Genomic DNA, 72,089 nt, shown 5'->3' with positions numbered 1-72,089 from the left:
TTCAAGTTTACAGACAATTTACTGCCAACTTGAAGGTAACTGCTTGCTCTCCAATACTTTCCTTTTAATTACCTTCAAAATACGGCAATAGCTTGAAGTTAACTTGTGGTTAAGGTGGCTATTAGGGTAGATAGCTACGAGCGCGTGAAGTTTGAGCAAACCTTGATTATCTATCCACGCCAATTGTCATTTTGGCACAAATTGTTACCAACTTGAAAACGTAACTGGTCCAACATCTATTGCCGAGATTTGACGTCATGTTGCCAGTTAAAGTTAAAAAGCAACTTCTACGAATAACTTTCCGTCAATTTTCACAGTATGTTGCATTAAAAAATCATGCAACAAAAGTTGACGAATATTGGCTCAGGAAACTGTGAATTAGTTCCTCTAATAGCCACTTTAGCTTAAAATTGACAGTAATTAGACAATTAAAATTACAACAATTTGCTGCCCGAATTCGCTGACAATTTAACAGCAAAAGTTAGAAAGAAAAATTTGCGATTGATTTTTCCTCAATTTAAAGGTAACTTTTTTTATTAGAAAAATAACCCTCCTCAAAATTTCCTTGAATTTTTCGTCAAAAGTCCATTAACTTCGAGCTTTTCCGTTTTTCACGACAACTTGTATACAACTTCTTAAGTGATTTTGCATTCTAATTTGGGTAGCAAATTTACGTCAAATCGTATAGCAAGTTGTATACAAATTGACGTCAAAACCGGAAAAGCTCGAAGCTGATAGACATTTGACGAAAAATTCAAGAAAACTTTTGTTATCTTGATAGCCACACTCTAAATATAATTGCATAGCAAGTTCTGCAGTGAAACATTTACGGCTAACTTAATGACAAGTTTCTGGGAAGCCTCGGCTGGATAATACTTGCGTACAAGTTGATGCAAATGAATTGCCGTCATCTGAATGTAATTTGACAGAAAAACTAGCCGTCAATTTGAAATGAACCTTTCAACCAACTTAACGTCATTCTTTGACAGTAACACTTGTAGTCAAATTAAATTCAAGTTTACAGACAATTTACTGTCAACATAAAAGTAACTGCTTGCTCTCCAAAACTTTCCTCCAAGTTAGCCTAAGAATACGGCAGTAGCTTGTAGTTAATTTCCGGTTAAGGTGGCTATCAGGGTAAGTACACTTTTGCTAAGCAAACTGTGCTATCAGGGTAGAATCTATAGGTATAGTTAAATAGACTTTACTATAGGAAATCTTACTCAGTTTAGAACTTAGTTAGCCAGAACGCACCGAATATAGTGTGGTATATGTATAGTTTGGCAGTCAAAAAATTTTGCAAGCTGGTTTTTTCGTTCTTTCGCGTATTAGTCTTCGGTGCAAGCGGTCGTGTGTGACTGGAAAAAAAAATTAACCAATTACTTTAATTAATCAATCGAAACATGGCGTGTGCATCATTAATTGATACATTCACCCGTAAAGCGGAAATCAATGAGTGGATGAGTCAAGATGACAGCATGTCAGTATTTATTAAAGATTTCTTTATTATTTTAATGAAACTCATGCTCAACATGGTAGAAATAAAAAAAATCTGTCTATCGGTTGACCCTGCGGGCCAGCCCTTAAACTTCCCGCTGTTTTCGAGCTCCTTGAGCTCGAAAACTATGTCGTGAATACATTTTCGAGCTTTTCGAGCTCGAAAATACTTTTTTATGCCATTCTTTTCGAAAAAAATAGTTTTTTACCATTTTTTCTCCAACGGTATCTCTCAAACGAATAAACCAATTGAGACGGTTAAGATAGCAATCGACGCGTTTTATCAAGTTCTAAAGCCGATCGAATTTTAAATTCGATTTATTGAGTCGTTTTTGAGATATTTCAAAAAAAATAAAAAATAAATTTTTTTTTAATTTTTTCGACAATGGTTTCTCTTGAACGAATGAACTGATTTCGATGGTTGAGATAGCATTCGACGCAGCTTATATAGCTCTAGAGCCCAGTCCATTTTGGAATCAATCTATCGAGCACAATAAAAGTTATCCGAAAAAACCACTTTTAAAAAAATTTCATTTTTGGAATATCTCTGAACCAGACCTACCGATCAAGTTCAATTTCTTACAGCTTCAAGATATTGACAATCCGCGTCGAATGACACCTTAAAGTTCAAAATCGGTTCATCCGTTCAAAAGCTACAGGTATTTACATACGTTCATACGTACGTACATACATACATACATACACTCGGACATCATCTTGAAATTAGTCAGAATAGCTTCCTAGGACCTCAAAACGTCAAAATCTGATGAAAATTCGATTTTCGTAAATCGGACAGAAACTAATAACTTCCCGAATTTTTTAATATTTACAATTTTCTTAACGGGAAGTTAAAAAATGAAAAAAACATTAATCAATCAAATCTTTTTTGTTTGCAGTGAACTGAGAGGATACGTCGACCAGATCGAGGGTATTAAGTCTGTAAATTCACGTGGATCTAAAAAAAAAGATCTACTCAGGGTCATCATTAACAACGGCAGCAAATGTCGAGTCCGTTTACTGTTCTGGGGAGCGGATACCGCAGAATACTCTTCAAGCATTCAAGATCGTACAGTAGGTTATAATTTCAATATCAAAATAATTAAAAACTATTTACATTGTAATTTTGATATTCCGTATGTTTGTCTTCTCTTCAGATCATCACTATTATACAGGGAAAAGTTTTTAGATAAAAGTTTTAGTGAGAACTTTGCCTTTTGTTAAACAACCGTAACAATATAAATAATAACAAGCAATAACTGATCATATGGTTCAATCTTATTTGGCTTATGGCAATAACGTAGATAGCCAATTTAGCTCTTACTTTACTGAAATTTATGACGAAAATTTACTCCGAAATGGACTACAGGACATTGGTGTTCTACTAATTAACATTGGCATTGCCTCGTCATCAAATTGTAGTCAGGATTGTTCGGTAATAGTTATCAAATTTCGATTCCCTATGATTACAATAGATGCAGTTTGAACTATATGTTCATCACAGTTAAGTTGCTGCTATCAAGTGATGTCAATTCGATTATCAGGTTGTGGTTCATTTTATAATTATATCGTAGCGGGAAGATGAAAAATCTACGGTTAGCAGTAATTAGTCATCAAATTAAAAAAATCTTTTACTGAACAATATCGTTATCTGGATATTCAAGGTGATGTATAAGATCCGTGACAGTCACTTTGATGACAAATTGTCATTAAACCGATACCTACTTGAAACTGCGAACGAAATCGCACGGTCGACTTCCAGCAATAGTGGAAAGTAAGATCTTTAGTAAACTTTCCATTAATCATAGTTGAGGTTTCAGTATGTCTACGAAAGTCAGCATTAACTAAATAAACATCAATTCTCTGCCGTTACATCAACATTTAATTCTCACCTTTCTTTTCTCACATCTAGCAGTCACGATAGCTATTAGAGATAGTTTATGTGTCTTTATAACTTTATTTATTTTAATTATGAAGTTCTTAATTAATTCAAACACGCCCGTGTTTCCCAAAATGCAAATATTTTACATTTAACGAGTTAAGTGTTTACAACAGAAATTCGTTTTTATTTTGTCGTAAAATGTATGTTTTAAGTAAATTAAATTAAAATTTTGTTCAGCTAATTTCTCTTTAGTAAGATGGTAAATGTGCGTCATTTACTGTTGTTTAGATTTCCGACTATCCCACATAGCCAGCGTTGGTTAACAGAAGTTTTCTTCAGTGACCTCTATTGCTTAGTTTTCTAACAACAATTCGAGTATAACATACTATACAAATTGAAAGAAGTTTCTGCTGGCAATTTGTCGTCCAATCCCAGCAATAAATTTCTGGCAAATTAAATTTTAAGTTATCGGTAATTTGCAGGAAAAGTGTGGCTTTAAGGGGGATATCGGTTTCAGTTACTTACTAACTTCGACACGTGTCTTAGATATTTAGCTGTGTTTCACACTAAATTCTTATGAATTTACCTTAATATCAAATATTTCAAGACCATGAGAAACTTTAGTAATCGCATGGCCTCTGATAGACCTGTTTTTAACATACTCTCGCATAAGATTTGTGTTGTTATAGATTAAATTATCAAGTGTTGTTATTAATAATATCACCAGTTGTGGAATATAACAAAATATTTGACGTATTAGCTTATATTGAAACAAGTACTTATCATATCAACATAGTAGCCAATACATTCAGACGGACAAACATTATTACTGTGCTCTTTGATGTACTTTATCGTTTCACTATTAATGTCATTGTTGTCCAAATAAGTGGAATTGAAGAATCCTAAATATAAAGATTTAAATCACGATCCGTAATTTTATTTACTGGTATTATTATGTTTATAAATGTTTATTTATTTATCGGGTTGTAAAATACGTAACCCTTAAACTGTCAACAATTTATACATTATTTGATACTACCATTCTGCGAGACTGATGTATAACTAAACCCTTTAATCGGTGTACTTTATACACTTCTAATACTATTTTTATATTAAAAATAATACTCTTTGATTTAAAAAACGTGATTCAGTTATTATTGTAATTTTTGAAATTTTTAACAATAATTGATAAAACATATGTATTGATCAGTTCAAATATTGTGAGCTTTCCGAGTTTATCATACGCAAATAAATTGATAATTCATTTTTCATAAAAATACGCTAGGATAAATATCGCTGATTCACTCAGAATTTAGTAGATTAAAACTTAGTGATTAGTTAAAGTCGGTTCAGGTAAAATGAAGAATTTATGATTTTAAAATTTCGATTTATATTACATTAACTTTCATTAATCTTTAAACGGTATAAACAAACAAAACTGATGGTATGATAGGAATTAAAAGATTAAAAGCTGCTAAAAAAATGAAGTCGATCTCGTGAAATTAAATCAAGTTTGGTTCCCTTGGCCTATCCGAATCGCGGTAAACTACGGTAATTACCATAATTTACGGTATTCAAAAGAATTACGGTATTTTAATGTAAATTACGGTGTTTTACAACAAGGTACGGTATTCTACGGGGAAATATGGTATATTGCGGTAAACGTACGGTAATTTGGAGTAAATGTACAGTACTTTTACCGTTAAGTGAACTATTGCACTATCAAAACTGTAAAAATAAATCCCGCAAATTACGTAAAATTTTTATATTTGACCTAAACGCCGTAAAATACCATATACTACTGTAAAATGTCGTAAGATGTAACAAGTTTGCCGCGAAAATACCGTATTTTACGGTAAATGATCGCCATATTCGTTAAATTACGGTAACTTACCGTAATTCGAATCCGACAGGGTTGTCAGTCTGTGGAACCGTCATTATTCTTTAATGGTTAATTTCCGCAAATGTTATGCTTACTTTTAAATTAAATATTAATGAAATTTTGTCTTAATGTATTACTCGGGGGCTTGAACTATGCTTTTCTGACATTCAAAAAGTTTCATTTGTTTTGGAATTTAATACTTCATTACGGAAAATTGTTAACAAATTGTTTTGATAATTCATTAAAGTGGTACAACAAGAAGTTTGACAGCAACGATGTTTCAACATCAAAAAAGCAAAGTCACGTTCATATAAAAGTCATATATAATTTTTTAAAATCACAAATAACTCTACAACATACACTGTCAAAAATTACAATCTAATTTTATACAATTAAAAACGATCAATCAAAAATTAATATTAAAGTTCTCATCAAAATTAAACCGTGTTAGAACTAGCATTGTATTTTCTTTATTTCTATTTTTCTTTTCTCGTGTTTTTTTTTTTTCTAAATCTGATTGGCGGTCCTTACAATTGCTTTTTTTCTGTTTCAGGTGTATCTGGGAACATTCAAATCCCAGGTGGTGAGCACGGTGCTTTAGAGATCAAAGAAAAAGATTAAATATAATAGAAAACAGACAAAGATAGTGAATTTGAAAATCAGACAAACATCGAATATTTTAAACTAGAAAAAGATCGTAGATTTCGAAATTAGACTAAAACATAAAGTTTACGCAAAAAAAGCATAAATACTTATACCAGAATAAGAATCAAAGAAATCAAAAATAATGAAAAACCAAAATAAAATTCAGAACATCATCGATAAAAATTGAAACATAAACAACAACTAAAATTGACAAAAAAAAATCTTCAGAATTCTATAAAAAATTACGATACGAAAAATGTTAATGATGAAAATCTAAACTACAAGAAATAAAACTAAAACAATACAAAACTTACAGAACATAAAATATACACTATTTTATAAAAGACCTGACAAATCACTGGTACTTATAAACATTAGTTGTTTATGTAAGTTTTTCATATAATTTGTTTGATTCTTTCCTCACAATTTACGATTACAAATTCATTAAATACTTAAAAATCAAGATAAATAATACTTCTAGCTACTGTAACAATCGGTACACCTAAATTACCACTCCACCATACTGTGACGAGGCAATATCAGAGCCTCGGTCTTTTAAGAAATCCGGTAACGAATAGTTATTAACTAACCAACGTCGCGACAACCAAGAGGCATCAACGTGCGTAGGACTTCTGGTCGTACGAGCTCTCTGCGCAGCTCCCCATCACCAGGTGGTGGGCGAAGCCTGCTGTAATTCCCTGGAGGCGCAATGCTCCACCTCAGAAGATCCTAAGTCGACCCACTGGAACAGACTTTGGTCTAGTACCTTGCAGGGGCATACGCGCTGGCTCGTTATTCAAACGAGGCCAGTTTAGCTTATGTGGCGCTATCTCTGAGGGGGAAGACTTAATACTTGATATTCGATCTTTACTCGAGCGACTGAGTGTGGTTTCGCTCCACTGTTACAGCCACTAAAGTGTGGATAGGCCCTAGCAATTCCCTAGGCAACTTGAGGTTGGTCAACCACAACTGAAAAGAACTAGAGGACCTTTTTGGAGGGAAGTCACTCTTGGTTGACGTGCCACGCCGTACAGTCGCTTTCCTTATTTTATACTGTTTCTTGATTTATATTGTTTTCTTGTTAAACCGTGGTAATTTACCAGTACATAAATTACGTGATTTATAACATTGTCGAACGCTCAGTGCGAGTAACTTATTAATTAATAAAATCAGTTCATTGTTTTATATATAAATCTGGTGTCGTGAATTAAGATTTTCCTATCCATTAAATAAATAAGTTAGTTATAAGTGCAATGTTGCGGTTCCTGTGAGTCGACGGCGACGAGTTTGCAGAACGGACTCGTTTCAGTCCTCAACGCAAAGTAAGTCAATCTTATTTTTACTGCTCAATAAATAGTACCTTCTATGTCCTGGGTAAGCCAATTCGACAGCCCAGGGTGAATTACTATTGAGAGTGTCAGCGATCTGACACGATAAAAGATGCTACCTAGAAAATAGCGTGTGTCGCGATTGGTCATAATTAAACGGATACCTGTTCTCGTGGTCTTCCACCTCGAGTAGGAGGTATACCGTTTTAATACTTGGATAAAAAATTTTTCCTTTTGAAATTATTCAATTCAACTCAACTTGGATAATTTAAAGCACACCCAAAATAATAATATATTATCATGTATGAACAAATACATGTATGCGTGAGAGCACATAAGCTTTGTTTCATACATATGTGTTCATCTAGCTCATTTTGGGTTCGCTATAAATTCCCATCGTAAGAGTATGTGAAAACAAATGGTCAAGTTAAAAGAGTAAGAAAGATAACTAAGAGTAACAAAATAAGAAACTATGTGTTTCGGTTCCATGTAATATTATCACAACGACAAAATATCTGATTGGAATAACCAACGACATAATAACCTCAGAAATAATAACTTATAACGAAATAACCTAAAAAACAATAACTTACGACAAAATAACCAAAAAAATAATAACTGAAGACATCTTCACCAAAGAATAATTCCTTAAAAAATGATATCTCATTAACATCATGACTAAAAAAATCTTAATTTACAACTACTTTATATAATATAATGTGTACGTATTGATATAAGGTAAGCATATACTCATTAATGTTTAAATTTGACTTTATTTACTGCCACACTGAGCCTGATCGTTGCCCCACCTGATGGTTCAATACATCAATCATTACTTTTCACTAAATGGTTAGCTTTTTCAATTAATACAACAATCGTGTCAATCGACCAGAATTTATTTATCGAATATTTAATTCTTTTCAAAATGCCTCTTAAATTCATTATCAGCCAAAAAGGAAAAAAATTATTAGTACACAATGGTTTTATATACTCAAAACATTATGTCAATAAATCTAGTATTACGTGGAGGTGTATCAATTATTACAATAAATTACATTGCAAATGTTCAATTAAAACAACAACCGATGATATAACTGGTAATATATATTTATTTACAATTATTTATTTTTCATACACAAATTTAGAATATTTATACAATCTTTACCTATTATAACAATTTTATACGGGTATATACTATTATTTATTTTGAGGTTATAATTTCATATTATCACTTAGGTACAATCGTTAATTCAAAAAACATACAAAAACATACACATGCCCCTGACAAAACATTCATAACTGCGAGAGAATTAATTAATACTGTTAAATTGAAGGCTAAAGAATCCAATGAAAGCACTGTATCAATTGTAAATTCTTCAATTGCGACTACTTCGAAAACTGTAGCTGTGAAATTACAGAGTGTTTCTGATCTTACTCGTACTGTCCAAAGAACAAGATCAAAATGTAATCCACAACTTCCAACACCAGCATCACTTCATGAACTTATAATGCCAGATACATTTCAAATAACACTTAAAAATAAACAATTTTTACTGATGGATTACATCGAATCTCCAAACAGCCGATTTTTAATTTTTGCAACAAGACAAAATTTGAAACGTCTTTCCTCATGTGACAAATGGTTTGCTGACGGTACGTTTAGCACAGTTCCATCTATATTCAAGCAGTTATACACTATTCACGGATTAAAAAATAATAAATTGATGCCTTTTGTATATGTTTTAACACAAAACGAACCCAAAAAATCATATACATTAATATTAAAATGTTTATTACATTTTGAATCACGTTTAAATCCATTATCATTAATGGTTGATTATGAAAAAAGTTTTATTGATGCTTTTGATGAAATATTTCCAAATACTGAAATACATGGGTGTCATTTTCATTTCGCCCAATGTATTTGGCGTAAGGTTCAAAAATATGGTTTCCAACAAGGTTATTCTGATGATGAACATTTCGCCCTAAATATTAAAAAATTTATTGCACTATCTTTCGTGCTATAGGATAAAGTTATCATGGCTTATGAGTTATTAATATCTTCAAATAGCATCGTTAATATCAAGCAAGAACTAAAAGAATTTATCCAATATTTTGAAAATATTGCACGATTAGAACGTATTGTTGAAAACTATAATGAAACAGTTGATGTTCTAGAATATCTTGAGGTGGTTGCAACTGTCATTTCGATTTAATAATATGGATTTGATATTACTTATTATTATCATTAATATTTATTGATAATCGCAACATTTGTCGCATTGTAAAATTATAATGATCAATGCATTTGTTGTTTTGATGTATCGATATTGATTTAAGTGTTGGTGCCATCACTTTAGAAACATGATTATAATAATCTTTACCTCTACTTATTACTTAAGATACTCATTAGTATTGTCATAGTTTTCTTGATTATTATTAATATAATAGATTTATTATCTGAATAAAATGATTTATTTAATTCTCTAATACATATTGTGTTTCGATATTTGTGATGTTGGCATAGACTATATATTTTACACTAGCATAAGTTTTTTAATCGTTTTGATGTTATTACGCTGGTTGTTATTATTTTGGTTATTTTGTCATTAGATAATATTTCCTAAGGTATTTTTGCTAGAGTTATTTTCCCAGGATATTATTGACAAAGATATTTTGTCGTTGTGGTAATATTACGTGCTACCTGTAATAGCCGGTCCCTTGCAATGAGTTCACCGACTCAATGTTTTCCAGATGTTTGCCGCGAGTCCCTTAGATCACCGTAAATGTCACATAAATTCATCAGAATATTTCCTTAATCTAGTTCGACTCTAATTTTTATGACTATGACCAACAAGTCCCACGGTACCCAATGGATCTTTTCGGTACCTTTTTCTATCACCCAAATTTTTTCTCTAGATTTTAATTTTTAAAATAATTATATTTTTCTAGAGTACGTAATATATTGATCATAAAAGTCATCATATATTTGATATGGAGACCAATTCTCACGGTACCCCGTGAAACCTCTCTTTCCCTTTTTCACCATAAGAAAATTTTTCCCTCTTGATTTTTGTTTTTTAAAATTACTTTCTTTGAGGACATCTAAACTATTGGTAATAAATGTCATCATATATTTGTCGAAGAGACATTATTTTAAGGTGTCCCACGGTCCACCACGGAGTTATTTTTTTATCTGCATCCGGTCACTATCAAATTTCGTGACCCTTTGAACCTCATATTTCCCTCACAGTTGTCCAAAAATCAAAACGTCTCTATTTTATTTTTCTTCCGTTTCTTTAACCCACTTTTGTCTTAGAGATGTGACATCATTCAGCCTCTCTTTTCTATCAAACCCTTGCTGTATAAACCCATGAAAAATAATCAAAGTCAGTCATTACCACCGCAACTAAAACCCTTGTCGGATTTATCCGCGAGTAAGATTCCAAAAGTTCGTTCTCGTGACGCTCCACAGCCTAGGCAACCAGGGGTACTAGATCGATAAGCGAAATTTAATTTTAAAATTAAAAATCAAAAGTCTTTATTTCTGTAATCAAAACCTTTGTCGGATCCATCCGCGAGTAAGACTCACGGAGTCAACTTCGAAATTCGCTCTCGTGACACTCTACGCCTAGGCAATCAGAGGTCCTAGACTGATAATCGAGTTTCAATTCTTTTATTTTAAATTTTAATTCCGCGACTTGAAATTTTATTTTTAAAACCTTTGCTCGTGAGGTCCTACGCCTAGGCATCTGGACTACTAGGTTTGATACCTAAAGTAAAATCATTTGAGTTCGCATTAAAATTAACTAAACTCCTTCACGTGACGTCCACTGCCTTGGCAACCAGAGTCCTTGTTCGGGAATAGTTAATGCTTTTAATAAAACCCTTAAAAGAAAATATATATATTTATTAGGGTGGCGCAAAAAAAAACCGACTATTTTTTTTCCGATCTCGCATGAAAATTTGTTGGTTTACGATTTGTAGTTTCAAAAAGCTTCTCCAAAAATCAGCTCGATAAAAAATTTTTAAGAGGTCGCTCACGAATTTTGAAAATTTCAAAAATAATCGAAATTCGGATTTTTATTTCTAAATTTTTTTTCTTTCTCGTGGCAGCAATAGTGTATATTTGTGAAATCATGACTACGCTGAGAATTTCAGCCCAAAATTTAAATATTTGAACGGCGCTCAAGAATTTTGAATATTAACTGATAATATGTAACTAATAGCCCCAAGCGGCACACCAGTAACATATAGGCATCGAAAAAGTTAACTTTCAAAAGTTGAATGTTAACCATCATCACTTCCAAAAAGTCGACTAATTTTCTACCGCAATGTATTTCTAATGTCCTTACAAGAAGTCATCCCATAAAGTAACAAATTGATAACATATATAAGTTAGAAAAATTTTAACTACAAAATGATTATAAAATGTAATATTTAAGATAACCAAAAGATAACTTTTTGAAAACCAAATTTTTACTTTTTGTTGTCAAAATGAGTAAATTTTGGTTAATTTCATAATTGACTTAATAATGACTATTATTTCAATATTAATTTAAAAATTTGTTGCACATTGCAATAACATAATGTGAACTGAAAGATAACATTGAGTTATCTAAAAATTATTTTATCGATGACTATAAGTTAACGTTACTATTTAGGCGTACATAGGTATATATAGTTATAATTAAATACATTTACAAAATTTACGACAATAGAAATAAACAATATGTACCGTGAATATTTACGTGCAGACAAAATTTAACAGCACAATCTGTTTACATCAGTGTCAAAAATTTTATACATGTATCCAATTAGTAATAATTAATAATAATTTATAAAAGAAAACTAATATTTTATAAAATATATGAAACTTTTTATTAAAATAATATATGACTGTTATTGTAACACAATAGTTATTACAATTATACTAATAATATTTTAGAATCTTTACTTAAGCTTACAAGTATATCAATATACGTTTTTCGAAAAATGTATGCAAAGTTAAATTTTTAACATCACAGTTATGATTTCACTTAAATTAAAAAAATTAGTTCTTTATAATGATATACTTTAATCATTATTTTAAATTAAAGGTAACGGCCGTTCAGCTGAATTTTTTAACTTTTAATCTTAATATTAGTTATCACAGTAGGAAATAACAGTCACATTTTTTATATTAAGAAAAAAAAATACTTGACATAATACTTTTTGAAATACGCAAAACTTATAATCAAAGTCATTAGTGCAATATTTAAGATAATGTTAACAGTACTTTTGAACACATTACTTACAACTATTACTATTTTAATCAACTTTTTTTTTATAAATAGCAGTAAAGAAAACTTCAGTACCATAGTAATTGTCTTGATCAAATAAAAAAATACCTTGCATTTATAATATCGAACTATTATTTTAGCTTTTAATTTACGACATTTATGGTTCTTCAAATTAATATCTATGACGGTGTAGATTTTTTTGTCAACTTATTTTAATATTAATAATATGTGATAGGATTATTTTCGCTTTGAAAATAATAACCGCATCAGATCACAGTAAATGTTTCTATATTAAAACAAAAAGGAAACTTAGCATTATATTTTTTAAAACACGCAACATTTTTAATCAAAGTAATTAATGCAAAATAATTGTAAAAGACCTAGTACCCGATCACTCCATGTACTTGAATATCTATATTTAGTAAAACTTAGTAGATATAGATATACAAATACATGAGTTATCGGGTACTTGGGTCTCTTACCTTATTTAAGATAATTGTAACAGTACTTTTGAAACTCTTACTTATAACTACTTGTATGTTAATAAAATTTTTTCTTATAAATTGTAGTAATTAAAACTTTAGCACCGTAGTTATTTTCTTGTTAAATTAAAGAATACCTTATATTTATGATTTAGAACTATGACTTGACCTTCAAATTAAAAATATTTATATTTCTTTTAAGTAATATATATGACAGCCTAGCTTTTTCCAACTTATTTTAATATCAATGATATGTGATAGTATTATTTACGCACAGCATAAGATCACAGTTAGATTGTTCAATATTAAAACAAAATGGAAACTTGGCACAACATTTTTTAAAACACGCAAAACTTTTAATCAAAGCAATGAATGCTATATTTATGATAATACTTATTGTACTGTTAAATCTCCTATTTCAACTTACTACTTGCCCCGAGTCAATGCTTGGTTTTTTCTTTCTCAAATGAATTGAGCCTTTTAGATGTGTAACTGTTGATTGTTAGAAGTTTATCGATGTTTAATTTTTTTTTTACTCTTAGAGCAAATATACTTGAATAATTCTTAGCTATAAATGTTTATATACCAAAGTTACATTGTATACAATGTTACTTAAGTATGTACCTAAAGATCGAAACATTTTTCGTAGGATGAAAATACTAAAACCAAAATGAAAAGTAAATAATATACCGGATCTAAATTTCAAAAATGTTTCGAATCGGTGTTAGGACGTCAGCTGAAAATTGTAGGTCACTCCTGATCTTCGGAATTACTCCTGATACAGTTTAATTACATACTTTTTTTCATTTGCGTTGCGTGAAAACCGTTCTGATCTTTAGCTACATATTGAAGTTATATATTGTTGGTATTTTTTATCCGGCGACAAATTTACCATACGATTTATGCTTGATTTTTTTTTCTTCTGCCTTCAAACGATCACTACCTCGCTGAAACCAGTCTTTAATTCTATCTTCCACTTTATCTTTAGTTTCTGCATGACTAGATCCATACTTTGATACCAAAAAATCTATTAAAATATTAATTAAATTAGATGATAGCAGTTATATTTTGCACTAACGATTCTAAATAAAGATATTCACTAACCAATGAAAATTTTTACAAAAGCCGTATCTTTAATCTTCATTCCTCCGTGAATACCAGTCCACGACGATTTAGCCGCGATCTTATTAGTCAACAAATAATTCAGGATGGCTTTTGTATCTTTTTGCGGATTTTTACCTCCGATTTTGCTTATTTCTTGTCTCTGAAATCATTTACATAATAATTATTGAATTTTAATCTGATTCAGTGAAGCTTTTATCCCCAAAACAGAACAAATTAAATAGATTTAAAAAACAATATATTTATACTTGCCTGTCTTGTTATTTTTTTAATTAAAAGATCTATTTATACATTATTTCATGAGGATAAAGCTTATCCATGCTCAGATACACACTTCTGACGCACTCTAGATAAAATGGCTGACATGGCAAGAGCCTCAACGCTAACGCGGTTGTTAAAACAAAAGATTCTATTTGTCGACCCAAAGGTCACTAGATGTTACCATAAATGGGAATGCTAACTAAAAGTTAGTTATAAGTTAGCCTTAATCTCTTGCTCAAGCGTCACAATAAAAATTGTTGACTTAATGATAAACTTAAAACAACAATTTGTTATCATAAATTTAAGTCAACCAATTGTTAACTTAAATTCAACAAAAACTAAACAATTTTTTTTTGTGCACTTACGAGTAGTATACCATACTCAAGCGACACGAAAATATGTTGACTTCTTGTTATATTACAGTTGACAATTAGTAATCATGTCATCAATTGTTACCTTACATTCAACAAAAAGTCAACAACTTTTATTGCACCATCTGGAATACAAATGTACTATTCAATAACAATAATAAAATCAATATGTTACTGTCGAGAAAGGTAACATTAATTCAACAAGAGATGGACAATTATTTATTAATCCTACTTTTGAAATCTACACTGCTTATGCGATCATTATGTTAACTTAAAGTAAATTATTAGTTAACATTTTTGACCTTCCATATTTCAATATATGTTAGCTTTTAGGTACTCCATTAAAAGTAATTATTTGGTAACTTTTAAATCTGACTTTTTGTTAACGTATAAAGGACCAGCGATAATGCTCGAAATGATATCCAAGAAATGTCGACTATTTGTTATTGTAAAATTATCATCTTTTAGAATACAATTTTTTATAACTTATTGCTAACTGTTTTAACCATTCCGGATTGTTAACGATTTCTCGATAACTTTACGGTAACATATTCAAGTTCTGAAATTCTTCATTTTGTTGAATTTATGTAAACTTCTACAATTAACTTGAAGTTAACGAAAATTGTTATCTTAATTAATACTAAAAAGCGACATGTGCCGCTTGGGAGTTTGAATTAGTTTTTACATTTTTTTAAAACCCAACTATTGTCATTTCACTTAAATATAACTTGTGCATAACCAAAAATATACAGGACAATCTTAAACAATAAAATTTGGTAAGTTTTGAATGAGCGAAAAAACCAACGAATTGAATTAAAAAATAAAAAGTATGTAAAAAAACTTGAAATTTTTATTTCTCGGGTTATTTTTTCATTCAATATCATGCAAATTGATGGTGAAAAAATCGAGAAGCTTTATTATTAATATTTAAGGGTCGCTCAAAAATGTCCAAAAGACAGCACTCGGAAACATTCAAAATTCTTGAGCAAGGTTTAAATATTTAAATTTTGGGCTGATATTTTCAGCGTAGTCATGATTTCACAAATATAGACTATTGCTGCCACGAGAAAGAAAAAATTTAGAAATAAAAATCCGAATTTCCATCATTTTTGATATTTTCAAAATTCGTGAGCGACCGATTGAAAATTTTTAATCGAGCTGATTTTTGGAGAGGCTTCTCAAAACATCGTAAACCAAAAAATTTTCATGCGGGATCGGAAAAAAAATAGTCGGTTTTTTTGCGCCACCCTAATATTTATATATGTAGCGATAGCTACACAAGATTATGAGTCCTACTCGGGTGACTTCGGCGAGACTCGTGTGTAGACGCCGGCGCGAGCCTTATATACACATATATACTTACACTCTCGAGCAACTGAACCGTGTCACGCACGTTTTCGCTCTGTACAATTATTCCTCATATTTTGTTATCAATAAATATCACGTTAATATTTAATTCTTTTGAGTCTATTAATTTAAGTAGTGATTTTCCCCAACCATGAATCCTACATATATATCATCAAAAATTTACTTGACAGCAAAGCCGGCCTTTCGGTTCAGCGTGCAGTGCGTTTGTGTGAAAAGATTCAACCTGTGAATCTCAATTAAATACTCTCATAAAACATTGTAAAACTCCTGTGTACACAAATTCAAACTGGTGAATTTAGAGTGAGTGTGTGTGCAGGTACATCAACCCATTGGGGTAAGATCACTATCATATTTTTGCAAAATTTAACCTGTCAATATACTACATATGTTTTTTTATATACTGTTACGATGGTGAAACGTACGCCTCCGTGTATCATCGATAAGGGACTGTCACATGTCAGTCATGTCACTGTCACATGATTCAATATGGCAGTACCGGTTATAAAAGGACGCGCCAACGTGTGCCGTCGGCTTTTGCGTACCCAGCTTTAGACATGATCGCTTATAGTCGTTGATGAACGGAAGTATCTTGAGTAATAGAACAAGATACTTATTAATTTATTCTCAGACCATATTTGTTTCGTAACCTGTGCTAGTGTCAGTAATAGTTTGATAAGTAACTATTTCATATATACTATTACCATTGTTTATAGTATATAATAATTCATATTTGTTATTATATACACCCGGGTTATTTGAATAAATTAATAGAAGTTCCTGCATATGAAGGTGCAGTAACCAGTAACAGATAGTGTGAGTGAAGTGGCGTTAGTATAAGTTTTCGTTAAATAAAATCTTATCTAACAAAGGATACCAGTATTGAGTGAATTCATCTGCGCTATCCTGCCCACTTATTCAATAAGTTATTATAAGCTTTCTACTGCTCCAACCACCGATCCAAGGAGGCGATTCTCGAGGGTCAAGCCACGTCCAAGAACACCAAGGACATCAACTACCGAACTACTTAGGCTAAGTATTAGTCATAGCTTAAATTGTAAGGCCAGTTTGGGTATAATTAACAGACGAGTCTCTCTAGATTGAGCTAGCGGGGTGAATTGACTCACAAAATCTGTACCCCAACACCATCAGTACAGAGATAACGATCCCCAGCGTTACAATACATTCTTCTTTTCATTTACTGTTCTTTTTCTCCAGCATTCAAGTGTTAGTGAATTAAGTCATAGTAAACCTAAAGTAAGACGGAGAAAGAACACGATCTTCTCGAGGGCCCATATTCACCGACCCAATATCTCTCTCGCTCAGAAATTCCGGACCTACCCTAACGCCACGCAGGGCCACTGAACGGGACGATCTATCGTACATCCGCTCGGTACGAATAGACAAATAAGTTGCAAATCGACATGAAATTGTATTATTCTTATATCAGTGTAACGAGGTTGATGACACCTCATTATTATACCATGATAATAGACTGTCACCGAGATAAACTTATCATATGTTACCGCTATTACCTGCTAACATATATAATTATTATTATTATTTGATATTCCCTTTCCATTTGCTATTTTAATGGAAGGGATGCGCATCTCGTCGGCGCATAAGCACCGACGTGAATCTATAAAAAGGCCTGCGCGCCGAATATAATCAGTCTTTATTACTCACTTACTTTCACTTTTCATTATGTTTTTATAATAAATATAGTTTCACGTTTTTAACCCTTTTTTTAATTTTACCTGCTTATCTGGTAATTTCTAAGCATTTCCTTAGATAAGTATAGCCTACAGCATTCCTGTAGAAGACGGAACCCCGTAGGGATATACCTTGACTTATCCCGTGTATACCTGACTACACATCCTAGCCTATAGCATTCCTATAGAAGACGGAAACCCCGTAGAGATGCGACTTGCAGCATTCTCGTGTAAACCTGATCACACCTCTTAGCTTATAGCATTCCTATAGAAGATGAAAATCCCGTAGAGGTACACCTTTACGTATCCTCGTGTAAGCCTGATTACACCTCTTAGCCTGTAGCATTCCTACAGAAGACGGAAGCCCCGTAGAGGTACGACTTGTAGCATCCTCGTGTGAGCCTGATCACACACCATAGCCTGCAGCATTCCTGCAGAAGATGGAAACCCCGTGGAGGCGCGACTTCCAGCGTCCTCGTGCGAACCTGATCGCACACCCTAACCGATAGCATTCCTATAGAAAACGGCAACCCCGTAATCCAGCTGCTTGTGGTTTTTAATCAACAATTGTGATGCTAAGATCACAATTGTTCTCGCTTTTAATCTATTCTTAATCTGCACCTGTGAATCTCCAGCTCTTAGGTAAGTATAGTAACACTATTATTATGGCTTTTGCAATCCTTTGTGCTTAATATTAATCTTATTCCATCTTTATTATTTATTATGCAAGTACCTGTATTCTATATTTATATCAGTTATATATAACCTGGCCCCACGAATCCCGATCCTTTATATGCACTCGGCATACATAAAAATCTCAAGATCAAACGGTCGTCTGGTCCCTACGAACCGGGTGATCCAGGATCAATTACCAAATAATTAGCCTACTGGCTAAAAAGGACAAGGGCCCATTTAATTTAAATGGGTAACGGACGGTTGATTCACCCCTATCAGAGGGAGTGGACCTCAACTTCGTTTCAGTTGCGCTCAACGTGGGGCCCACATGGCCTTACTATCATTAAAAAAAAAATACTTAGAAAATTTAATTAATTTTAAATAGCCTCTTTAAAGTAACATTATTACTCCCACGTTCGGCTTTGCTTCAACTTCGTTTCAGTGGCGCCTAAAGTAGGACCCACATGGCCTTATTATTATTATTAAATTAAAAATTTAATTAATCGTATTTGCATAACTTCTTTAAAAAGTAAAATCATTATTCTCATACTTAGCTTCACTTCAACTTTTGTCTCAGTGACGCCCATATGGCTCTATTAATATTTAAAATTAATTCGTTAATTGGATTTTGAAAGTTTGAAAATTTAAAAATCTAAAATAACTACGCCTAAACTCCTAGAATCACAATAGCCCGGACTCACTCTTTCACATAGCGCCGGCATACTTTAAATTCTTACTTGCTATAAATAAAATATAAAATAATATTATAAAATCCATAAAATCTTTAAAATCACCTGGCCAACCAATATTAATAATAATTTATTTCAGCAACTATGACCTATATAAATTCAACTTTTATGCAAGCTTAACTTGCACCTTAAACATTGTTAATTACTTAAAATCATTATCATACTCTGTTTAGAAAAAAGTAATTTATTTCGCTAATTTTAGCTTTAGAAGTAATTTCATCTATCTAATTATATAATTAAAATCATCTAACAATAAAATTAAAATCATTATAATTTCTGGTTATCTCCTTCTGAGCAATAATTAAATTATAATAAAATTATAAATGTTCCTTCTGAACAATTGCTAAAATTCTACAGAAAAAATATTACGTCACTCAAAATAAATTTTAAATAAGACGCATCCAAAAAAATATAGTTCTCAGAACTCTTAGCGTCGCATTCCAATAGTTCACGTAATCCGACTCGCGGTATCACGCATGAAAAATTATTTTCACCCAAAACTTGAAAAACTCAATGACTCAGAGTTACCAGATTTCACCTGTTTTACCACTCTCGTAATAATCCTATAAATAATTTTGAGTAGCAATAAAATATTATTTAATTAAATAATTTAAACCTGTCTGTTTACGGCTTCACCGCTTCAGACCATAATCCAAGAAATTACTGCATCGTTAAAACATTGTATAAATAAATATTGTTTATATGGCGTCACTATAAAACCATATTCAAGTATTTAATAAAAATGTTATTGTTGTCAATAATTTTGTGGCTTCACCACATAAATAAAATACCTTTAAATTAATTATTCTTTATTTGAATAAATAATAAAATATTAAAATCGATTCGACGGAAAAATACCAATGAACCTGTGCACGTGATCACCTCATGCGCACAGTTACCAGGAATCTGATAATTTAAGCCCTTCTGGCATCCAAAATAAAATAATGTTGATTTTAAATTTGTTTAAATAATTATATAAGCTCTTCTGGCTATCAGACCTGGAAAAATGGAGCTCTAGTTCCAGTACAGTCATTAGAACTGTACAGGTCATTAAATGATCTACAAATTATATATTGACTAATTAAGTCAAATCGTCAGTTATCATGCATCAGACACATTAGATAACTAATCGACTGACCATGCTACCAGCATGTAAACCAAATCTCTGAAAAACCGCAAATTTACGTACATATTTTGCAAATATAAAAATTTAATAAAGTTTCAAACAAATAAAATAAATAAACGCTAAAAAGCATTAAAACATAACTTTAAATACTCAAAGTCTTCTGACTGTAACAAAAAAAAAGAGGTTGAGAACCATTTCATATAACTTGGTATATTAAATCATTATAAAATTATAGTTTACAGACTATAGAATGACCCCCCGCTTTTCACCTGACGTGACGTCACGAGCACAGATCAAGCGCATCGTAACTACCTTTTCTCATACTCATGTCGTACTTAAAATTGCTGTCTATCATAACTTTATTTGTCTTCTACGATTATAATAAACTCTACGGAGTAACAACATATTAACGCACATACAACGTTCATAAACTTTTGTGACTTGGTTTACCTGTTATAACCGTAAGTACGAATAAAATATTCATCTTAATTCGCGAACTGGGATAACACCCGTATTGACCTGTGGTGTATAATTTTACATTTCCTCTTATATTTATTCAACTATCCACCCAGTGGCTATTTGAACAAATATAATAATAACCGACTAAAATTAATCCCTTTGGAAAAAGGAGAGTCGAGAAACAAATCTGGAGCAATATTTAATTACTCCAGATAATATTAAATTCTTGTTTATGAGCTCAATAAAAACTGAAATCTGATAATAACCAGATACTAAAAAAAAAGAAAAATAGAATAAATTAAAAATTGTAAATTAAAAAAAAAAAAAACCTGAAAAGAAAATAGTGGACATATTAAGTGCTGTTTTTCGATATATTACAGATCACCGGAAATCAGCCATTGATTGAAAGAAAATTGCACCGGCAACGGAAGTCAATTGCCAGAGCTACATTGTAACAGAGATTCTTTCTGCGGCCCGGCTCGGCGTACGTGAATACTTTCCTGACCTATAAATGCAGCAAAACAACAGCAGCTTTATCACTTTAAAGTATAGTGACTCCAGCGAAAGCGAAAGTAAAGTATAAACTGCGAGCGCGCATGCTCCACAGACAGCGCGCCAATCATTTCATCCCGCTTCCTCTGTATCCATCTGTCCACACCGGAAAGTGAAAGTAATCACTCAGTCCCCTAATGTTTACACTCGAAACGTAATAAATCGATACTGTAGCTATAAATACCATTTCATACGATATAGCCTACCTAACGTATAACTGCTGATGCATTACCACGCTAATCGTTTTGTATTTATTTACAAAGGCAAATAATTGAACAAAAAAATATGTATACAAGTATTGTTTAAATAAATTACCGCAATTATTATTTTGATATAATTAAATATCGTAATCAATCTGATTATAATTAACATTACCAGGTAACAATTATAATATTTACTTCGTGGGTCTAACTTGCAATTTATTTAATTTATATTTAATTTCATTTATTTAATTTAATAGATTAACTAACCTGGATTCTTCATTTATTACCTGAATATCATTCAAAAAACCTTTTAATAAAACAGTCCCTCCATAACCTGTAAGTATTAAAACCATTCATCCAATACACGAATGGTAGCTAAACCTTATCTATCATTTTACTAGTTGATGAAAAGAAAATAAAACCCACAATAAATAATACATAAATTTTACATTCTATTCAGCCATCATCGGGATAGCAACGCGCGAAATAAAGTTCGTAAAACGGAAAAAGATGGGCGTAATTAGAACATATGATATAAAAGGGTCTAGCCGTACTTCCATAGCAAAAGTGCCCCCAATAGGAACCTATATCGTAACCTATGCTCTATTGTAGAGGATGCTAATAGTAGTTGATCCAGTAGATGTTAGCTCTATATCTTAGTTATTTGAGGACCTATTTAAAAAAAAGTGTCCAGAAACTACATTTTTTCAAAATGATATATCTTTGTTGGTTTTAAAGCTAGAAAGATAAAACCAATTTCAGTGTTTATGGTAAACTTTACAGTTTATTCCATACCAGTTTCCTATAATCTAAGCCTGATTAAAAGTATTAAAAAAATACAAATTAATATTTTGACAGTTGATTTCTATTAGATCTAATTGAGTTACCACTTTAAATAAAAAAGGTCGTTCGGCAGCCGAAATGGAAGGTAGATTTTCCAATTAATCTATATAAAAAGTTTCATATATACCTATCTTGTGATTTATGGTATTGTATAGTCACGATATGATATTAGGCTCGTTTTCTAAGAGTGAGGGTAAAAAAAGACAACGACTATTTTCGATAGAGAACTTCAGATAGTTGATTTGACAAAACATTATATAGGTAATGTACCAAATTAACCTTCACGTAAACAAAGTATAGAAAATTTAATTAGTATGAGATCATAATTGTAATCGCTATTACGATAGCAAGACCAGTTATAATTATAGGACGTACAGGTACGTTGAAAACATCATTAGTGACACAAGAAATCCTTTTAAAATATAAAATAGTTGTGAAATATACAGGTTATTTTCTTCACAATAAAATACAACTGACGAAATTGGATTATAATGAGAAATGCTGAAATTATGTGGAATAAAAACCATATTTCCAACATTTGTTGATTCCATTAGAATTTTCAAGGCCAACAAATTATTGGAAGAAAAAGTTAAAACATGAAGCTTAGGGTCATTAGTTAAAGATTATGAGACAAGCTTTCAGATACTTTTTACTGAAATTGCCTATGAATATTAGTTTTGAAGTTATATAAACTTTAGCAGTGATTAAAAACTGATTTTTACGAAAAATCATGACAATTGCAAACAGTCATAATTTCAAAACTATTTGAACGATTCAGCCCATCGTTGAACTTGATCAAGGTAATCGCCTATAGAATAAGTGTAAGAAATTTCATTGAGATCCGTTAAGATTTGTCGGCGCTATCGTAATGACAAGACCAGTGATAATCATAGGGATTAGAGGTACATTCGATACATCATAAATAATAAAAGAAATACTTTTAAAATATAAAATAGCAGTGAAATTTACAGGTTATTTTGTGCATAGTAAAATACAACTGACGAAACCGGATTATAATGGGACAAGCATAAATTATGTGGAATGAGAACCATATTTTCAACATTTTTTGACTCCATTAAAATTTTCAAGGCTATCAAATTATTGGAAGAAATGGTCAAAATATAAAGTTTAAGGTCATAAATTAAAGCTTATTAGTCAAGCTTTAAAATACTTTTTACAGAAATTATGTATGAGTTTTAGTTTTAAAGTTATATGGACTTTAAAAGTGATTGAAATCTAATTTTTTCGGAAAATCCTTAAAATTTCAAACAGCTATAACTTCTAAACTAATCGACCGATTCAGCCCATCTTCGAACTTGACCGTGGTAATTACACATAAAATAAGTGTAGAAAATTTCATTAAGATCGGATAAGAACTGTAGACACAACCGTGTCCTCAAAAGTCCGTTATATTACATATATATATATTTATATGTTTAACTCAGTCTCTGATGACTCCAAAATGGCCGATATATATTACGTATATACAGCTACTACTGACTGTCCTGAGGTATATAACACTAAGTTTTCTAGTCGATTTATTGATATTCCAGTGTTATTTTTTAATTTTCATGATATAGTGTAACTTTGACGACATCTGATAAATATAGATTCTACCATCTCAAAAATTTAAATGTTATACATCAACTTCGGGTACATGTGCGATATATATATGACTTTGGTGACATATTTTTATGTTATACTCTGTGTTCACTCACGAGCTTGATTAATTTCAAGTCCTTCGTGCATTTTCGCTATTCTGAGAGTTGCCGAATTCGCTATTGACTTCAAGGTCAGAATAGTGCCGGGTCACTCGCTATGTAGGCCCGACACTTGTTATTTATTGCTCATGACCGTGTAAAAACTGCATGAGAACCCGCTATTAGCCGGCCAATAAGATGATTCGTATTATATTGCTGCCGATAAGAAAAATCAGCTACTAACTGTTTCCTGTTTGCGCGCTTTTAAGCCAATAGGAAAATTCGCTGGGACAGCCATGCTGTCATCATCTCCTCCAAGCGGGAACGAAGGAAGAAGCCATCGTCTCATCATTCTATTCTACAACGTGCTCTAGTACAGTTTACCTCGTGGTCCTAAAACTGCTTCTCTAATCACAAGTGTTCCTTGGTGTTAAATAAAACTAAATCGCTCAGCTAATTACTCTCAATATTTAATCAGTAAATTAAGGCTGCTATTTATTGAGAGTAAATAAATTGTCATTCACGCGTAATTAATATCTGAATTAAAATTTTGTGAGAAAAAGTGCGTGGTCAGTTTGTGCAGTGATAATCGCTAAGTGTCGTAGACATTGCTGAGCACTGCTAGAGTGCTGCCCGGGCTGATCAATTTACACACCGGTGTAAAGAGACATTTAGTATTTTTTTTTTATCGAAAACTTAGCGTCGGTTTCACTTGTCGCGTCCATTTTGTGTGTGCAACGTTGAAACAAGATGGCCGCTGAAGCTCAAGTCGCTCTACAAATGAACCGCGTCGATACGATGCGTAATATGTCCAACCGGTTGACCGACGCCATTCTCGCTACCCAAGGTGCACCCGCTATTGACGCTGAACTCGCTTTCTTGAATGATTTGTGGACTCGCTCCAACACAACGCATGAGAGAATTTTCGATGAGATACCAGAGATCGTAGAGAATGAATACCAGACAGGTAACGCTTTTGGTACCGCTAGTCAAGTGTACGCTGAGAGACTCATCGCTGCGAAACCCGCTCCAGTGCCTGTTCCAGAAGCCCAGGGCGTTAATCACGACCAAACGGCGTATTTTGAAGGAGCACACAAATCAAATTTGCCTCAAATAAAATTGCCGTCCTTCCAGGGCACATATGATGAATAGGACTCGTTCAAGGATCTGTTTACATCGCTAGTGATACAGGAAGATTCGCTAACCGGCTCACAAAAAATGCACTACTTGAAAACCCAGGTTAAAGGTGAAGCCGCTTTGTTAATCGCTAATATACAAGTCACTGATGATGCTTTTCAATCTGCTTGGGAATTGTTGAATACTCGCTACACCAACCCACGCAGATTACTCAAAATGCACGTCGTAGATTTGCTGTACAGACAACCGCTAACTAGTCGCTCCGCTGCTGAACTGGACGCTCTGTTACTCGCTAACAAGAAGTCACTGGGCGCTATCGCCGCTTTGGGAGTTCCAATCAGCGACTCAGTTCCATTCTTGATTCGCTTAACGGTACACTGTCTACCTGAAGATCTACGAGTGGAGTGGATGGCCTCGCGGGGACTCTTTAATGAATTCCCTACCTACTAGCAGCTGCACGATTTGCTGAAAGCCAAAGTACGTGCTTGGGAAAATTCTGGTGTTGGTGCAAGATCACCCTCAGCTCAATCGAAACCAGTGACTGAAAGACCGCCATCACCAAAGACGTACTCTCGATCAGCCGCTACAAACAAGACAGGAAGTGCATCCAGTAAATCCGCTCCCCCCTCCAAAGCATCGACCTCGAGAGGGGACGCTAGTTGCACCTCTTTCACTCTAAAAGAAAAGACGAGTGAGACGGGCTTGTGCCCAATCTGCAAGCTCAAGCATTTTGTGTTGTTCTGCCCAAGCTACCAACAGGCGTCGCCACAGAACTGGAAAATGATCGTACAGCACTACCGGCTCTGCTACAACTGCTTGAGACGCTTCGCTGATTGTAAACTCAAGATAGGTGCCACCACTGTCACAAGCCACATCATACGTCCACTCACATTGATGAGGAGGCTGCCGCTAAATCGGTACAGGAACCTACTGTATCGACACAAGGTAACAAATAGTTCCGATTTTGGTATCTTTTGTTTTGAATTCTCTAACCTAGTTTGCTTTCAGCTCATTCGCTCAATGTATTACTCGCTACCGCGATTGTTAAGTTGAATTCGCTAACAGGAAGTACATGCACTGCCCGTGTACTGATTGATCAAGGATCGGAGTTATCCTTTGTGACGCATTCGCTAATTAAGAAGCTGGATATACCGCTAAATAAGGCAGCTGTACCATTACGAGGGATTGGTAATGTGTCAGCTGGACATTAACTTGGGTCATGCCAGATGTTGCTGCATTCACTACATAACAACGCTTCTATTACTATCCAAGCTCATGTGCTTGCTTTATTGACGGTGAACTTACCGGCATTCACGCTAACTCACAAGAAATGGCCGCACATAAAAGGGCTGCAACTCGCTGATCCAGACTTCTTAACATCACGACCTATTGACATCATTCTGGGTGCAGCACTAGCTGCACACATAATCAACGCTAAAATAAGGAAGGGTAATGACAATGACCCAATCGCTCAGTCAACGACGCTTGGCTGGATCATCTATGGGTCTGTAGACACCGCTACTTCAAAATTGACAGCTTATGGTCATCATGTCACTGTTGATGATCAATTACAAGACTTGCTGAGCAAGTTTTGGTATCAAGAAGAACCACAGACAGAATTCGCTATACAATACAATGAAGACGAAGAAGAGTGTGAACAACACTTTGTCAATACACACTACAGACAGTCTGATGGTCGATACGTAATTCACTTGCCGCTAAAATCTTCTCTAAGTTAACTGGGTGACTCGCTATGAGCTGCACAATACGCTATACTACGTCTTCGCAAACGGTTGAATAATGATCCAATCTACAAGAAGTTATACTACGACTTCTTGAAAGAATATGAAGACTTGGGACACATGAGAAGAGTAAAATTAAAGGATTTACCACCGAACAGCTACATGTTGCCTCATCATGGGGTTCTTAAAGAACAGAGCACTACCACCAAGCTCAGGGTGGTATTCAATGGGTCATGGAAAACAACATCTGGCGTATCAATCAACGAGATACTTCATGTGGGCCCCAAGATCCAAGTTGACATCAGTGATGTACTGATTCGCATTCACTGTCATCGCTATCTATTCGCTACTGACGTAACTAAAATGTTTCGTCAGATTGCAGTTGACAAGGAAAATCATCATCTACAGTGCATACTCTGGTTTGACAAAGATGACATCCCAACAGTTTTTGCACTCGCTACGGTTACTTATGGAACAACATCAGCTCCATATCTCGCTGGGAGAGCACTTTTACAACTCGCTGAAGATGAAGGAAATAAATTCCCGAAAGCTGTTGAACCGCTAACAAAGACACGCTACGTTGATGACATCTATGGAGGCGCAGATGAACTCGCTGAGGCAATTCAAGTTGCTCTCGAAACTAAAAACATGTGTGCCGCAGGATGCTTTCCGCTTGCAGAATGGGCAAGTAATTCAACGGAATTACTTTCCCAAGTCGCTCCAGTTGAAACCCAAGAAGATACACCACGAGAACTTGGGGATACCACAGTAAAAGTGCTCGGATTAACCTGGAATTCTACACAGGATACATTCCAGTTTGGCTATTCGCTACCAGAAGCATCTCCAACTACTAAACGCACAATTTTATCTGAAATTGCTCGCTTGTTTGACCCAATTGGGTTTTTGGCACCGATCATTGTGAGAGCCAAAATGTTCATGCAGAAGTTATGGCTGCAGAACTTCGACTGAGATGCTACGCTATCACCGTTGCTCCTTCAAGAATGGAATTTATTTCGAGATGAACTACATCAGATCTCGAAGATTCAGATACCTCGCTGGAATCATGTAAAAACTGGTGTATCGATTGAATTACATGGATTCTCTGACGCTTCACAACTCGCTATGGCTGCTGTTGTCTACTTAAAAGTTACTGACACTACTGGACGCTCCAACATTTCGCTAGTGTGTGCCAAAACACAAGTTGCACCACTGAAACCAATATCTATACCAAGAATGGAACTCAATGCCGCTGTATCACTCGCTCAACTGGTACTCTACGTCAAGTATGTCTTGAAACTTGAAAATGTACCAATTTTTTTGTGGACAGACTCCACTGGATCCTTAACGTGGATACGAAACAACCCAGCTAGATGGAAAGTCTACATTCGCAACAGAGTTACCAAGATTCAAGAATCGCTACCAAGTGTCAATTGGGATTTTGTCCCAGAAAAACTTAACCCAGCTGACTGCGCTTCAAGAGGTTTAACAGCAGCTAAACTAGAACAGCATTCGCTATGGTGGACGGGACCTAAGTGGCTCAGTCAATCAAAAGAAAACTGGCCATCTTTTGACATCCCTTCGCAGACGGAATCACATCTTGAAGAACGTTCAGGTCTGGTTTTTACCATCCACAAGGCAGATTCACACCCGCTATACACGCTACTGGATAAATTCTCTAAGTTGTCACCGTTACTTCATACGCTTGGAATCTGTCTACGTGCCATCGCTAAATTTAAAAAAGTGCCACAGTCCATACTGGCCACACCACTTGCTACAGTTGACCTGGAACTCGCAAAGACTTTGCTGATAAAGTATACACAAAGTCAGTACTATTCGCAAGAGCTGAAACTACTGAAAGATGGTGATTGTCTACAACGAAATCATTGTCTCGCTAAATTGATTCCCTACGTCGACTACAATGGAGTACTCAGAGTCGGCGGTCGCTTAAAGAATTCGCTACTGGATGATGATCAGAAAAATCCAGTTATTTTACCAAGATCATGACGCTTAAGTACGCTACTAATAGAACATTCGCATCAGAAAACGTTCCACGGGGGAACTCAATTGACTCTCGCTGATCTACGGAGATCTGTCTGGATAGAAGGTGGGCTTGTTCCAGTCAGGTCTCACATTCTTCGCTGCGTTGTGTGCACGAGACACAGAGGTGTTCGTGCACAATAATTAATGAGACTATTGCCATCCGCTCGTGTAAGACCATCTAAAGCATTCTTACTCACTGGAATAGACAACGCTGGGCCAGTAACACTGAAGACATTTCAAGGTCAAGGTGCGAAAACTTATAAAGGTTGGATCGCTGTATTTGTATGTCTCGCTACGTCCGCTATACACATTAAAATTGTCACCGATTACTCTACTGACGCTTTCGTCGCAGCATTTCGAAGATTTACTAGTCGGAGAGGCGCCTGCAGTACCCTATACTCGGACTGTGGTACAAATTTGTAGGAGCAGACGCCACGCTAAGAAAAGAATTCGCAGCAGGATCGAGACAGCTAAAGGAACTTCAGTATTTACTTGCTACTGATGGCACAGACTGGAAGTTCAACCCGCCAAGCGCTCCTCATTTTGGTGGCAAATGGGAAGCAGCCATCAAGTCAATCAAGTTCCATCTTATTCGAACTATTGGTGAATCGCTGTTGACTTATGATCTACTCGCTACAGTGTTAACACAGATTGAAGCTGTGCTAAATTCAAGACCGATCGCTCCGCTATCTGAAGATCCTGCAGATTTAACCGCTCTGACTCCCAGACACTTTCTCATTGGTGAACCGCTAATCGCCGTACCTGGACCTTCGTCACTGGAGAACAATACCGCTACGTTGTCTCGCTGGCAACAACTACAACAAATGTTCCAGAAATTTTGAAGCAGATGGTCGTCTGAGTACTTACAACGTCATCAGTCTATATCTAAGTGGCACCATCCGTCCAACGACATCAAAGTGGGCTCATTAGTCTTGCTGATAAGAGGTTCCCACCATCAAAATGGCCACTTGCAAGAGTACTCACACTACACCCAGGGAGAGATGGCCTGACTCGAGTAGTCACCCTGAAGACCGCTACTACTGAACTTGTTCGACCAATCGATAAATTGTGTGTTCTACCAGTTCACTCTCCCGATGACAATCCTGTCGACACCGTCGCTAGCGCTGGGGAGAATGTTCAGTCACGAGCTTGATTAATTTCAAGTCCTTCGTGCATTTTCGCTATTCCGGGAGTTGCCGAACTCACTACTGACTTCAAGGTCAGAATAGTGCCGGGTCACTCGCTATGTAGGCCCGACACTTGTAATTTATTGCTCATGACCGTGTAAAAACTGCATGAGAACCCGCTATTAGCCGGCCAATAAGATAATTCGTATTATATTGGCCGGCCAATCAGAAAATTCGCCTCATAACGGCGTGCTCGGCTGCCAATAAGAAAAATCAGCTACTAACTGTTTCCTGTTGGCGCGCTTTTAAGCCAATGGGTAAATTCGCTGGGACAGCTATGCTGTCATTATCTCCTCCAAGCGGGAACGAAGGAAGACGCCATCGTTTCATCATTCTATTCGACAACGTGCTCTAGTACAGTCTACCTCGGGGTTCTAAAACCACTTCTCTAATTACAAGTATTTCTTGGTGTTAAATAAAACTAAATCGCTCAGCTAATTACTTTCGATATTTAGTCAGTAAATTAAGGCTGCTATTTATTGAGAATAAATAAATTGTTATTCACGCGTAATTAATATCTGAATTAATTCCGTGAATCTAACCGCTCTTAAACACGTGTCGATATTTTTATACGTGATTCGTTTTATTTTAGTAACATTCGCTCTCGCGTATATCTTGTGTTTGAATTCGCTATCAATAATTATTTCTAATAATAATTATCTGTAAAAAGTGTAAATAAATCTATAATTTATTCTTTATTAATTCTGATGTAATTTTTAATTTTTTAAACCTCAGACCTAAACCAGATCCTCTAGTTTTATTCGCTCACTTTACACTCTGACTTTCGTGACTCTGTATCTTAGTATTACTTGCGACAATATCTGACTTCGGTGACATATCTTTATATCATACTCCGACTTTGGCGACTTTGTATCTCAATATGACTTGTGTTATATATCAGAATTCGGGGACAAATTTTTATATCAAACTCTGATTTCAGCTAAATTGAATCATATTGTAATCTGACTTTAGTAACTTTGTATACAAATCTTACTTGGCATATATATTTGAGTTCGGAGACATATTTTTACATCATACTCTGACTTTGGTGACTTTGTATTTTAGTATTACTCGCGATATATGTCCGACTTGAGAGACATATTTTCATATTATACTCGGACTCTAATGACTTTGAATCTGAGTATTACTTGCGACATATATCCGACTTTGGAGAAATTTTTTTATATTATACTCTGACTTTTATGACTGTGTCTGAGTATAACTTGTGATATATATCCGACTTTGGCTACATATTTTCATATCATAATCTGACTTTGGTGACTTCGTATCTCAGTATAACTTGCGATATATATCCAACTTTAGCGACATATTTTCATATCATACTCTGACTTTGGTGACTTTGTATTTTAGTATTACTCGCGATATATGTCCGACTTGAGAGACATATTTTCATATTATACTCGGACTCTAATGACTTTGAATCTGAGTATTACTTGCGACATATATCCGACTTTGGAGAAATTTTTTTATATTATACTCTGACTTTTATGACTGTGTCTGAGTATTACTTGCGATGTATATCTGACTTTGGAGACATATTTTTACATCATACTCTGACTTTGGTGACTTCGTATCTCAGTATTACTTGAGATATATATCCGACTTTGAAGACATATTTTTATGTTATATTCTGACTTTGGTGACTCTGTATCTTGGTAATACTTGCGATATATATCTGACATCGGTGACATATTATTATATCATATTCCGACTTTAGCGACTTTGTATCTTAGTAATACTTGCGATATATATCTGACTTTGGTGACATAATTTTATATCATACTCTGACTTAGGTGACTTCGTATCTCAGTACCCGGGTCGAAAAATTTGATCTGAGTTTAGTCTAACTGGACTGTATTTGGACTACTTGGTCTGTCATTGAACTTCTATAAAAATTTTAATCTGTTTTTGATCTACCCGGTCCGATAAATTTAATCTGATTTCAGTCTAATTAGACTATTTGATCTGTTTTGGATCTTTTACAAAAATTTTAAGCTGTTTTCAACCTGGTGTTTTGAAAAACAATTGCGTTACGGGCAGACCAAACTAGATTAATTCTTGAACTTTAAAAAATTTTAGCTCTGAAAATTTACAAGGACAAAACTAGATTAAATCATGGACTTATGAAATTTTATTTTGTGGGCAATATTTATAAAAAAAAAAATCTGGGCGTTGGTTGACCCCGTGGGCCAGCCTCACAACTTCCCACTGTTTTCGAGCTCAAGGAGCTTGAAAAAATTACTGTTTATATATTTTCGAGCTCTTCGAGCTCGAAAATGCAATTGCCTGAGATTATTTTTTATGAGCTTTCCAAGTTTTACTAAGTTACGTATTTTGCTAAAGTTTGACAAGTTAAAAATCGAAAATTATTTAAAAATCGAAAAATCGAAAATTATTTATTCTCGATTATGTTCAATAAAATAAATGTATCGAGGCAGAAATCAATGTCAATTATCGAAATCAAGATTTGAGTGAGTTTTGACTTAGGTCAGAGCAATAATATATGAAATATCCGAGAAACATATTAAAAACTGGGTTTTCTCAATTTTTTGCTGAATATATGATTTAAACTGTTACGATGTGGGATCGTGCGCCACCGTTTGAGCTCGGGTAGTGATTGTCACGTGCTCCAATATGGCGTTGCCGCCTATATAAGCACGTGCAACCAGTACCCCATGCTTTTTTTACTACTCGCAGTTGACAGTGCAGTAGCTTTTGTACTACCAGCAGTCTATATCGCAACGTAGCTATTTGTCGTACTTGCTTTGTTGCCACCGTATCAGAGTCAGTGTTAATTGATATTATAGTTGATTACAGTGAGTTAATCAGGTCAATTAACCAGTATAATTATTACAGTTAGTTAATAGTTATAGTAACCAGTTAGTGTTACACGCGTATCGGTGAATTATCTGATTATTTGGAGTAATATTAGGTAGGAAGCCCTGTGTAGTTAGTCACAGTAACTTTGATATCACACACAGTTAGTTGAGTGATTATCGGAATTGTACCAGTGTGCTTGTGTTGTGGCAATTAGATAATTGTTAGTTAAATAAATAATTATCTAAACTATAAACTGAACCAGTGTTTGAGTGAATTCACCTGAACCAGTCCACGCTCCTATAATTAAGTATAAGAGTAGCAGCACCCAGTCAACCACGGATCCAAGGAGGAGATTTTCAAGGGTCGATCAACCGCCAGTTCACCATCATCAGGAACTTCAACACCAAACATTGAGATTAGGCTAAGTACCTAGATTTAGCTTTAGTCTTGTAAGGCCAGTTCGGGTAAAAATTAAAGAAAGACGAGTCTCAAATTGAGTTAAGCTGGGTCAGACTCACGAAAACTATATCCAACACCAAAAATATAATTTGTACGTTTACCCCGACGTTACAAAGTGTCTATGATGAGGATTATTTCTTCGCTCAGCTAGTCTGGAACAAATTCAACATCAACACACTAAGAGAGTACTCGGATTTATATCTTAAAACTGATGTACTTCTTCTAGCAGATGTGTTTGAAAATTTTAGACGTAGCTGCTTTGTAACTTACAATCTAGATCCATTACACTACTATACTGCTCCAGGTCTGTCTAATGATGTTATGCTAAAATACACTGGTGTGGAACTTCAGCTTTTAACTGGTCCTGAAATGGTACTTTTTATCGAGAAAGGTATCAGAGGTGGAGTCTCACAGTGTACAAACCGATATGCTGCTGCAAACAATCGGTACATGGGTGAGGACTTTGACCCAAGTAAAGCTGAATCATATTTAATGTACTATGATGTAAATAATTTATACGGTGCAGCAATGAGTATGTCACTGCCAACAGGTTCATTTGAGTGGATAAAAAATGTAGATGATGATGTAAATAAATTTTTAAATGATAATGATGATAGTGTAGGCTTTATATTAGAAGTAGATTTAAGTTATCCAGAGGAGTTACATGAGCTTCACAAAGACTTGCCCTTGTGTCCTGAGCACTTTGTTCCACCAGGATCCAAACACTCTAAATTATCAATAACTTTGTATAATAAAAAAAATTATATAATACATTACAAAAATTTAAAACAATGTCTAGAATTAGGATTAACTTTAACAAAAGTACACAGAGTACTAAAATTTGAACAATCACCTTGGCTCAACTCATATATAGATAAAAATACTGACTAGAAAATTAGCAAAGAATGAGTTTGAGAACAATTTTTACAAACTGATGAACGCTGTATTTGGTAAGACTATGGAAAATGTAAGAAAGCATAAAGATGTACAATTAAAAACTGAATGGGAGGGTAGATATGGCGTCAAGGAATTGATATGTAAGCCAAATTTCTATAGTTTTACCATGTCTGATAAAGATATGGGAATTATTGAGATGAAGAAAGTAAAAGTTTGTTTCAATAAACTTATCTATGTGGGCTTTTGTATTTTAGATTTCTCTAAAACATTTATTTATGACTTTCATTATAATTATATAAAAAAGAACTTTAAAAATGATGAGTCCAAATTAATGTATACTGACACAGACAGTCTATTATTTCACTGTGCCAGATGTCTAAAAAATCATCAAACGTGATATCTCCAAGTTTGACACTTCTGACTACCCCGCGGATAATGATTATGATATGCCATTAGTCAATAAGAAAGTCCTGGGTCTGATGAAGGATGAGAATAATGGTGGAATCATGACTGAATTCACTGGAATCAGGGCGAAATTATATGCATTCAAGACATATAAAAATGAAAAGGCCAAAAAGCGAGCAAAAAGGGTCAAGGGTCCAACTTTGAAAACAATCACGTTTGATGATTTTATGCAATGTTTAAATAATCATGTAAATTTAACAAAAAAAACAGTATTTAATTAAGAGTGAAAAACATAATGTTAAAACGATTGCGCAAAATAAAATTGCATTGAGCTGGGCTGATGATAAGCGCTAGCTCATTGACGGCAGCCACGACACCCTACCATGGGGCTATAAAAGAATTGTAGATGATGATGATGATGATGAGACAATAATTAAAAAAAGAAAACTTATGTAAATAGTTGTAAACAAAAAATAGAGAACTTATGTGAATAGTTGTAAATAAAAAAAAGATAACTTATGTAAATAGTTGTAAATAAAAAAAAAAGATAACTTCTGTTAATTATTTCTAAGTTTTTGTAAAATTAGTTTAAAGGTTAATAAATAAAAAAATGTATCTATACAATTAAAAATTCTGTTTTTACTTATTAAAATATAAGATTACATAATAAGTTTTACAGGTTTGATTTACCAATCCAGGTGTTGTGGGAGCTGTCGAAGCCGAGCCACTTTACATATAATTTATTTCCTCGTGTTACGTTCTGGCTTTAATTAAATTTAAATAAAAATTTTTAGAAATTTTTTTTTTGAAGTCTCGAATTATTTATTCGCCACAGTGGGCAAATAAACGGTTCGACACTTCTTATAATCATAATTAATTAATAAATTAATAAATCGTTACTTTGTTGGCGATATTATTTTTATTCACCGCTAACAATGCAACGGAAATCTCTTGCGATAAGAGAGTCGCCGTGGCTCGCAGATAGTCTAAACAGATGACGATGCATGAGACCCGGGCCACGACGATTCTCTCATAGGAAACCTGAGATGCAACGTTAACAGTTTTGATAATGTATTATACCAAGGAGCGACAGAATCAAGTCAGTCGATCACAAGATCTAATAGAGCTAAGAACTCTATACCAATCCGCTGACTTGATCCTGTCACTCGGACTTTAAGGCAAAATATATATATATCTATCCGTATTTTTTCAAAATACATTTTCCTTTTTAACTTTCGGCGCCGCCACTGGCAGCCCAATATTAATACTCACCTCATACTGGGCGCCGTCCCCGGCAGCCTAATATTCTCACCTGCTTTGGGCGCCGACACTGGCAGCCCAAGCACTTCCTTCCTGACTTCCAAAATTCATGCCAAGAAGCCGAAGGGCAGGTAAAAAGGCCCAATTACGTCGGGTCCTTCGTACGATCCATGAGGATCTCGGTCGTTCAGTTCACCAACGCCGCCTAGAAATTGTTGCCGAGGAAGTTCTTCTCGATCCAGTGACGTTGGTTATTCCAAATTCGGGTATCGCGTTCAGTGAGGTTCGTGAGTTGTCGAGCTCTTGTCTTGTTGAGCCATCGAGCTCTTGTGTTGTTGAGCTGTCGGGCTCTTGTGGTGCGGTCCAATAGCTGGAGTCGCTCGTCCTTACGGAGGAACCGAGCCTTCAAAGCTCTTTCTGTCCAGAGGAGGATTCACGGGCGAACCCAGTCTTCTGGACTAGTATCAGTGAGGGTTGGCAGTTGGATCCAGTGGAGGTTCCATCCGTCCATCCACCCAGCGGGAGCATCCCTTTCCACGACCCTCGTTACGGGTACTATTCAGAGGCCTATTTCAAGGCCACCGGCCGAGACGAGTACGCACCAGCGGAGGCGAAGAAATTACGGAAAAAACGGATTATTTGGGCCGACCTATGGGGCCCATAATCTCCACCATGGTGAGTCATTGAACTTTTTGCATAAAATAAAAGAAGGTCAACGGCCGACGCACCTGGGGTCTATTGACACCCTAACGATGTCAACCTGGTTAAATTAAAAATATTCTGTCGGATTAATAGATAAGCCAGAATGTAACACCTCGTTTTTTTATAATTTTTTCTATTAGATAGACATCTGGATGCTTGACGTTGCTGAGTTCTTCAACATAAAATCCACCTTTAATTGGCTTATCCTGATAGTCAACAAGTTTGTATGTTGTTGGATTTGTATTCTGCACTGTCTTGATTGTAAAAATTTCAGTGGTGCAGTTGGGTGTGTAACCTTTTTCAAACACATGTTTGATTGTACTTGTTGATTCGAACTTTGTCTTCAACTTTTAATCCATTTTTTCGTGCTTGCCGCTGAGCTTGAAGAAGTTTGTATATTTTTTCAAATATCTGCTTCTCATTTTTAGCAGTTGGTAGCGAACGCCCATAAATATCGATACTCATTTTTGCTCTTTTCACTTCAACAGTCAGCAAGTAAATGATATAAATTTGATGTAGCGGCTGCTAGTAAATAATTCCTGCTTCTTCGTAGCTCTCCAATAATTAATATGATTTCATTGGTGTGACTTGGATTCCCAGCTGCTTGAGATGCCATAAGTAAACGAAGACGGTCAACTAGTTCATTTGGATCGTCCCAGTAGACATAATCCATACGTGCTTTTTTTCTATTTCGCAATTATAAAATCAGGTAATCCTTTACCTTTTGATAAATTTGCATTTTTAGCAAGAAAATCAGCGATATTATTATTGTAATTGATTATTGAGTCTTCATAAAAACTACCACCTGGCTTATAACTTTTTCTATGAGCATTTGTCATCTTTATATTTTCGAGATATTTAATTTTATCATCTTGTGTGAGATTTGAATCATCAGGTGATTTTTTAAATAATAATTCCAATAAACCTGGAGTCACTTAAAATCACCAATATAAAAGTCATTGTAACGTCGACGGACACCATACCTCATATCAATATCTTTACTTTTTTTATTTACTTTAGCTAAATAAGATTTTATTGAACTGTTTTGTTTAGAAGGGCTACTTGATGCAGCAGGTGATATTTGTGTTTCTTCCAGAGTCCCGCTTCTATCTTCACAGATGATACTGTTGTATTTACTTGCATCATCATCATCATCAAGTTCTGTATTATTATTCACTGTTGAATTATTTTTTTTATTTTCTTCTTCAACTTCAGACTTGACTTCTTGTTTGATTTTATGTTTCGATGATTCGACTAGACTCTGCAGAGGTGTAACAATAGGCTTGAACATTTCACCTATTGCCTTCTCAGCTGTGTCTTTACCCAGCTTGAGCATTCTGTGCTTCCGTCGGATCGCATGAGATATCTGATGTAAGACATCTCGTTGCTTTGAAAGTTCCTCAGTCTTCATGTTGATACGTCAGAGTTCACTTGATCTCTGATTTCTATTCGTCAAGTACAAGTTAATTTATACTAACAAAACAGTCAAATCCTTTTCTATATCTTCCACTCTTTCGCTCACTGTCTTTGTCAATCACTATGAACCCATATTTACCATCATCATTTCAACATGCTGAACACAAGTCATTGAATAAATTGTATGACATGTCAGCATTTACATGATCATCATACACATGTTTTGAGTTTATCTCATCTTGACGAAAAAGAACTATAAAATGTGCATTGTCACGTATCAAATGTTTAGGGATACGTGTGTAAGTCTGACAGAGATAAAAACTGTCAACATCTTTGTGTTGACCCATGCAAAAATATGCTCTGATATGATCTTGTTTTTCACAAGCAACATCATCAAATATCATCAATGAGTTTGGTTTTGCATCTTCAGGTTTCAGTGCTTCTTCGTGCTCGTTGAATGTAAAAAATTCAATACCTTCTATTGGTTTAAGTAGTGATTCTAAAAATTCGTATTTCGGTTGATTTAGAGATTTTGAGTAGAGATAAATATTATCAAATCTCAAGCCGTTGGGGTGTATGATGGGTGAAAGCAGAGCATGTGTTTTTCTACAATTTGATGGACCACAAAATATAGCACGTACACTGTTTGGCAATAAAGCTCCGTGTCTCTTAACTTTTTTCACTCCTGTACGTCGAACAATTTGATCAAAATTTATTACTGGCAACTTGGCCTCTTGACTTTTAAACTCCATGTTGTCAGTTTGCAGTTACAACAACAACTCACTCAGCGAATTATAAGTACCAGGTTTTATAGGATATTTGATCAGTCATGATGCTGCTACTATGGAGAGAAGATGTGTGAATATTAGTGGTAGAGGTTTTGTAAACAGTATAATTCATAAGCTACCGTTTGAACTACATATACCTGGATAACAGTACTGTGGACCAGGCACAAAGCTAGCCAATAGATTAACTCGTGGTGATCCTGGAATCAATCTTCTAGACGCTGCGTGTAAAGAACACGATATCGCATACTCGTATTATCGTGAAAATTTGGAAGCACGTCACGAGGCTGATCAAATACTTGCTGAGAAGGCGTGGCAACGTTATCAAGCAAAAGACGCTGGTATTGGTGAAAAAGCTGCTGCGTGGAGTGTAAATATAATCATGAAGATGAAAGAATGGTTTGGTATGAGGCTGAAGAAGAGAGCAGTTGGCATGAGAAAGCCCAGCAAGAGAAAAACTGGCAAGAGAAAGATAAGTGTGAAGAAACAAGTAGCACTAAGACAAGTTGTCACAGCTGCCAAAAAGTCCATGACTTCTGGTGGTGATCCAATCAAAACAGCATTGAAGGGCGCTCGTCAGGCAGTTAAGAAGGTGGGAAAAAAAATATCAGGCTGCCTCGAATTTTACCAGTTCCATCTAAAGTTGGTGGTATACTACCATTTTTAATACTACTTTTTGCCGGCTTGAGTGCAACAGGAGCTTTACTTAGAGGCGCTGCTGGTGTAGCAAAAGCTGTAAATGATGCGAGTGCTGCTAAAAATCGATTGAAGGAGAGCAAACGTCATAATTTGCAAATGGAACAAATATCCATGGGTAAAGGTTTATATTTGAAGCCTTACAGACGTGGTATGGGTTTATATTTGAGACCATATCCATCGGGCAGAGGATGCAAGTCAAAAAATAAGTAGAGTTACCACATTGAGCACTCACAATCATCGACTTACTAAAGTACGCTAAAGCTCTAAAAATTCCAAACTTTCGTGGTGTTTTTATGAGATACGATTTACCTGAAACTGGACCTAAAAATAATGAATCAGCTATTATTAATCGTGATGATAAACATGGACCTGGTACTTACTGGGTTGCATAAAAGAAAAATAATGATAAAGTTATTTATTTTGACAGTTTTGGTAATTTACAACCACCACAAGATCTTATGGAATATCTCGATGTTGGTAGCATGAAATATAATCACAAAAGATATCAGGATTTTGATACAATTGTATACGGACATTTTTGTCTCAAATTTCTTACTGGACAACTATAAATTGATGTGACTTTGTTTACAACACATCAGTCATGGCTGAGTCATACACATTAACACTGACAGGATCTTCATCCGAGTTGGAGGCTAACTACTTCCCTCCAATTGAATTATCACCAGCTACAAATTATGTTCTAGGACTTGTAGAGTTATTAACATTTAATTCAATACCCAATATTGATGTGAGTGCTAATAAATTCTATGTCTCTTATCCTGTGGATAATATTGATATCGAAAAAATTGATACAAATAATGTTGATAATAATGTTGATGAAAAAAAAATAGTCAAGAAATAAAGAGCTAAAAGAAATGCTGCAATAATTACAAAGTTTGATGACAATATCTCAGTGACGGAAAAGAATATAAATAACTCAGTGAGTGAAAATAATATAGAAGCTGAAAAATATAAAACTATTGAAGAGAGAGACTTGACGATACCAACAGGAAGTTACGAGATAACTGACATTGAAAAATGTATTCAAAAGAAATTACGAAGACTCAGCATCAGCATCAGAGCCAATAACAATGAATTGAGAAGTGAAATTAAATGTGCTCAATTTGTAAATTTTACACCTCAAGATTCTATCGGTCGGCTATTGGGATTTACAAATCGGAAGCTGATCCACATAAAACTCACTCATCAGATTTACCAGTGAAGATATTAAAACTCAATGCTCTGAGAGTTGAGTGCAACATCACATCAGGTCCTTACATAAATGAACACAAAGTTCACACTATTCATGAGTTTTTCCCAAGTGTACCACCAGGATATAAGGTTGTTGAATTGCCATCACACGTCATTTATTTACCAATCGCCGTACAAGCAATACAAAATCTCAGACTGAGAATTGTAGATCAAGACGGAAAACTGGCTAATTTCAGAGGTGAAACAATAACCATAAGATTGCATATAAAGTCTATAAAATAATGGGTATTGTGTATGAGACAAAAAGTAGAGCTGGGTATAAAAAGACAACAACATGGTCAAGCAACATCAGTCACCAAGTACCTCACAAAGTGTTGACACATCAAAACACTCAGTTTCTACAGAGCCTAGCACTAAAATTCCGTGGAAAATTAAGAAAATAAAAATTTATTTTTACTGTTTAACGTGTACACGACCATGGCGGCGGAAATCTTAAATATTCAACGACAAATCATTTTTGATGAGTCAATTGCACACTATGAAGCGCATGCTCATCTCCCGTATGCTTCATCAACATTCAAAAACAGCGATGAAATAAGCATTGCAGTCCAACATCAAGATTTGTGTCTACTTCCAAGTAAAAGTACATTACATGTGTACGGAAAATTCACAAAGTCCGATGATTCAGCTGCGAGTGCAACGACTCACATGGTCAACATGACAGTTTGTCATATGTTTGAAGAAATACGTTACGAACTCAATGGTGTTGAGATTGATCGTAGCAAACATGTTGGTATGACAAGTCTCATGAAAGGATACACATCACTAAGTCCTGCTCAAAAAAATATACTTGAAAATTCAGGCTGGATTATGGATGAAGCTGTAAACAAATTACACAATAACTATGGTTTCTTTGATATATCTATACCACTGAGTCTCCTCCTTGGTTTTGCTGGAGATTACCATAAAATTGTCATCAATGCAAGACATGAATTAATTTTGATAAGATCAAATTCTGATTTGAATGCATACATTGTGGCCACACCTGCTGCTGGAGCTCATGCTGAAGCTGTTGAAATTACACTGCAAAAAATCGAGTGGATTGTAACATATGTGACTATGGCTAATAAACAAAAAATTGAAGCTTTGAATTATATTACAAGTGATCCAGCTATCTCAATCAGATTCCGTGCTTGGGAGCTGTATGAATATCCTCTAATACCAAATACTTCGAAGCACATATGGACAGTCAAAACTTCTACGCAGCTCGAGAAACCACGTTTTGTGATACTTGGATTTCAAACAGCAAGAAAAAATGACGCAACTAAAAATGCCAGCGGATTTGATCACTGCAACATCAGAGACATAAAATTATTTTTAAACTCTCAGAGTTATCCTTATGGGAATTTGAATCTCAACATTGCAAACAATCAATATGCTCTGTTATACGACATGTATGTAAATTTCCGAATTTCATACTACACCAGAGAATCAGAGCCACTGCTGACAAAGAAAAAATTTTTGGCACAAGCACCCCTGTATGTTATCGATTGCTCGAAATAAAACGAATCAATTAAATCTGGACCAGTGGACATTCGCCTAGAATTCGAATCTGCAAATCAATTTCCTGCGCAGACATCAGCTTATAGCCTCATAATACATGATCGCATAGTTGAGTATAATCCCATAAGCAGCATCGTACGAAAACTAATATAAAGACTATTCAATTTAATCCAACGCCAACCATACATTATATGTATGTATGAAGATTTGCACACGGACACGCAAGAAGAGGTGAATCGGAGCAAGCAGCAAGAGATCGAGAACGATTTAAACAAAGAATTAATAAATTAAATATAATTATTGAACCTGTATTAATTAAAAAACTTACATTTATAAATAAACAAACTTTTTTTTATTGGCATATATTGTTTTTTATAATTGTTAACCTAAAATATACATTTGAGTCTTATATAATCTTAAATGTTTTTTTTATTTTACATAACCTCAAATACATAATAAACTATAAATATTGTTCTTAACCTAAAAATATACATTTTTCAGTCTTACATAACCTTGAATATTTTTTTATTCGACATAACCTCCAATACATAATAAACTATAGATAATTTTCTTAACCTAAAAATATACATTTTTTTGTCTTACATAACCTCCAATACATTATAAACTATAGATATTTTTCTTAACCTCAATATATATATTTTTTAGTCTTACATAAACCATAGTCTTTTTATCTTAACCTAAGAAATACAATTGCAGCAATCTTTTCTGAATGGATATGCAAGGCTATCAGGGATATCATAATGGAAAAGAGAATGATCCCGACACCTTTGATAGTCAATCAATTTTTCATTATTTTGTAATCGTTCCGGTAGTTTGTGCCGAGCGAAATCGATTTGTCGGGTTGCATTTTCATTGATAAATGCAGCATCACGACATGCGATATATTGATTATCCATACACAGTAAGTTCCCCAACTGATTGAAAATCTGAACCGACTTTTTATAGGTTGGTTGGTTTCCATAACAAGTCCAAAATCACTTCTTGAAAAATTGAACATTTTGACATGCACATGAAGAATAAAGCTTTTCTTATGATGAACATGGTATGGACAGCGATGTTTTGGAAAATCATAAGCATCAAATAGAGTAAAATGTCTTAGTTTTTCCATATCAATTATAGGTACAACAGAGTCAATTAGATCATCAAGCCATTTTTTCTTTCATTCACCTTGAACGTAAAAGTAACGTGCATTTTTCACCAAAATATCTAGATTTCCTTGCAATGATTCACATGGTTACACACCAGATGTCCATAAAATTGAATGTTGAAGTCCACAATGATCAACACTTTTTTGCATTACTGCAACATCAATCTGATCTAAAGGTGGTTCGAATCACCAATGTTCACATTGCACACGTTTATATGGATTGAGTGTAATAGAAATATCACTAGCACAAAGTTCTTTTATCACAAATCTGCCATCAGGCATCTCAAAACCCACAAAATCAATTATTAGTTCCAGTATTGCGGTTTGTTAGCTTTAAACAATGACTTAGATAATATGAATGTGATTTCTTTGTTTCTTTCCTCATTCGCTTCCATAAAATAATAGGAATCTGGGATAGCGTCGTTGTCGTTATCTTCGTAGTCATCAAAAATATCACTTTCGCTGCGTATATACTCAAACTCGATTTGGGCATCGTGGTTACACTCATCAGTGCATACATGAAGTCTGTAAGAGTTGACAATTGAATATTTATGGTTAAGTTATTAAAAAAAAATAATAATTTTTGAAATAATGATTCTTACATACTTTGAACCGTGAGGACCCATTTTTATGATTTCCTAAGTATACGTAATTGCAGTTTTTCCGTTTTTTCACTAATTTCAAATAGATTCTTCGCTAACTTTCTTTTTTCAGCACAGCCTGGACACGATACTTCTCGCGCACTTTCAATAATTTCAATATTTTTGTCAAATGCAATTACGTCATTGATAAATTTCCCAATATCCTCAGGAGGTATGTCACCAAATAACGATTCAATAATATCGTCAAGATTATCTGGATGAGTCATAATCTAAAAATAAAAATTCTACTGCGCAGTTAAAAATTAAACAAAGGAAAAAACAAGTTCAAACCTGTTGGATGACGTCATCATCATCAGGAAAAAGAGGGGAGAGAAAATACGCCACTAGATGGCATGCCCTTCGCATGCTTCTCACATGTACCCTTACATACCCAGATCAATATATAAAACTTCAAATCACACATTTACGTGTAAATATTGTATTAATCAGGGTAGGCTACGATAGTGTCAGCTCTGGGGTTAAGCACAAACACGATGCCAAAACCTGTAACCTGATAGGCGAGCCGAGAACCCACTCTAGTCATTGATGAAATTGTACATATTGTTTTTCCCCTATATTTCCGGTTCAACACATACATACGACGCTATCTCACGTCAAACGCGAGCTCAAAATGGCGGAGATGAGCTCAAAGAGAGCTAAAAATGGCGGAGATGAGCTCAAAATGGCCCTAGATAAGCTCGGTCGGCCAAAAAGTATGCCAATAACGCGAAGCAGATGTCAATTAACATCCAAATGATGTCAAAATGGTCCCAGATAAGCTCAAATGACGCCAATTAGCGTCAAAATTTCAAAAGAGCCCTAGGTAACCACACCGACAGTCGACACATTATCATCAATCGATAACGTACCATCCGCCGGTACAACAGTTTAGCATGGACACGAACCCACAATCTGTTTTACCGTGCGGGTTAACCATCCCTACTCATCTACTCACAAACACACACATATATATATACTCTCTTGCAGCTGTATCGTCTATAGGTGTACGCAGGTGAGTGTAGATGCAAGGTAAGTATACAGCTAAGTATCGTAGTTAGGTTTAAGAGACCCTGCTCATTGAATGAGAGAGAGAGAGAGAGAGAGAGACAGGTATATCATTCTATCGGTCGGTCTTTAATTATTTTTACTCATCGTGCATGCACTTACATAGGTACCTGCGAAAGTGAGAGGATCTCAACGCAAAGGTTTAGGGTATAGTTTGGTAAACCTTGAAACGATGTTGAGGTCCACCCCCTTTAATAGTGGGTGAATCAACCGTCCGTTACCTATTTCTGACTTTCGTAAGAAATAGGCCTGTGTCCCTTTGAGCCAGCGGGCTAATTATTTGGTAACTGATCCTGGTGTTACCCGGTTCGTAAGGACCAGACGACCGGTTGGTCTTGAATTTATATACGCAAAATGCGTATAAAGGATCGGGAGTCGTGGGGTGTCATAAATTATAAGAAAAGAGATTAGATTACCGGTAATTGCGTAGCAAGCCAAAGAGTGATAAGCACAAGAGGTTAAAAAAGTTACAATAATAATAGAATCGTTATACTTACCTATAAATAGCTGGTTCAATGATGCAGGTAGAGAAAAATAGCAGGTAATAATTAAAAGAGACAATTGTGACCTAAGCGTCACAATTGTTGATTAAAAACCACGCCAGAAGGTAGATTACGGGGTTGCCGTCTTCTATAGGAACCGCTATAGGCTATGGTGTACGACCAAGGTCGTACGAGGCTGCGCAAGGCACACCTCTACGGGATTGCCATCTTCTGTAGCGAAAGGATACAGGCTAGGGTGTAGGATAAAGTTATACGAGGATATAGGAATGTATATCCACATGGGGTTCCCGTCTTCTGTAGCGAAAGGATACAGGCTAGGGTGTGCAAGCAGGTTTACACGGGAATGCAGTAATTGCATTCCTACGGGGTTTCCGTCTTCTATAAGTACAAGGCTATAGGCTAGGAGGTGTGTAATCACCCAGGATAGACCAAGGTATATCCTTACGGGGTTTCCGTCATCCATAGTAAAGCTATGGGCTAAACTTATCTAATAGCAATGCTTAGAAACTAATCGAAAAGCAGGTAAAGTTTTAAAAAATAAAAAAAGGTTAAAACGTAAACTAAGTTTATTATAAAGACATAATGAAAGGTATATGAGAAAATATTAAATATGAACTGATAGTTATCGGCGCGTAGGCCTTTTTATAGATTCACGTCGATGCTTACGCGTCGACGTGATGCGCATCTCTTCCATTTAAATGTGGATGGAGAGGAATTATGAAATAATAATAATAGTTAAATAATACTAGAGCAGGTAAATCAGATAACATGAGGTAATTACCCTTGGTAACCGTCTATTATCATGGTACGATAATGAGATATTAAAAACCTCGTTACATCGTCTTTCTCATAATTTATTGACTTATTTATTTCTATGGCAGTTCTCCTGCTTTTTCTTTGAACACGGCATATTGTCATATTTTCTTCTTCCGAATTTGAATCTGTTGATTCATTCACTGAATCTTTTGCTGCTTGCAGCCTACGTACTGGTATTTTTCTGGCGTCTCTGACTCTTCTGATGTCCGCTACTCTGCTTTCCGCGATGGATATCGATTCAGCGAATTGCTTGTATTAATTAACTGAAAAATCTGATTTTTTTTTTTTTAACAAAAAATAAACTAAAAATGAAGAGAGAAAAAAAAGTTATATTTTTAGAGCGAAAAATATACAAAAACTGGTTGTGTGCGTTTTCTTCCTGATAAAACGCCAAAAAAGTCAAGGCCTTAGGAATTGTCGGGAACAATTTCTCTAATTGAACCTGCTTGATAGTCGACAATTCTTTGTCCGGTGTTCTCACTGTTATTTCGTGGACTCTACTCGAAATTTATTGATTTTATGTCCAAAAATTTTAATTACAAAGGGACTAATATAAGTTTATATAATTAAAATGATGTGAGTTACAGGCTTAATTAATCAAATTGATTTAATAAAATCAATCAAACCCGTTGCGCGTTATTGCTGAAGGCAATAAAACATAGGCTTAATTAACTATTACATTAATTAAAACCCGTTGGGCGCCATTGTAACGTCGGGGTACGTTATCCTGCACTTAGTGATGGAAGGGTGCAGTTTCGTGGGTCAAAGTTTGCCCCGCTAGCTCTTATGAGACTCTGACTTTATGATTTTACTTTTTCTAATTTACCCGAACTGGCCGTACAATCTTAAACTACTACTAGTAATAAGCCTAAGGTTCAGTTCGGCGGTGGATTTTGTCTTAGATGTCTTTGGACTGGCACTTGGTTGGTTGATCCTCGGAAATCTCCTCCTTGGATCGTGATACTGGTACCCAATGTTGTAGCTAAGAAGACCCTTAATTGTCTAATGTGGACTTGGGGAACACAGGTGAATTCACTCAAACACTGGTTTCAGTTAATAGAATAATTATTTATTTAACTAATAATTATCTGTTTGCCACGTCACACACACACACTGGTCTATCAATATCAGTTACTGTACTTAACGGTACAGGGCTTCCTATTAATTTACTCAAATAACCGTATTTGGTATAACAACAAATATGAGTTATTATATATTACAAACGAATCTGATGTAATTTATACGGGATAATTTATTTAACTAATTACCACTGACACTAGACAAGTTACCAACAAATATGAGTTAAGAATAAATTAATAATTAGCAATGACTATACGCGAACATGTCAATTGCTAAGCAACAATTAGCAGTCAGTAAGAACTTGACTGTCTAACTCAAAGCTAACGACGAAAAGGCACCGATGACGCGTCAATGCGCTCTTTTGTAGACAGAACTGCCACACTAGATCATGTGACAGTTCTGTCACGATGATAACCGGAGGAGTACGATGCCAACATCGTAACATGGTTAATTATTTTCTTTCATCTATTCGCTACCTTATCTCAGAAAATATATAGAAAATATCATATTTATTTAATTTTAGATCGAAAAAGCTATAACAAAAAAATTATACTATTAGTTAAAAAAAAAATTCGAGTTGTAAAGTCATTTATTTTACTGTTCTCTTGATTTTTTTCGCTAAGAATTAATAATAATTGAAAAGAACAAAAATGATACACCCTTTTGGCTTTCAAATTTTTTTTTTCATTTTTTTCTAGATAGTTTTTTGTTGTAACATTCCCAAGTTTATCCGAAAAAAGATTTTTAATACGCCTTTTTGGTTTTACAGAGCCACAAAGGCGTATATTTTGAGATACGCTTTTTTGGCATTAGTAACGCGATATATTTTTAAGTAAATAATTTTAATAATTGCGGTCAATTTTCTTTGAACTAATAGTATAAATTTTTTGTTATAGATTTTTCGGTCTCTAATTAAATAAATATGATATTTTCTATATATTTTCTGAGATAAGGTAGTGAATAGATGAAAAAAAAAATTAACCATTTAACCAGTTAAACCTTCAGCTAATTAGCCTAGCTATTTTGAGTTAACGGGTTAAGCCTTTGGCTGTTTAGCCAAGCTAATGAAGTTAACCGGTTAAATTAGCTAAGCTGACGAGCTAGCCAGCTAATTAACCTGGTTAACTTTTTTAACCGGTTAAGCCGGTTTAGATGTACAGCCCTAGTTAGAACTTAAAAAATATTTTTTAAAAATTGCACTTATAGTTTTTCAAGTTTGCACTTGCACTTATAGTTTATCAAGTTTTTTTACGAATAAAAATTTTTTTTTTGTTTTTTTGTAATAAATTTTTCAATTAAAAAAAATTTCTAAATGTCGGCTAACTTTTTTGTCATTTTTTTTAAAAAAATTTTTTAGAATTAATATAATTGTTATATGAAATTAAAAATTGGTCAGGTGACAGCTAGCTTTAATGTAATGTAAAGGCCTGGGGCCCAACAGCTAAAGTCACTCACAAGAAAAATATTCAGTGTTCTGTCGTGTCTGTTGAGTGCTGCTGTGGTTATAGTGAGATTGGCTCGAATATGAATTGTTTAATTTGAAGGACGATGATAATAAAGATCAGAAGCCACTACTTAGGGGCTGGATACCTAAGGAAGTACTAAGTTTTCGACGACTAAAATACGCTAAGTCTTTTTGTTTTTAATGATATTCAAGGTAAATAGACAAAATTTTTAGCTGCCGTTAAAAAATAAAATTTTTATTTTTGGCAGGCAAGATGGGGTACCCTTAAAAAAATTTAATAAAAGAATTTTTGAAAGTTGATTAGATTTCATTACATTAAATTTTTTACATGTAATATACAAAAAAAATTACATTTCACATCATTAGTGGATCCGAAGGCAAACAAAAAATTTTTTGTGGAGCAGAAAGCCCTCCCTTCAAAAAATTATTATTTTTTTTTTAAATAGTTTTTATCATTGAGATTGTATCTTTATTTCTCGACAACTATTTTCGATTTGCAATACTCAAAAAAATTTTTTTAGGTGTAATAAACCGTTTTCCCTCGATTAGCTTAATTACTAATTGTTTTTTAATTAAAAAAAAATGATTCTATATTTCTTATTTGCATTATTTAAAAAATTTTATCAATTAAAATAAAATGTTATTTTCGAATATTCTCAGTGGCCAAATTTGCCCCAGCTATAGAAAATCAGCTGAAAAATGAATTAATGTATTAAATTGTTTTTAATTTGACGATACAGATCCGAAAGAATCATGTTTTCGGAATTTTCAGCTGGTCCATTTTGCCCTAGGTGTTCTGGGTAGGCCTAAAAATGCGGAAATATATTAAATATTTATTAATTTGACGGTAAAAATTTGAAAGAATTTTTTTTTCGGAATTTTCCGCCGGTTCATTTTGCCCCAGGTGTCATACGTATGGCTAAAAATGCGCAAATATATCGGATTTATAGTAATTAGACAAAAAAAAAAATTTTTTGTCTTTAATAAATTTTGGGGTACCCCGTTTTGCCTACCCTACCCCCTTTTGCTCCTTCTTCCCTATAAATGTTAAAGGATTAATATTTTTCTACTTTATTTTTTGTAATATTTTTTTTTTTTTTTTTTATTTATTTCAAAGTCGCATAAACATCAAAGGTCATGAGCGACTTCAGTAATATACATGAGTTACATTTTACATAATTTAAGAATTAGATTTTGTTGAGCAATTTTAGTTTTCTGAATAGGTTTAAAACTGTAATTAGGTTGTTTTTGTCATTCAAACATTCAGTCATTTCCGTTGGTAGCTTGATGATCCTGTCTGTGATGTTTGGACATTCGACTAAAAGATGTTTGATTGTTAGTGTTGATTCACATTTTGGACATTTATTGGCGGGTGCTCGTGTCATGAGATGGTTGTGTGTCATATTAGTGTGACCAATTCTTAACCGTGTGAAAATTACTTGATTTGGACGGTTGTTGGATGATGGAGGTTCTTCCCATACGTTGTTTCTTACATGATGCAGTAAAGATTTGGAGTTTCTCTACATGATGTTCCATTTAGCCCAAATGATGCTCCTAACAGCGTTTTTAAATTCGTTGGTTGTGGCTAGTAGGTCGTTGATTTGGGTACCATCAGTTAGAGCTTTTTTTGCAGCTGCGTCAGCTTTTTCGTTCCCGCTCAATCTTTGGTGGGAAGGTAGCCATGCTAAAACTATGTGGATTTGGTTGGGGTCGAGCTGGTGAAGTTTGTGCTGGATTGTTTTGATTCTTGTGTCATTATTTGTGGGGTTTGCAATTGCATCGAGCGCCGACTTGGAGTCGGTTAAAATGATGGCTTTCGGTATGTTATTTTTTATGATGAGGTCGATTGCTTTGTCAATCGCTATTACTTCACAGGAGAAGATGTTGCAGAACTTAGGTAGTTGGAACATGTAGGTGTTTTCGTCACAGACAATTGCACATCGTTTTTTGCCGTCTTTGAGAGAACCATCAGTGTATATTTTGCAGTATCCATCATATTTACTATACATTTCTGTTACAAGACTATTGTAAGTATGTTCAGAGGTAAGTTCTTTGCCGAAGGAGTTATTATGTATGTGAAGGTCAATGGTTAGCTTCATTTGTTCCCATGGAGGGATGGGATGGAACTTGTTTTTATAAACTGTTATTTTATCGAACATAGGATCACTTAGTATGATTTTTAATCTGTCGAGTATGGGTAATGTTAGATGTTTTTTTTTTTTTTGGGCCGCCGGCTGACGTTTTTGATAGAGAGGTGGTATCATGTAGTGGATTGCTCTTAAAGCATGGGCTGCTAGCCATATAATTCAGTGTGAGATTTGTTCTTCGTAGGTCTAGTGGAAGTTCTAAGCTCTCAGCGAGTATGCTGAGCCTTGGGCTGGTACGATAAGCTCCAATTGATATTCTTAGTGCTGTAGTTTGTATGGAATCGAGAGGTTTAAGTGTGCTTTTTACTGCTGATCCATAAATTGTTGCTCCGTAGTCTAGTTTGGATCTGATAGTGGCTTTATATGTATTTATCAGAATTTCTTTGCTCGCACCTCGGTTGTTCGCGGCTAGTGCTTTTAGGATGTTGATTCTTTTCTTACAATTGACATATAGGTCTTGGACATAGGGTTTCCAGGTAAGCTTCGGGTCGAATGTTAAGCCAAGTAGTTTCAATCTGGTGGTTCTGTTTAATTCAAGGTCATCAAGGGAGAGTCTGGTTGCTGGTGTTTGACGTAGTCTGGAGAATATCGCATATTCTGATTTTGTAACTGAAAATTTGAACCCCGTTAGCTTGCAGATTTTGGTTAGTTTGTTTAATCCGTCTTGGAGAAGGTTGCAAATTGTTTCTGTTTTACCAATGCATGTGTAGGAAATATCGTCCGCAAAAGCTCGAGTTTTAATTGGTTTAGGCATTATGGATAGTATGGGGTTAATTGAGATCAGAAATAGGGTGACACTTAGAACTGATCCTCGTGGAACTCCATTAATTAGTTCAAGTGTTGTTGAGAGGGCTGTTCCTACTCGTACTTGAATTTTCCTGTTTGTTAAAAAATTTTTGATGAAGTGAATTAGGTGGCCACTATATCCCAAATCAATTAATATTTCCATGACTCGATATTTCCAGACCATATCATATGCTTTCTCCAGGTCAAGAAAAACTACTATTGCTTGAAGATTGTTTGCTAGGGCGTTACTGATGTCGGAGTGTATATGATTTAGGTGGTCAGTGGTTGATCTAGAATTCCGGAACCCAAATTGGTTTTCTGATAGCCATTCTTGAGATTCTAATTGCCATTTGAGTCGACGGTTAATTAATTTTTCCATTATTTTACATAGACAACATGTCAGTGAGATAGTAATATTATTTCCGAATACATAATTGATTAAAAAAAATTGCTGTTATTTAATTAATTTGTTAACTGTCCAGTTTTTGACATTTCATAAAAAAAAAAATAGAGGTTAACTCGATTATATTAAAACAGCTTGCAGAGTACAATTCTAGAATTGTTGTGGTCACATAAGCTCTTTTTTACAAGTTAATCTTTAATTATTCACCTGATTTTTTAATTTTTTTATTTTGAGCTGATTTTTTAAAATATTTATTATTAATTCATCCGAGTAAACTGTAAGAGAGAGAAAGAGAGAGAGGTCCATTATTTTTTAGTTCTAAATGATAAATGAAAAAAAAAATTAAAAATGATGGCTAACTTTAGTATTATTTTTAAAAAATTGCATTTTCAATTTTCCAAAATTATTACATGTCAATTTTTGTTGTCACAATTTATTCGTTAACAAAAGTTCTAAAAATTACAAAATATCTGCTCAATTAATTTTTATGGCCTTAACAGCGCAGTCGGTCTCACTCAGTCTCATACGCGTGGATAATGCTCTCGCGCTCCCACCCACAGAGGTATTAAAATTGATTTTAGGGGATGATTGGCCCCTTGGATCAGCCTGTCTTCTTGCCAAAGGTATTAAAATAGTTGTCTGGTGAACATATATAAAATTGGAGCATCAGAATTTACGTGAAGTTGACTAATTATTTCGGGAGCTTTAAAGCATCTGCAAAGCAATATGGCCGACGAAAAGTGTCTGGGAGTATTGACGGCTTATTTTTCACTATATTGTTTTAAACATACGTGAAAATCAGCCATGAGAAATTACGTGAAGTAAGTAATGTTTTTATGTACCTTGATCACCTGATACCTGGAAATTGACCGTTTGACCAAGCTAGCAGGTAGGCATACGATCGTAGTACTTACTAACACTACTCAATCGTCCACATTTCGTTCGTCAGAAAATACGTGACGTCTGCCGGCCCTGGGATCTTGCTCTAATATTAAAACTGATAAAACTGTCTTGACTCTAACTAAGATGCATAGTGTTGTGAAACAGAACCTAGAAAATTCTCCCAAAAGTGGTAAAGAAAGTACTTTTAGTATTATCCTTGCGTTATCCAACGAAAGTAATAATGGAAACATCGTCGAGAATGAATATTTCATTAACACTGATGAAAGTATCTACAGTCCTCTAAGTACACTGGTCACAGAAATTAAGGGATAGAAAAAAAATCCGAAATTTTTAGGGGATTTTCAACATGCTGTAACTCGGTGAAAAATGGTCGTATAAAAAAACTAAAAAAAGCAAATTGTAGCCTCAAGTTTCTAGTTTTCAGATCTAGACCTTAAAATTTATTATCATGTACGGTTCCGGAGTAATCATAAGAAAACCAACGAAAAAAAAATTTTCAAAATTTTTGCTGGTCTTTCAATACCTCTATGGGCGACAATAAATTTTTTTGAATAATCCGACTGTCTGAATTTTCTCGGAAATTTTATGCCCTTTAATTTGGTGGCCTTAAAAAGTCTCTACGACGATTTGGCGCCGAGTTATCATTGATCAAAGCAAAAAAGTCCATTTTGGCTTTGATAATCAATAACTCAGGATGTATTGGTCGTACAGAGAATGGAAGCAGGGTTTTAAAAACTGGAAAACATTCTCTATAAGGCAAAATTAGTGGCATTTGATAGAAAAATTTTTTTTAAAGCGATATTGTTTGGTAAAAAACAGGTCAAAATTCACAAATTTAAGGATATTCGGAAATCTTGCTATAACTTTGGATATAACGGATGAACAAAGGATATCTTCGACTTTTTTTCAACCTCAAAGTGTCCTGAAAAAACCCTGAAAATTTCAAATCGCTGCGATTTTTCTTTCTTAGTGCCCCGAAGCTTTAAATTTATCGATTTTGTCAAAAATCACCATAATTGGTAGTTTCTCGATTTTTGTTCATTTTTTCGATTTGAATATGGTTTTTTTACCGATAATCTTCATTTCTTTGATCAAAAAGATTGATTATCGAAAAAAATTGAAAAAAAAAATTTATTTTTTTTCAAAATTTTTTTTTTCAAAAACTTTTTTTTTCAAAATTTATTTTTTGTTGTATCTGCAATGATTTATCATTGTCAAAAAAAATTCCTAACATTTTTTATACCGCTGTAACTGCATCTGCTTCAAACGTCAACTTAACAAACATACACTTTGGGTAACACTAATGCTGGCGGTACAAAAAATATTAGGAATTTTTTTTGACAATGATAAATCATTGCAGATACAACAAAAAAAAAAATTTTGAAAAACAATAAATTTTTTTCAAAATTTTTTTTTTTTCAATTTTTTTCGATAATCGATCTTTTTGATTAAAGAAATGAAGATTATCGGTAAAAAAAAACCATTTTCAAATCGAAAAAATGAACAAAAACCGAGAAACTACCAATTATGGTGATTTTTGACAAAATCGATAAATTTAAAGCTTCGGGGCACTAAGAAAAAGAAATCGCAGCGATTTGAAATTTTCAGGGTTTTTTCAGGACACTTTGAGGTTGAAAAAAAGACGAAGATATCCTTTGTTCATCCGTTATATCCAAAGTTATAGCAAGATTTCCGAATATCCTTAAATTTGTGAATTTTGACCTGTTTTTTACCAAACAATATCGCTTTAAAAAAAATTTTTCTATCAAATGCCACTTATTTTGCCTTATAAAGAATGTTTTCCAGTTTTCAAAACCCTGCTTCCATTCTCTGTACGACCAATACATCCTGAGTTATTGATTATCAAAGCCAAAATGGACTTTTTTGCTTTGATCAATGATAACTCGGCGCCAAATCGTCGTAGAGACTTTTTAAGGCCACCAAATTAAAGGGCATAAAATTTCCGAGAAAATTCAGACAGTCGGATTATTCAAAAAAATTTATTGTCGCCCATAGAGGTATTGAAAGACCAGCAAAAATTTTGAAAATTTTTTTTTCGTTGGTTTTCTTATGATTACTCCGGAACCGTACATGATAATAAATTTTAAGGTCTAGATCTGAAAACTAGAAACTTGAGGCTACAATTTGCTTTTTTTAGTTTTTTTATACGACCATTTTTCACCGAGTTAAAGCATGTTGAAAATCTCCTAAGAATTTCGGATTTTTTTTCTATCCCTTAATTTCTGTGACCAGTGTAGTAGCAGAGAATCGCTCTCGAATATTCCTTATGAAGAACTTCATAGACGTTATGGAAGCGAATCCGATGATATTGGTACTCACGGAAGTGATTATTTGAGTCCGGGTGAATTTAAAATTTACGACAATTTTTCAATACCGAAAGAAACTTAAGTCTTCATGGAATCAGACACTAGAACTACATCTGCTATTAACTTAAGAAAAAAAGAAATACTCAACTATGGCTGTAAAGTTGGCTGGATAACGATTTTAACTGAAACTATGTATGATGACTAACGATGTCGTTACTATCTTGAAGAAGCTTTTGTTTCGGTGGCAATTTTACTATCCTCTAAGAATCGTTATCAATCCACAAAAATATTCTAGGAATGTTACGTCCAGCTAAAATGCTGAACGTTGTATTTTATTGCTAATTTATTAAAATCGAGCCGACGACCAGATTTCACTTTTTTTATTATCATTTTTATTTTTCGATAATATTTAGTGATAAGACATGACGTAGTTGTAAAATGCTTTTAAGGGATTTAGACTTGTTTGCTTTGACATTTTTTTGAAATGCTAGAGCAAACACCTAAATGTAATCTTAATGACCCCTCGGGCAATTGTAAAGGTCCAAAGGCCATCTGGAAACACTTTTCGTAGAAAACCAAAAATATTTATCAGCAAAAGTGTACGTGGAATATATTTTTAGTTATGAATAAATACAATCTTAATTCCTTACTTTCTCTTTTGTCGAGACATCTTGGTATTACAAAACAAATAGAAAAAGTAAATTTCAATGACGAAATAGTCATTAAATAAAATTCAATAATTTAAAACAAATAAAAAATATTCGAATAAACAATTTAAAAGAATAAATAACAATCCAATAAATAATTTTTTTAAAACGTAATACTTCCTAAAATAAAAGAATATTCAAATAATCAAATTCTCAAAGAATAATTAAAAAATCTAATAAATAATTCTTACAAAATATTATGAGTAATTTAAAATTTCAGATAGTAAATATAATTTTTAAATATTGTAAATTAGAGCCGGCTGACTAGCTACCTAATAATATTTTTCTTTTATATAATCTTAATAATTTTTTACTTTTTAACATTGTAAATAGAGTCGGCTGCTAGCCACCTATTTTAAATTCAAATAAGGATCTAAATGACTAACAAAAATAGTAGAAAACTTATAACAATAAATAAATAATATAGGCTTAACGCCAATCAAAAAAATATAACGTCAATTAAAATTAATATTTTAAGTTACCAAATCATAATATTACAAAGAATAATAAACAAATTCAAAAACGATAATTATAAATAAATTTAAACAACAAATAAATAATATAGGCTCAACGCCAATCAAAAAAATATAACGTCAATTAAAATTAATATTTTAAGTTACCAAATCATAATATTACAAAGAATTATAAATAAATTTAAACAATTAAATTAAAAATATTGTTCTAAGTAAAATTTTGTACATGTGAATGTATTTGTGGGTGCGCACGCACATAGGCCCACATGGGGGTATGCCCTTACCGCTTTCCTAAGGTGAAAATATTAGAGAAAGGGAAAGGACCCGTAGGAACTGTGTTTCGATTGGACACAGTTGTCCCCCAAACGATAGACGAAATAGGATCCAATAAGAAAACATAAAAAGAGTCGTTAAACACTAAAATAATTAGTCCCGGACAAGAGGTCCATTGAGGCAGTGAAGTTCAAGTCACAGTGTCTTCACGAAAATTAAGTTACACTAGTTCCGTACTAGTTCAATTTTATACAAGTGTTCTCACACTTTTACACTAGTTAAAAACAAAAACATTTCCAACACACGGAAATTTCGTGAAAGTTGTATTGTATTCAAAATTCTATAGCCCTCTCTAGTTATTAAAACGAATTTTATTCTAAATTAGAGTCGGCTGACTAGCCACCTAGTACTTTCATAAAATAATATCAAGTTCATTGTATTGATATCATCGAATTTTTCAATTTTATAATATATAGTAATTCAATTTGTACGTCGAACATCTTTTATTTCAACACACCTCCCAGATAATTCCACTCAGTGTGAGCCCGGTCTAGTGGTCGAAAGACTAGGGCCGAAAATAATAAAAATAATAATTTGTCCAAAATATTACGGTACAAGCTACCAACTTGAACATAACAGAAGATGACATTTTATGGAAAGTGCTTAGTCGCAAATCACAGTGCAAAGTTCAAATTTTGTATGAGAGAAATAGATTATAATGAATTAACAATTTATTGTTTGAATACTGAACAACTTGTGAAAAAATGTAAACTGGTATTTGACACTGTTACGTTCTGACTTTAATTAAATTTAAATAAAAATTTTTAGGAATTTTTTTTTTTGAAGTCTCGAATTATTTATTCGCTGCAGTGGGCGAATAAACGGTTCGACACTTCTTAGAATCATAATTAAAGAATAAATTAATGAATCGTTACTTTGTTGGCGATATTATTTTTATTCACCGCCAACAATGTAACGGAAATCTCTTGCGATAAGAGAGTCGCCGTGGCTCGCGGATAGTCTAAACAGATGACGATGCATGAGACCCGAGCCACGACGATTCTCTCATAGGAAACCTGAGACGCAACGTTAAGAGTTTTGATAATGTATTATACCAAGGAGCGACAGAATCAAGTCAGTCGATCACAAGATCTAGTAGAGCTAAGAACTCTATACAAATCCGCTGGCTTGATCCTGTCACTCGGACTTTAAGGCAAAATATATATATCTATTCGTATTTCTTGGAAATACATTTTCCTTTTTAACTTTCGGCGCCGCCACTGGCAGCCCAATATTAATACACACCTCATACTGGGCGCCGTCCCCGGCAGCCTAATATTCTCACCTGCTTTGGGCGCCGACACTGGCTGCCCAAGCACTTCCTTCCTGACTTCCAAAATTCATGCCAAGAAGCCGTAGGGCAGGTAAAAAGGCCCAATTACGTCGGGTCCTTCGTACGATCCATGAGGATCTTGGTCGTTCAGTTCACCAACGCCGCCGCCTAGAAATTGTTGCCGAGGAAGTTCTTCTCGATCCAGTGACGTTGGTTATTCCAAATTCGGGTATCGCGTTAAGTGAGATTCGTGAGTTGTCGAGCTCTTGTCTTGTTGAGCCGTCGAGCTCTTGTGTTGTTGAGCTGTCGAGTTCTGGTGGTGTGGTCCAACAGCTGGAGTCGCTCGTCCTTACGGAGGAACCAAGCCTTCAAAGCTCTTCCTATCCAGAGGAGGATTCACGGGCGAACCCAGTCTTCTGGACTGGTATCAGTGAGGGTTGGCAGTTAGATCCAGTGGACGTTGCATCCGTCTATCCACCCAGCGGGAGCATCCCTTTCCACGACCCTCGTTACGGGTACTATTCAGAGGCCTATTTCAAGGCCACCGGCCGAGACGAGTACGCACCAGCGGAGACGAAGAAATTACGGAAAAAGGGATTATTTGGGCCAACCTATGGGACCCATAATCTCCACCATGGTAAGTCATTGAACTTTTTGCATAAAATAAAAGAAGGTCAATAGCTGACGCACCTGGGGTCTATTGACACCCTAACGACGTCAACCTGGTAAATTTAAAGATATTCTGTCTCATATGTTGAGAAGCCAGAATGTAACAACACTAACGATTTTGATATAGGCAAGGAAGAAAAAATTACTTACGGCAGTCCTAAATTTACTCCTCTATTTCGTATTATCTCTCCGGAAAAAAAAAAAATTTAGAAATTTTTTGTCTCGCGGTATTTCTCATGTTTGCGCAATAACCGAAGCTTTTAAAAAATTTTGAAAAAATGCAACAAAACTCGAGATTTTAAGCTACAAAATGCTTTTTCTAAAATCTCGATACGATCATGTTTCACCAAGTTACAGCCTTCCAAAAATCACCAAAAAATTTATAAAATTTTTCTGCTCCTCTAATTTTTTGCATTAGTGTAGTTAGTCCCGGACAAGAGGTCCAATGAGGCAGTGAAGTTCAAGTCACAGTGTCTTCACAAAAGTTAAATTACACTAGTTCCGTACTAGTTCAGTTTTATACAAGTGTTCTCACACTTTTACACTAGTTCCGTACTAGTCCAGTTTTATAAAGTGTTCTCACACTTGGATTTATTTTACATTAGTTCCGTACTAGTTTATATCATACAAGTGTCCGCACACTTACATTATTAAGAGTTCATCAAAATTCGTGGTTTCATAAGTCTAAATTTAACTGTTAAAGTAAAATTGTTAACGAAAGTAATACATAGAGTCAGTGTAAACTACGACCATACAAACATCCAGTTGCTGCGACTACAGGTACTGTAATTTTTAAGTTTATGTTTATATAACACACACGTGCGTGTATATATTGTACAAAAATATCGACCGAAGGGAGAGTAAGTCGATATAGTGGGAATAAAAATCATTATATCCCTCCCGCCACTTGGTGCTCTGAAATAATTATTATTTTACTGTTTAAAGGGTTAATTATGATTATGTTTATAAATATTGATGAATAATCTTATTTAGTTTATTATTATGACATAACTCAGGTCGTGTAATTAATCTAAATATTTCATTTTAATTGATAATTTCGGGTCCGAGCTCATTAGAGGGGATAACACGTGAGTGATACCCATCCCTCGGAAAACCGACGCGGAAAAATAATCAGAGAGGACCGGGCTATTGTAAAGGTAGGACGTGTTGTTGTCCGCGATTTTAAGTAAAATTTGTTCTGGCCCAGTTGCCGTGAAATGTTAATTGATAAAAAAAGAAAGTTAATTTGGTGATGATTAATTTTGTTATATTGAATTAATAGTATACAGTTTATATATTTTTATTGTTATTTAAAAACTCAAGAAGTAAATTATTGTTAACGCCGGTAAGTCAATTGTATTATCATTTGTTGCATCGGCTATCGCTGGACCCTCGGTAGAGTTGATCGCGATATTTAATTGTTTAATAATTGAACCTGAGTTATTATTTATAATAATAAGTTGAGTATATTCGGCGTATGTCCCAGAGTTTGGTATACGTGCGTAGACGCGTCGAATAAATTCCTTAGTGGATTATAGACAAGGATAGCGTATATGACTCCTTGTCTTACAATACTATTTTAAATATTATTTCTCTGGGTAAAATTTATTGTGTAATTCAATGGTATGCAACCCAGTGTTGCCAAATATATTTTGAGTTCCCGCGTCTTTCTCTTCCCAGAGTAAATAATATAAAATAAAGAAAAGATTGGTATTGTTATGTATATAAATTTTATATTGAGTTCAAAGAGTAAAAATTTGTAATTTGTAATTTGAATTCCCCAGTGGATAATTTAATTGATTTGATTTTTATTATTATTATTTGACTGTCATGAGCATATTATAATTTGTTGAAATTTATTAAAGAATTAATGTTTAGTAAATGAATTTTGATATTGTAATATTTTATTGGATTTATATCGAGACGAATCGCTTTTCGTCTTCGCGATTTTCACCAGCAGCCACCAGAATTCGCGGGTTGAACCCTGGCTTAGGCTGGCTTCTACGAAATTTTTATTTATGCTGGACAGAGCAGTGGGCTGGGGTTCTTGCAAAGCAAAGACCCGCACTTATTCAAACTCGGCAACGTATCAAAAGCTTATCAACTTACCTCACGGCTTATTATGAAGTTATAGATTGTATTTATGTTATAGATTATACTTATTGATAGTCGAGTTACTACTTGTAACTCAATTTATGATTATTATATCATATTATTCGGTGGTCTTACCAATATGTTAGGACTAGGATAGGACAAGGGAGATGTATAATGTCAAGGATTGATATTATCGAAATACGCGAGTTTATTGCCAATTGTAACAAAGATTCATTCACTCACATTAAATTCCGCAAGATACAATAACGCAGTCCTGGTTGGAACGCCGGATACGCATTCAGTAACCACGTGGAATAACGCCTTGTTATACACTGATTTTATTACTTAATTCTAATTTTATTACCGCGAATATGTCGCCGGTAACGTATAATATTTTCAATATAGTTAAATTTAATTATAATTACTAACTAATAAACAATATAAGTATTACTGTGAACGGTAATTGTCAGAAAGAAATATAAAGTATACAAAATATAAAGTATGTGAATATCGCAAGTATAATGGCTTGATTAATAATCGATACTAACTAATAAAGATGTATGAACGCTGGAGGATCCAGGATCGAAGTGGTGGCCGATAATTTTTGGGCATAGGGCTAGCCTCCTAACTCTGTCCCCACTTCCTCCGGACAGACATGCGTCGACGTGAAGAGCTGTCATGTGACCACGGCACTATGACATCAATGTCAGACGGTAACGAGACGGATCAAAGCGGGAACCGCAAGGCTGAGAGCGACGAAGACAATTCACATTGTCTCAATATTTATAAATATATTTGAATTAAATAGTATGAAAGAAAGGTTCCAGTGATAGCCAACATTTGTTTGTTTATATCCTGGATATATTTTAGTAATAATTATTCCTTATTTATTTTATTCATAATATTTAGTTGGTTATATTTTTTAGTTTATATTGCTTGGTGCATACATTCTCACTCGAAATTTGGTCTCGTGATTTCTCCCCTGATTTGTTATTATTTTTGTCCGTTTTGTAAGAACGGGCTGGCGCCCTCGTGCACTAACCCAGCCTGAGGAGCTGGTTCAGGCACACTTTTATTTTATTTATTGTTTAATATTATTATTTACGAATATTTAACTATTATTATTTTGAGTCATATATTTATTATTTATAATTTATAATTTTTATTACACGTGGGTGACCACATACGGTTTACCGAATTTGTTTGCGTCTCTGTCACGAATTAAAAAACGGTATACGTTATAAAATTGAAACTAAAAAAAAAATTATAGTTATTATTCACCAGGATTTGCCGAATACTTGCTAAAAACTTTAATGCCATATTGTTCAGTGTGGAGCGGCATGATTCTGGATGTAGTTGATGCTAAGATATCATGTGTGACCAACGCTGATGCCGAATCGCATATGAAAAGGTATAAGTATAATATTCTAAACAATTCAAGAATGTGGACCGCTGGTGATGTGTGCAGGGTGTTGCAAAATAAGAATGAAAACCTTGTTAAAGAAGATAGAATGGCAAAAGCTGAAATGTCATCAAAAATAAGCTATAGCAATCATGCATTATATCGAACGACGACACTAAACTCATTAGATACGAACATATGGTCAAGAAACCGAGAAAATACTGAAAGCGTGAATATTAAAAAACGTAAAGTCAGTCATATAACGGGAAAAAAATTGATACGTATAAGAGAAAAATTAGAAAATGGACAGGAAAGCACGGAAAATGCCGATTCGGAAAATTCATCGATGAGTAATGATGATGTGTCGCTAAAGACAAAAAGACAAAGTGTAAAATGAGCGAATAAACTAAGAGGATCTGGTTTAGGCGTGAGGATTTTTAAACAATTAGAAATTACACAGATTTCATCAATAAATAATTTGGTTATTTATTCAAACTAATTACACTAAAAATTGTGACAACTTAACAGTTATAGCGAATGAGACTTAATTGATACGCGATAGCGAATGCAAAACTGAAAATAAATCACGTAAAAAATCGACACGTGGTCGATAGTGGTTAATAACGCGATAATTAATAATGTAATTAATTATATGCAAGTAACAATTAATTTCTACTCAATAAATAGCAGCCTTATTGTACTGTCTAATTATTGAGTGAATTTAGGGTAGTGGTTCTGAATTATAACACACACGAGATAATTTATGTTGAGTGAAGCGACTAGATGGATAGCTGTTTTCGTAGTGATCGAACTACGAAGTCGATCCCGGCCAGGGGGCAAGCACTTAATGCTTTTAGATGGGACCGAATTTTGTCAGCGGGTCGAGTTTTTTAATACCAACTTTAGAAGTAATTTCATATTAAAGCTGTTAGGGAGACAACACTGCCGAGAAAATATCAGCGCCCTCAGTCGGTCGGTTGCTAAAACAGCGTGATAGCGGCAATTTTGAAAAATAGGAAATCAGAAATTATAAAAAAATGCGTATTGTATTTAATGATTGTAAATAAACTTATATGTTGAAAATATTATATAATTGTCATTATTGGGTAAAAAACCACTGGTAATAACCTTATCAATAACCATAAACAATAACAATAATACAATATCAAAAAAATTTATTTATTCAGAATGTGTGTGTGTGTGTGTGTGTGTATGTGTGTGTGTGTGTGTGTGTGTGTGTGTGTGTGTGTGTGTGTGTGTGTGTGTGTGCGTGTGTGTGTGTGTGTGTGTGTGTGTGTGTGCGTGGATGTAAACTCTTTATATCTTTTTAATGAATTGACCGATTGAGATTGTTGAGGTAGCAATCGAAAGAGTTTGTTGGCCGTCAACTTTTCTGGAAATTTCAAATCGATTGATCGAATGGGCTCTAAGATATAGAATAAATACCAAAAAAAAAAAAATTTTGTTAGTTTTTTTCAAATTTTTCAGAAATGGCGCGATCGATCAATTCCAAAATCGAATCAGCACTAGAATTCAATAAAACGCGTCGATTGCCGCCTCAGCCGTCTCAATCGGTTTATTCGTTCGAGAGAAATCAATCGAGAAAGAAATGTTGAAAAACGGTTTTCTACAATTATCTTCGAAGGGACTCATCCGATCAATTCTAAAATTTGATCAACTCTAGAACTCTACAAAACGCATTGACCGCCACCTCAACTATCAAAATCAGTTCATTCGTTCAAGAGAAACCGTTAACGGAAGAATTAAAAAAATTTTTTTTTTAGTTTTTTTGAAATGTCTCAAAAAACGACTCGATAAATCAATTTCGAAATTTGATCAGCTTTAGAACTTGCTAAAGCGCGTTGATCGCCACCTCAATCGTCTCAATCGGTCAATTCGATTGAGAGATATAGTTGGAGAAAAAATGGTTAGAATCGGTTTTTTTTTCAAAAACAACGGCATACAAAAGTATTTTCGAGCTCGAAAATGTATTCACAACGATGTTTTCGAGCTCAAGGAACTCGAAAATATCAGGAAGTTTTAGAGCTGGCCCGCAGGGTCAACCGATAGACCGATTTTATTATGACACAAATCGACATTGCATAAAATTTTATTTTTATATTTGACAGATAAACGACCACACATATATGCATATAAATAGCAACAACAACAATATAGCGCTAGTGTCATAGAGCTGCTAACTACACGGTATTAATTTTGAAAAGTTTCACTTTGTCAAGTTGACGAACTAAACCTTACCGGCTCTGACAAAATTGGGTATGGTGGGGGTCAGAAGTGCTCGCCGCCTGATCCTGGCCTGAGCGAAGTTGAGCCGGCGTTTTCACTAGATGCTGACGTGGCAGCATTGCTGCATAATACGAATTTTCCCATTGGGTTAAAAAACGCACCAACCGGAAGTAGTTAACAGCCAATTTCCTTATTGGCTGCAGAGCACGCTGATATAAGACGAATTATTCGATTGGCTGGCTAGTAGCAGGTTCTCATGCCATTTTGACACGGTCAGGAGCAAGAAATTGCAGGTGTTGGACCCAGATAGCGAGTGACCCGGCACTATTCTGACATTAAAGTCAGTAGCGAGTTCGGCTGCTACCGTACGTAGCGAAAGTAGACGAAGATTTCCAAAATAATTAAGCTCCTGACTGAACACAAAGATACAGGAAAAAACGGCACATGAAAAGGAATATCCCATCCCATGAAGAATGTAAAACTAAAGAAACAGATTTATTTAATAAGCATGACTGTAAGAGTTCGAAGTCTAATCACGGTATCGTAAATGACGCAGGTAGAACTAAGGTACTCCACGATAAAGTTTCTAATATGGAGTTATCTATTCTCGAAAATGGAACCATTGCTGATGTGATTTACTACATAAACGAGATCAGAAAACATAAAAATTGCTTATTACAAACCGGAAGTGCAAAGAATACCAATTCACAGTGCAACAATATAGAAAAACAATATACATGAAAAGTATACTTGATGGTCAATCGATAGATATATTTACTCTTACTCACCTGAAAAAGTGGCAAAATCGGAATTTCGTATCAACAGACATAGGATGTATGATTTTAAAAGACCAGCGTAAAAAGAAAACAATCTTAACAAAAGAAAATTATGATTTTCGTGAGAGCTTATCGGATATAATATTAATGCCCTACAATCATAAAGAACATTGACGTTTGCTAGTTATCGACCAAAATACGACCAGCTTGAAATTACTGGATCCCTACGAAAAAACGTCTGATTGCAATCGTGCTGTAAAAACATTCGTGAAATATTTAGATGAATGTGATGATACTTCTAACTTAAAAGATTTGAAGAGAAAGAAATGGACGGTAAAAAACGGAAGCGATCGTATACTTCAACATGTGTATGATACACGGAACTCTGCTGTCTATGTCATTTATTACATACAATTCCATCATGAAACTCAGATCGTGGCGCAAATATGACTTTTATAAAAAATTTGTATCAACAACTTTAATCGCAAGAAGTCAAATTTTTATCCAAGTGATATAAAGTTCATGCACTAAACTAATTTTACAATCGCAACCGATTTATGGAAACCAAGTACTTGATAGAAAAAAATTAATGGTAATTTCTAAATCGATATATTTGAAAAAAGGTAGAATATAGTAAAAATACAGTCTAGTGTCTATATCAAAGTCATCCCAAGTCCAATAAAAAGACGTTATAAATTGATTTTAGAATTGACGACAAGTTTTAGGAATTTCATGATAAAAGTCATATTTGTGTCACGATGTGAGTTTCGGGATGGAATTCAGATCACAATTCATTATAAAAAAAAATAGAAAAATTTTTTGCACGGGTCGCGGACTTAGTAGAAAGTATTTCAATATCGAAATAAAAATAAAAAGTCGAAATAATTAATTTCTTTACTTTATAACGTATACTGTTTTAAAATTCGTGACGGAGACGCGAACAACCCCAGTACCGGTTGGGCGCGTTTTGATCCCCGGACAGAATATCCCCCGGACAAAATATCCCCCGATGGTTGACCCTGGGGACTTCTATTCAAAACGGTTTTGAAATAAGTTTGTATGGTGATGTGGCACATAGACAATAGAAAATTCAGCCGTGTACACACAGATGGCGTTTAATTACATACGTGTAGCCGGTTACTTACCATCTTGTAATAGATTAAATAAAAATTAAAATATTTAATAATTAATTTTATTTAAAACCGTACGATGGACGGTGGCGTTATAGGTCCAACCCATTTATAATTTTTTGGTAACTTCAGTGTTAGGTATGAGGCAGGATGTGTTGGAGGTGCCTCACTGACGATTCCACCAACACATCTGAGATGAAACCTAATATTGTTCGGTGTCTATTAAACTTTAAGTTTGATAAAGATTATAAGTTTGGCGAGTTAACGCGGCAAATTACACATTTTAATTCGCGATATCTACAAATTATCGACCAGTTTTCAAGTAGATATTTAAGTGTACACGGGTCAGTTTAACATCAAAATGGCGGTTTATGTGACATCATCTTTACATGTACTCACAACATCAATTCTTGTTTAGAATTGTTACTCTGAATAAGATTACAACTAAAATAACCGAGTGGGAGTTCTTGGGGAAATTTTGTCAGGGGACGTTTTGTCTGGGGAGGTTTTGTCTGGGGATGAAAACGCGCCCAACCCCAGTACCGTCTGCGGTCACCCACGTGTATAACAAAAAAAATTATAATTGCAAAGTCCGGAAAAATAAAATGGTAATAAATATGACCTCAATTAATTTTTAAATTTAAATAAAATAATAATGTTAATAAATTACAAATAATAAAATAAGGGTGTGTCTGAACCAGCTCCTCAGGCTGGATTAGTGCACGTAGGCGCCAGACCGTTTCTATAAAACGGACAAAATAATTTATCAGGGGGAAAATTTGCGGGAATTGATCCGAGCGAGCAGCTTGTTCGAAGCGGATAAAATCGATCGAAATTAAAAAAAAGAAATAATCAGAAGATAAATACAATTAAATATATAGAAAATAATGAAGCAAATGAAATACAGTAGGAAAAGACCCAGGAAAAATAAATACTGAGTATTTCCCCGAAAATTGTTGGATTAAATTATTTATAAAAATACCAAATCAATCTTTGATACAATAGGTTAATTTTAAATATAAATTATAATTATTAATAAACCCCTGAGGGTAGAATCTATATAAACCCAAACGTTCAACTCTAATTTTCAATAATAATAATCAATAATATCGATCAATATATGATAATAATTTCCTTAAACAGGATAAACAAGTCATAAAAATTAATTAATAAAAAATAAAATAATCACAATAATTATCCAAATTGCCCCTTTACAATTTATAGGGGGCGAAAGATACGGTGTACTCTCACTCTCATTCACCAATTTTCCAATAAATCATAACATAAATTCTCTTAAATAAATAATTATCACTCTTTCGATAATTATAAATAGTCAAAAATATAATATAAATTAATCAACCGCTGGCGTAAATAATAATAACTGTTAAACTATACACAGAAAAGAAAAATAAATAATAAAATCTCGGGTACAATTATTTCAATAATAATAAAAACTATTATAAATAATAAAATAAATAATAATAATAATTCCGCTTTATATTTATTATTATTGTTCAGGAATTTTTCCCCTGAACTATTACGTCGTCGACTCAGGAATTTTCTCCAGAGCCGGCGTATAGCTATAGCTACAAGTATAGCGATATATTTATGTATATGTATCTATACAGCCAACTGCTGTAAGCGCGCAATGTCTAATTTTTAAATTAAAATTTAAACAAAATATAATTAATTTAATATATTTAACCCTTTTTATGTATGTTTATGGATCATTCAGGGGAAACGAAATATAAAATCAGCCAAATTATTCACGGGTGTTTGATACACACAGGTGAATTTTGGGTCGCGAATACCAACGATTCCCGGGGAGGTTATCAGTAGCAATGCATTGGAGGAGAATACAAGAGTACTTACTCGATATTGTTTTCAACTCGATCCAGAACAAAGACTCGAACTAGTGATAACTTCACAACACCCGGTGAATTTTTAATTTTATTTAATCAATTACTGTTAATTGCGACAAAAGAATGAAACGTAATTACAACGTATTTTTTTTTTTACTTTAGACAACGACAGCGTCTACTCACTTCGCTTATCCGTACCATTCTCAATAATTTTTGGGCCGGCCACTTGTTGGCCACCCACGTGGCGCAACAATCGCCCTTAATAATTATTATTATTGTTATCTAGCTCTGGGCCTATTTTAAATCAATTAAATAAATTACAAAAACATTTTTACTCCACCTGAATGATACATAATAAATTAAATATGTCTATATAGTATTTATTCATACCAAAATAATAATTTTAAAATATATATATAATTAAATAATTATTATTTAAACCGCATGTTCTACATCGATCTTGCAGGAGAAAATATCGATTTTTCCCCTCCTCTACGGTCACTATTTCTTATCTCCTCAATTCCTGGATTCGAAATTTCTACTAAATAAAATAAAGACAATGATTGGGGCATAATATGACCACACATTATGTCCCTCAAATAACGCAAAATAATAAATATTCCCATATAAATAATAAACATTAAATGTAATTATTTTTAAATTATAAATTAAAATTTTGGTACACACGCGCCCTCATTCACGCCGCGCGCATGCGCGAGCAAACGCTGTCTCAGCACCGGCGTGGTAACGAAATGCCCGCGTAACCATTTAAATTTGAACGCAAATACTATTTTTAATTCTTAATACTAATTAATTATAAATTAGTTTGAATGGTTACGTGAAAACTTATATAACAAATAAAAATAAAAACTAAACAGGCTTTTTAAGTACAAAAAATATACACTTACTCTTTTCGTAGGACGTGTAGATAAAATTGATCGAACAAATTGAATATAAAATTTTTTACCACTTGACAGAATTACGACAAAAAAAAATGTTAGTTTAGACAAATTAAATTCGGTCAGCAGCGATGCGACTAAGAAAGTTCCAAATTTAAAAAATCAAATATAAAACATCATTAAGAAAAAAAAATATATACTTACCTAATTCATAGGACGCGTAAATGAAATCAATAACACGCATTGAATATACGATTTTTAATCACTCGACGAAACAAAAAAAAAAAGAATGTAAAATTGAGCAAATTTAATTCGGTCAGCAGCAATGTGACTACGAAAGTTACAACTGCAAAGAAATAAATGTTAATCATCGTAAAGAAACTCACAATTTTAAGACTGATAACTTTATAATTATATACTGTATTTCGCTTAACAGCAATTTTTTTCTATGAATAAGTAATAGATAGGTAGGAAAGGACGCATTCAAAAAATAATATGAGGATGTGATTCATCCGTTTCGCAGAAAGAAAAAATAATAGAATAAAATCTTGTGGAGTTACAAACTCACCCTTAAGTTAGACAACAAATGATAAGAAACTCCATAAAATCAAAAACAAAGCTACAAATAGAAGCAAAAAGTGCATGAACCACAAAATTCTCATATCATAGTTTGAAACGATAGTGGCCTCCACGTGGCGTGTCTTGGGCAACAATCAGATAATTAAAAATATCGGAGTATAATAAAATTTTATCCAAGAAGTTTTCGGACTTTAATAAGAAAATGGAAATTGTGTGAAAATTTTTAATTATTTCGATCGGCTAACGCTATCAGATATACAGTCTATCAGACAGGCCCTTTCCATAATGTGCAAATATTTAAAATGACCGTGAACCGATAAGAAACATAAAATTCGAGAGTCCAACAGCCTTCGATCTAATTTTCAATCGAAATTTTAGAACTACTTGACTGCTTTGGGGTGGCTTGAGGGGTAGTTTTGGAGGTCGGGGGTGACTAGCGATTTTTTCGTATCATCGTAGTATGGTCCCACGTGATATATAAAAAAACCAGGCGACCGCTAACACTCAATCTATTTTTAAATGAATTTTGATTAGTAATTGACTACTGTGGGGTGGCTGGGGGGGTAGTTCCGGAGGTCGGGGGTGCTTGGTGATTTTTTTGTATCATCGTAGTAGGGTCTCACGTGATATACAAATAGATCAGGCAGCCACTAGCACTCGATCTATTTTGAAATGAAGTTTTTCTTTTAATTGACTGCTTTGGGGTGGCTGTAGGGGTAGCTCTGGAGGTCGGGGATGGCTAGCGATTTTCGGCTGCTATTGTTCTATCTTGATGTCAGTTTTTATAGAAATGTAGCCATCTCGGTTTTTTAGGTAGATTTTTTTTTAAATCTAACTATTGTATGTGTCCTCATGGTCTATTTTAAGGGATTTCGTCATAAACTATCATAATTAGTTGAATAGATTTCAAAAATACCATTAGTTAAAAAATTTATATATGTATGTATTAAGGTGATCCAAAAAATAACAAACTTTTTATTTTCTTCCAAACAGGTTCAAAAGTTTCATTTAGATAAAAAAAGACGCCTGTAAAAATTAGAGCTCTTAATATTAACATTAAGAGGTTCCTCATCGCACTTTTCTATTTCCCATAAGAATGACATGGGAAAAATTTTTTTTACGTCTTCTGATTTTTATAAGTAGCTAACAATGCGTCACAGGAATAAATGACAGGCATATTTTTGTAAGGAATTGAATGCTCTACAAAAAAAGATTATCATCATTTTTTGAGGAATCTATTTGTTCAAGAGTTATTTGAGGTTGAAGTCGAATTCATGTTAAATTTCGATATTTTCTACTTTTCCGGCGAAACTATCAGACTTATTACAAAATATCATAAGACCTTTTTTGTAGACAATTTTATTCCCTAAAAGTCATTTCTTATAAAGTTTTTTCGAATTCCGCATTCTTTTCTAGTTATTTTTATTTTAATGTCAAGCTCTTAAAATGGATCAGAAGACTATTTTTTTATGAGCATGACATTAAAATAAAAATAACTAGAAAACAATGCGGAATTCGAAAAAACTTTATAAGAAATAACTTTTAGGGAATAAAATTGTCTACAAAAAAGGTCTGTCGATATTTTGTAATAAGTCTGATAGTTTCGCCGGAAAAGTAAAAAATCTCAAAATTTAATATGAATTCGACTTCAACCTCAAATAACTTTTGAACAAATAGATTCCTCAAAAAATGATGAGAATCTTTTTTTGTAGAGCATTCAATTCCTTACAAAACTATGCCTGCCAATTATTCCTATGACGCATCGTTAACTACTTATAAAAATCAGAAGACGTAAAAAAAATTTTTCCCATGTTATTCTTATGGAAAATAGAAAAGTGCGATGAGGAACCTCTTAATGTTGAT

At 34.1% G+C, this 72,089-nt stretch overlaps 3 protein-coding genes across 3 annotated transcripts; all 3 read left to right on the top strand.

Annotated features, from left to right (window-relative positions):
- Nucleotides 1-27,132: 27,132 nt before the first annotated feature.
- On the top strand, nucleotides 27,133-27,981 carry LOC130673878 (uncharacterized). Its single transcript, XM_057479091.1, has one exon. It carries the CDS (start codon nucleotides 27,133-27,135, stop codon nucleotides 27,979-27,981), a length of 849 nt encoding a protein of 282 aa, XP_057335074.1.
- Nucleotides 27,982-28,134: 153 nt separating this feature from the next.
- LOC130673877 (uncharacterized) lies at nucleotides 28,135-29,016 on the top strand. The gene has a single exon (XM_057479090.1). The coding sequence runs from the start codon at nucleotides 28,135-28,137 to the stop codon at nucleotides 29,014-29,016; it is 882 nt and encodes a 293-aa protein (XP_057335073.1).
- A 12,376-nt stretch (nucleotides 29,017-41,392) lies between these two features.
- LOC130673876 (uncharacterized) lies at nucleotides 41,393-42,478 on the top strand. Its single transcript, XM_057479089.1, has one exon. It carries the CDS (start codon nucleotides 41,393-41,395, stop codon nucleotides 42,476-42,478), a length of 1,086 nt encoding a protein of 361 aa, XP_057335072.1.
- Nucleotides 42,479-72,089: the final 29,611 nt, after the last annotated feature.

Source organism: Microplitis mediator, chromosome 8 (assembly GCF_029852145.1).
Source record: "Microplitis mediator isolate UGA2020A chromosome 8, iyMicMedi2.1, whole genome shotgun sequence".
In the NCBI taxonomy this organism is placed as follows: domain Eukaryota; kingdom Metazoa; phylum Arthropoda; class Insecta; order Hymenoptera; family Braconidae; genus Microplitis; species Microplitis mediator.
This window is presented reverse-complemented; position numbering and strand designations above follow the sequence as displayed.

What these genes read in the sequence shown, in the direction of transcription:
- LOC130673878 (XM_057479091.1), top strand. Translation starts at nt 27,133, where the DNA reads ATGAGAAGAGTAAAATTAAAGGATTTACCACCGAACAGCTACATGTTG.
- LOC130673877 (XM_057479090.1), top strand. Translation starts at nt 28,135, where the DNA reads ATGGCTGCTGTTGTCTACTTAAAAGTTACTGACACTACTGGACGCTCC.
- LOC130673876 (XM_057479089.1), top strand. Translation starts at nt 41,393, where the DNA reads ATGGCGGCGGAAATCTTAAATATTCAACGACAAATCATTTTTGATGAG.